At 38.1% G+C, this 72089-nt stretch overlaps 1 protein-coding gene across 4 annotated transcripts; it reads left to right on the top strand.

Moving 5' to 3' along the window:
- The first annotated feature begins 32856 nt into the window (after positions 1-32856).
- LOC18421661 (DDRGK domain protein) lies at positions 32857-54841 on the top strand. Of its 4 annotated transcripts, none has more exons than XR_016049409.1 (8): positions 32857-33143; positions 35851-35947; positions 41940-42046; positions 43634-43735; positions 43873-44062; positions 49548-49604; positions 54255-54291; positions 54451-54841. XR_016049409.1 is itself a non-coding variant. In XM_088858316.1 (8 exons), the coding sequence occupies exons 1-8, from the start codon at positions 32937-32939 to the stop codon at positions 54663-54665; spliced, it is 996 nt and encodes a 331-aa protein (XP_088714442.1). In that variant the 5' UTR covers positions 32857-32936; the 3' UTR covers positions 54666-54841. The 4 variants fall into 4 exon arrangements, 2 of the variants coding, with proteins under 2 accessions (XP_088714442.1, XP_011628901.1); XR_016049410.1 differs by having other exon boundaries at positions 54243-54291; XM_088858316.1 differs by having other exon boundaries at positions 43873-44034; positions 54243-54291.
- Positions 54842-72089: the final 17248 nt, after the last annotated feature.

Raw genomic sequence — 72089 nt, 5'->3', positions numbered from 1 at the left:
CAAACGCAGCTTGATTTCGTGCCCGGATGAAGATTTCCCAATGCTTGAGTTTTGACTGGAATCTAAATTCCACCGACCAAACTTTTTTGCAACTTTATCAGCTTCATGTGTGAAATCTAACCGTTCCTCACGCATGGGGTTCGACCCATATGTAGCCTCATACCTTACATACGTGATGCAACTGGTTTCGCGTTGATCCGATGTGCGAATGTCGTGATATGGCAGCTCGAGCCAGACATATCGCTGCTGAATTTTTTGCAACTGTTACTGTGAATTGCCAACTTCTCTCTAGTTTTTCTCCTCACTCGGGCATCTTCATGGGACGTGCCACCTATCAAAACGCTCGTCTTGGCGAGACAAAGAAGTTCACAAAATTTGAGCGCGATCCTACTTAGAATGAGGGAGTTATGGCTCCCAGAAGCCACTACCCAAAACTGTGAAAATAGTCACCATTGATGGTGATTTGATGCAGGGAGGGCACACAAGAATAGTGTGCAGCCTACCCCTTTTCAGTATTTTTCCTATAACTTGGTCCTTGAGCGCTCAATTAAGATGAAACTTGACTCCTAGGGGTTTTCGACCGTGTCGGATCCAATGGCGATAGTCCCACAGCTGTTTGATACTTCACTAATAGGGTTTTATTTTTTGGATCAGTTTCAGGGTACTAGAGGCTGATTTTTTTGAAATTGTTTATTGGTCTGCATTGCCTTATACTTGTCGGAATGTGACAAAACATGACAGATGGCCTTTTGAAGTCATTAGAAAGATTCCAACCTATTCTAGGGAAATTCTGAGACTATCGAGAATTCCACTGTAAATCAAGGCTTTATTCACCGGCTTCTTTTTTAGTCCGCATCGGGGACCCAAGGTGCTGAAAAATTCCTTCAAACACGTGTATTTGACTTAAACACCCTTTCAAGATTTCACTCAAGTCCTTGGGGCATGCGTCATTTTTGGTTTCACACAACCCCGTGAGATTCTTTTTGTGGCACGTTTGCCCATGGTGCTTACACCATGTCTGCCATTTTATTTATTTTTAATCACGATGCCCTTTTGGGTTTTCATTGTGCCCTTTTTTTTTGTAGACGACTTTTGCTCATGATAGTTGTTGCTATTATAGTGCCCCGTCTTTTTTTATTTTATTTTCTTTTGTTTTCATCATGTCCGTCTTTTGAGGAAGCAACTTTTAGGGTCGTGCCACTGGGACCGTAATGGTAGTGTGTGTGTGTGTGTGTGTGTGTTGGTGAGAATCTGGTTTAGAGAGGGAAGATTTGGAAGGTGGTGATGATGAATCATGAAGGGACACCATACTGATTGTATGACATGCTTCATGTTGTTGAGCAGAAGAGTGAGAAGCTCTGGCATATCCGACTCCCTTTCTTGTGTCATATTGGGCGGCAACTATCTCAGCAGCTTTGAATGGAGCAATCATCCTTTAGCAGTCTTTTATTCCTTGATTGGTCATGGGCTTATAATTCATCTTCCTCATGATTTGATGGGCTTGGTGACTATAGAGATCCCATTCTGACAGCACCTTGGCATCTTTGTAGGGTGGTCCTTTAATGGCCCCAAGCAAGTCATAACTTTAAGTCTCTGAAACAAACCCCAGCAATGGTTTCAAGGCTGTAAATTTCAAGGGGGCTTCCTCTACCTCAGTCTTTCCTTTTCTAATGACTTCTAGTTGACCAAGGAGTTCTAGAGACTGCTTCCGTAGATCAGCAATGGTGGCCTAATCTCAGTGGTCGAGCTGAGGAAGAGGGGATGAGGGAGTTCTGGTTGTAATCGGGTGAATCGGATCCCCTCTTGTCAAGGAATCCAAAATGTGCCAGACATTTTGGGAATCACACATGTAATCTTACCCTTGGGTAAGGTAAGCGTTGTCCTCCCCTCTTAAAGAGGTCGGGATGCACAAGACCTTGCAATTGTTCTGGCTGGTCTCGATGATCTAGCGTGATGCTTCTGCATTTAGGAGGTGAATGGGAATATGCATGACGTTTCGGTGATCCGGCCTGTAAGTAACCTTGAGTACCAGAGTGTAAATACTCATGTCTTCCTCATGCAATGTAACAGACTCCGGTTTCGTTGTTACTATGTGTGACTCTGGAGTCGGGAGGATGGGGAGTGAGGTTTGCCCCTCATGGTATTTGGGTGGTTCCTCTATGCGAGAGTAGGGGACATTTGCTTGGATTGAAGTCAAAGGGAGTATCCTGCCATTCCTCTCTTCCTCTTGGAACATGCCAATGAGAATTTTTCCCACATCCTCTACATCATCATGAGAAGACCCTTCCACCTTTTTTGCGAGATTGGCTTCTGCAGCAGTCATAGACTCCTGAGGTGACTCAAAATAGTATTTTGCATATGCATAATGGATTTCAGTTATGGGAAAGGGTCTTTTATTGACATAAATTGTGTACCGTCTCCCTTCCGGGCTGTACTTGAAGCATTGGCGCAATGTAGATGGAACTACCCCTTGATCATGCATCCAGGGATGACCAAGTAAACTGTTATATGAGGTAGCCGTCTCAATAACATGGAACTGGGCATAGTCATTCAAATCATTGATCTTGAGATGGATATGGATAGTGCCAATTGGCATCTCTCCCGACTGATTGAACCCTTTGACAGTGAGAGTCGTTGGCATGAGGTCTTCAGGCCCCAACCCTATGCGAGTGAGAATTCTTCTTGGAATGAGATTTATCGCAAAACCTCCATCGAGCATTATTCGGCTGATAGGATGAGCATGCAACTCGCCAGTCATGAAGAGGGGGCTATTGTGGAATTTTCCTCCCAACTGAAGGTCTTCGTTAGAGAAAGTGATGGCCATGCAGTTGTTTAGGATGGTAGGATCCACCTCTATCCGCTCAACTTCGGTCTCGTATACTTCAAGATGGGAGAGAGCTTGTATGACATGCAGTAATCACATGATAACATGAGAGCATCGTAAACACTCAATAGGGCAGGGAGTCTCCTTAGATGTCCAACCACATCATACTTGACCTTGTCATCGTTTGGTTCATGAACACTCAGGTTCACCACTGGCTTCGATGGTGTGGGAGGTTGTGGAATGGGTTTAGGAGGATTGTTTTTAAGTGTGGGCTGACTTAATTGCACAGTCCGGGTAGATTGAGCAAGTGCAGATTACTTAGATTGTCCAGCCAAGAGGGGTTAGGTTGGTCAGATGGGTTGATTGGAATGGGTACAAGCTGGCTTGGTGGTATAGTCGTGGCAAGTGTGGTTTGAGAGGGTCGAGGGTTTATGAGGAAAGTCGGGGTTGGATTTGGACATGGAACTAATGGTGGTCCTGCGTACTTGAGGAGGGGTGGTGAATTGGATGAAGTATTTGGGTATGGCATCAGTGGCAGAACCAAGTATTTCAAGAGTCTTGGTTGCTTTGGCTTTTGCATTAGAGGCTAGAGCTTCTTCCTAAATCTCAAATTGATCTAACTAACATTGATTATTCCCTTAGTGACTTTCACCATGTGCCACGCTTCATAAGAAGAGTAACTTTGCCCTTTCATGTCTCTCCATTGTTGTTTTGAGTCAGGCTCAGGTGGCCATCGAGACTTGTTTGGGTCTCAGGTTCTAATATCTCTCAATCAGCTCTTCAGGAGTGGTAAGGGGTGTATTCTTTGATCTGGAGGCTAGTGCATCGGCAACTGTTAAGAGTCCAACCGCTTGTGTCAACGTCTTTTTCGGCTGCTTACAATGTCATTTACTAGCATTACAGCTCTTAAGTTCCTCATCAAGGGCCTTAAACTCTGAGCATTGAAGAGTAACTTTTGAAGGAGGTGGGACGAGAGAACTATATGCCTGGGTTTCCATGAAGGACGAGGAGAGATAACTCCCTCTTGGACCATAATGATGGATATGGCGGGGAGAAGGTAGAGTGGCAACTCATCATAATACACCCCTTGAACTTGCTCTTCTTCCTAGACTACAACCATGTGGGAGGCTTCAATGGTCTCAAACACCTTCTTGAGGCTATCCAACTGTATCTGACCATTCTAAATTAGTGCCTCAATGTGGTCTTTGAGTGAAGCAATCCTGCCTTGGCATCCGGTGATATGCACAATACCTTTTGTTATTTACCAGTCTAGCTTTGTCTAGCCTCTTTACCTCAGGTAGGGCAATCATTCCTTATTCTAACAGCATTTTGAGGAGTGTTGGGGCCCACTCCTTGTCGAAGCTATAGACCTTGTTCCTCTTTTCTTTTTAGTAATCCCTTCGATAGAGGCCTTGAGGTGGTGGCACCCTATTATAGGATTGTGATTGTTGTTGCCCTTGCTGATGGGTCTCCTGAGTTTCAAAGGCAACAAGCCCCTGGAAGTGTCCAAAGTCTGAAGAGGGGCCTGGTCAATAGCCTATTTGGCTGTAGACACATTGCCTGTTGTATTAATCGCACCTCTTGGTTGATTGCCTCGAGTGTTAGTGCGATTATCATTGGCATACCGATTGGCTCCCCCATCCGAGGTTTGCGACGGGGTTCCCTCGTGATGTTTAAACAAGCTTTCAATATGGACTGCCTTGGAAATCAGATCTGAAATAGAAGTGGGGTTCGAGGCTTCCACCTACAGTGAGATTTCAGGTGGCATATTACGGACACAAGTCTGTACTCCGTCAATTTCTGGCATAGGGTTTCTTTGGTATGGGGCCAAATCTTTTATCTGGTGATGAATTGATCAACGAGCTCATTTGGACCCTGGGTCATAGTAAGCAGTTTTATGATCTCTACTTCCCTCTCAACCTCGTAGAAACATTTGTAAAACAAATGCTCCATCTCCTTCCATGTTTGAACAAAATATGGAGGGAGGCGAGCATACCATCTGAATGTTGGTCCATCTAGGGTTTCTACGAATTAGCAGCCGTCCGACGCTGTTTCTTGGCAAGCTGACATAAAGTGTGTAATGTGTTGATGGGGTGAGCCTGTACCATTGAGGGCCAGGAATCTCCCTTTCTGATAGCTCATCGAGAATGGCAACAAATCGATGAATGCAGGATAGAGCTTTTGGTAAAGAGCCATCTCTTGTACCCCAGGGATTTGTTTGTCTTGCAGGATATGATTGACCATGGCATCTATGTCAACCTGCGAAACTGGATGAGGGGGAGCTTGAAAAGGCATTAGGGGATAACCATAGGTCGGCGGTGGAGGAGGTTGCCTAGGGAGTTCATCTGGTAGCTGAGGTGAGTTGTCGCCATGGTGGAATGAGTTTGCTGGAGTCCTAGTGTTTTCCACATGCCTCCTGACCATTTGGTGAATGACTTCTTTGAGCTGGGCTATGCAATCTTGGGGTCCATCATTGATTTGATTGATAACATGACCTCAATCCTTTCCTTGGGGAAGACGGTATCAAGCATAGCATGGACTTTGTACCTCCGGTTAAGTCGATCTGAAAGGCCAGTTGAAGGGGTTGGGCGTGCCCCGACTAAGCTTGGGCTCTAGTGATAGATCGGGTCATCATGGGTTCGCAACGATCTTGGGACCATAGATTTTGGTGGCTGGGGTTGTCTCCAACAACTTCAATCACCATGCATTTCTCCCCTTGTCCTATTTTGGACTCCATCGCCATCCGCAAGGGGTAAAATGGGAACTCTTTAAGAGGGTCCATGGGTGTGAGTGCTGTCGGGGTCTTGGGCTGTTCCCTTTGAATGAGCCGCACACCCTTCTTCTGCTTGATTCTCATATTCCTGTAGCCCTTCTCCCAAAACTCGAATTGAGAGCGGGATTGCAGGCGATTGGCTCTTTTGAGGGAGCTCAAGGCCACCTCCATCAATCGCGGCAAGGAGTGAGGACCTGAGAGGGCCTATTCCATGGCTTCTTTGGATGGCCTTGGTTCGACCAAGGGAGATGGGGGAGACTGAGTTTTCTTGACCATTGTAGCTCTGCCCACAGCTCGCTTTTGAGAGCCAATGGTCATGGGGGATTGTTGAGGGGATCAGAGAAGGGTACCCGGTGGAACGTCTTCGAGTATCATGTGGCCAATGGTCTTAGCAGCACAGGTGGAGCAAATGGGGGATCGAGCATGCACTAACAGCCTTCACCCTTGGCATTCGAGGTAACCTGGAGATCTCGTGCATGTGCACTGTTTATGGAGGGCATCCGGGTGACTTGGAGGTCGGCCTAGCCTCGATTAGAAGGCTCGGCCTCAAGAATGTCATTCCCTCAAGCTGTTGTGCATAACAATGCAGTCTTGTGACCACCCCTCAAGTTGCCCATGTGCGCATGGAGGTGTGGCTTTGGTGCCATCTAGAGCTGGGGGATAGAGATGCAGCATGCTTAGTGAGGCAACCTTTGGGTTGTCCGCATGTGTGGGGCTAGGTCCCAAGATATCCATCTTGTGATGGTGAATTGGGGGAGCCCGTGGGCTGCCCTGAGCTGCTAGTTGTCGGAAGTGGATGAGAATGAGTGGCTTTGAAGCCTCCCTTTTGTGTCGAACCACCATAAGTGGTGGCTCAAAGTGACTGTGAGTGAGCGGTGGCCTTATGGCGACCCACAGAGGCAATGGCAGGCATTCTGCCAACTACAGAGGACAGAGAGGTGGCCTTTCGACTTCCCCGAGTAGAAGTACTAGCAAGTGATTTGATGATAACTGGGTGAATGCTGTGAGAGGTGGTTGTAGTACCACCAATGCAAGTAGCATTGACGGATGGTTCGTTGATGCCAGTAGATAGGGAGGAAGGGACTTGAGGGTGGTCCCTCCTTGCCCCAAGCCCGGTGAGAACCCGAGAGCGTGAAACCTGGTCGACGCTCACTAGGAAACTGGGGGAACGATGTTCGCGGAACTTCACCCCCAGGAGAGAGACTCATGAGTGTAGGGATAATGAAATCCCAAACTTAATCAAATAATCCTGAAGACGTGTGTGTGTGTGTCTGAAGAGCAGAATGCTTGGCAAGCAGATTAAACCGACGATGGGGTAGCAATGTCCCCAATAGAGTCGCCAAGCTGGTTGGGCCTCGATCTCGTCGGGTCGTATGACCACAAGGGGATCCAAATTTCGATCTAACTCGAGATTTCTCTCTCAGGAACCGCAGTGCATGTGGTTCACATGCAGACAGTTGCCAACTAGTGAGAGATGATTGTGGGATGTGAGGTGGGACGTACCTCATGGTGGTTTCATGACATGCTCGGGCGTTTGCGAGTGCCCTCTTAGATCACGACAGAAATCCCCCTTAGCCTGAGGCTGGTTTGGCTTTAGCCTCCTAGCTTGCACTCTACGACTCATGAATACACACATATAAGGTTGCCAGACAAGTGGGTCAGAATGACTTGCCATTAGAGAAGTATTCATAAAAAAGTGAGATGATATGAAACTATTTGTCAATTCGACAGCCTTTCGGAGTAGTCTTGTCAACGGCTTCATATAGGCATACGAATAAATTAAATAATGAATATAATGAATGAATATAACCAAGTGTTCTGGGCGAGATGATCATATAAGAGTTGGCGTTGGGGTTAAAGAAGTAGTTAAAAGGAGGGATTGGATAAGAGATGGAGAGAGAAAAGAAAGACGTTTCAAGAGAGGAGGAAGAGGGAAAAGAGAATGAAATGGGATGAGAGAAGAAGGATGAGGAGAGAGAAAACAAGAAAGAGGGAATGAGAGGAAGAGAATGAGAGAGAAAGAGAGAGAAGAGAGGGAGAGAAAGGGAGAGAGTTGAAGTGAGGGAGAGAAAGAGAGAAAGGCTGAAGAGAGAGAGACCGAGAGAGAGGGCCAAGAATAAGAGAGGGAACGAGAGAGAGAGAGAGAGAGAGAGAATGAGAGAGGGAGAACTCAAGAGAGAACCAAGAGGGAGAGAGAAAGAGAGAGCCGGAGAGGAAAGATAGAGAGAGAGTGAGAGAGAGAATAAGAGAGAAAGAGACCGAGTGAGAGAAGGAGAGAGAAAGAAGAGAAAGAGAAAGTGAGTGAGAAAGAACATAAGAGAGAGACTAAGAGAGAGAAGGGAAGAGAGAATAACAGAGGAAGAGAGAGTGTAAGAGGAAGGGAGAGAGAATGAGTGAGAGAGAGAGTGCAAGAGAGAAAAAGGGAGAGAGAGAAGAGAAGAGCAAAGAAGAGGAGAGGAGAGGAGAGGAGGCAGGTCGACGACTTAATCGTCGGTCTAATTAGTCGTGAGAAAGAGAGAGATGAGAGAGAAAGGGAGAAGAAAGAGAAGATGAGAAGAGAAAGAGAGAGTGAGAGAGAAAGGAAGAGGAAGAGAGAGAAAGAGGGAAGAAAGAGAGAAGGGGGAGAAGAGAGAAGAAGGGAAGGGAAAGAGAAGAAGGGAAGAGAGAAAGTGAGAGAAGAGAGAGAAAATTGAGAAAAAAAGAGGGAGAGAGAAGGGAGAGAAGAGAGATAAAGAGAGAAGAGAGAGGAGGAGAAAAGGAGAGAGGTAAAGAGAAGAGAGAGAAGAGAGGGAAGGAGAAAAAGAGAGAGGGAGAGAGAAGGGAGAGAAGGGAGAGGGAGAGAGGCATACTAGTGGCTTAGCCGCTGGTTCAGTTAGCCATGAGAAAGAGAGAGTAAGAGAGAGAAAGAGAGAAGAGAGAGGAGACGGGAAGAGAAAGAGAGAGTGAGAGAGAGAAAGGAAGAAGAAGAGAGAGTGAAAGTGCGAGAGAGAAAGGAGGGGGAAGAGAGGGGAGAAAGAGGAGAGAGAAGAAAGAAGGTTGTGGATCGACAGCCTAATTGCCAGCCTGATTGGCCGTGAGAGAGAGAAGGAGAGGGAAAGAGAGAAAGAGAGAGTGAGAGAGAAGGAGAAAAGGAGAGAGAGAAGGGAGATAAGAGATAGAAAGAAAAAAAAGAGAGAGGAGGAGAAAAAGAGAGAGGGAGAGAGAAGGGAGAGAAGAGAGAGGGAAAGAGGTAGGTCGGAGGCTTAGCCGTCGACTCGGTTAGCCGTGAGAAAGAGAGAAGGGAAAGAAGAGAGAGAAGAAGGGAAGAGAAAGATAGAAGAAGGGAAGAGAGAAAGTGAGAGAAGAGAGAAAAAGAGAGACAGAGAGAGGGAGAGAGAAAAAAGAGAGGAGAGAGGACCGATAGCTTAGCCACCTGTGAGGACCATGACTTTCTGGCATGTTGAAGTGCGCCGGTAGGCCGCCGTGCATGACAGTGAGAAACAGAAGAGGAAGAAGCTGCCATGCGTGCAAGGCGAGAAGCCGACATGCATGCAAGGAAAGAAGCTGTCATGCAAGGCGAGAGGCCGCCATGCTTGAAAGGCGAGAGGCCACCATGCGTGCAAGGAGAGAAGCCATTGTACGTGCAAGGCGAGAGGCCGTCATGCATGCAAGGAGAGAAGCCGTCGTGTGTGCAAGGCGAGAGGCCGATGTGCATGAAAGGAGAGATGTTGCTATGAGTGCAAGGCGAGAGGCCACCATGCGTGCAAAGCGAGAAGTAGCTGTGTGTGTAAGGCGAGAGGTCATTGTGCATGCAAGGAGAGAAGCCGCAGTGTGTACGTGCAAGAAATAAAAGAGAACGCGCGTAGCAGTGAAAAGAAGAGAGAATGTGCGTGGCAGTAAGAAGAAGAGCACCTTTACGCGATGCCGCCGTGCGTGATGGTCTCAACCGTCGTGCGCAACACTGTCGAGCCCATGCATGCCCCTTGGATGTCATTTGTCTATTGCATGCTGCCATGCATGCCATTTGTCCTTTTGCATGACACTTTGAGTGCCACTTGGCAAATTTGACCTTCCACCTTTCCCTTTTGGCTTATTTAACCCTCTTCTTCCCCCCCCCCCCCCCCCCCCCCCAAGCCTTTTTTTCTCTCTCTCCCACTCTTGAGACCTCCCTTTCTCAACACTAAGAAGTACAGCCTCTTGGAACCATTTGGGCGAAGTTTGGGAACTTGACCTATGTGGAGGAATTTTGAGTACTTTTGGGTGCAGGTAAGTAGATCCAACATCCATGTGTTTTGATTGATGCATGAAATTTAAGCATAGCATAAGTATGTTTGGTTGGGGATGTGGCTGCATGCTAGTAAATTTGTGCTTGTTTGCGCCCTATTTTCCAGGAATACGGTTCTCATTGGCATGATAAATTGAGTACTGAAAATAGTTCTGTTGGCTATGAAATTTTTTTAGAAAAGTACCTCTTTGTATATAATTTAATATGAAAAATATTTTGTGTTAATGCCCATTCTGGTTTGGAAGTTATTGATCAATCTATAATGTATGCCAAAACCTTGCTGTAAAATTTCAGGAACCTTATATGTTTTTGTACTGAAATGTTTACTGACCAAATATTATCCAAATGACATCAAAACACTTTTAATTGAAATATGGGTGTGTCTAATTCAAATTTTGTGTTGGAACCATGTTGAAATTCCTTATGATTTGGGAATTATGCCCCTGTTTGCTTACATATGTCACTGTTATAAGTTGCAATGAATTTCTAGAACACTTATTTATATCGACCTGTTTACTGACCAAATAGCATCCAAATGACCTTAAACAACTTTTAAATAAAATATGGGTGTGCCTAATTAAAATTTGGTTTTGAAACCATGTTGAAATTCCTTATGATTTTGGAATTATATCTCCGCATGCATGAATATGTCACTGTTATAAGTTGCAGTGAATTTTCAAAACTGTTACTTATTTTGTATTGAACTATTTACTAAAAAAAATGGTTTCCAAATGACCTCAAACCACTTTTAAATAAAATATGGGTGTGTCTAATTAAAATTTTGTTTAGGAACCATGTTGAAATTCCTTATGATATGGGAACTAGGCCCTTGTTTGCACTCATATGTCACTGTTATAAGTTGCAGTGAATTTCCATAACTGTTGCTTATTTTGTATTTAAGTGTTTACTAACTAAAAGGTATCTAAATGATATAAAAATACATTTAAATGAAATATGGGGGGGTCAACTTCAAATTTGGTTTTGGAACTAAGTTGAAATTCCTTATGATTTAGGAATTATTCCCCCTGTATGCATGCATATGTCACTGTTACAGGTTGCAGTAAATTTTCAGAACAGTTGCTTACTTTTTATTGAACTTTTTACTAACCAAATTATGTCAAAATTACCTCAAACTAATTTTAAAAGAAATATGGATGTGTCTACTTCAAATTTTGTTTTGGAACCATGTAGAAATTCCTTACAATTAGGGAATTATGCCCTTGTTTGCATGCATATGTCACTGTTATAAGTTGCAGTGAATTTCCAGAACTGTTGCTTATTTTGTATTGAACTGTTTACTGACCAAATAGTTTCCAAATGAATTCAAAAAACTTTTCAATAAAATTTGGGTGTGTCTAATTAAAATTTTGTTTTGGAACCATGTTGAAATTCCTTATGATTTGGGAATTATGTCCATGTTTGCATGCATATGTCACTGTTATAAGTTGCAATGCATTTTCATAATTGTTTCTTATTTTATATTGAACTGTTTACTAACGAAATGATGTTCAAATGACCTCAAAGTAATTTTAAATAAAATATATGTGTATATAATTCAAATTTTATTTAGGAATCATGTTGAAATTCCTTATGATTTGGGAAGTACGCCCAAATTTGCATGCATATGTCAGTGTTATAAGTTGCAGTGAATTCTAGAACTATTTCTTATTTTGTATTGAACTGTTTACTGACCAAATAATGTCTAAATAACCTAAAAATACTTTTAAATGAAATATAGGTGTGTATAATTCAAATTTAGTTTTGGAACCATGTTTAAATTCCTCATGATTTGAAAATTATGCCCTTGTTTACATGCATTTATCACTATTAAAAGTTGCAGTGAATTTCCAAAACTGTTGCTTATTTTTTATTGAACTGTTAACTTACTAGATAGTTTCAAAATGACCTCAAACCACTTTTAAATGAAATATGGGTGTGTATACTTCAAATTTGGTTTTGGAACCATGTTGAAATTCCTTATGATTTGGGAATTATGCTCATGTTTGCAAGCATATGTCACTATTATGAGTTGCAGTGAAATTTTAGAACTGTTGTAAGTTTTATGAAGGACTGTTCACTGACCAATATATCTCTGATTAAGGCTAAACCACTTCTAAATGAAAATTGGATGAGTTTATTTTCAAATCTATTTTGGAACCATGACTAAAATCCCCATGGAATGGAAGTTAGGCCAAATTTTCTAAGAGGCCTTCATACTGAAAATCATGTTTTGTTATGAATTATTGAATATGCATGCTTATGATATAGTGAATACTTATGAATGCTTATGAGTGAATGCTTATGAGATATGCTTGTGCATAGTTGTAATCAGATATGATAAGATTGTGATGTGAACCACTAAGCAATGGGACACCCATAGGTAGTTGGGATATGATATAATAAGATTGTGATATGAACCACTACGCAATGGGACATCCATTAGTAGTGGGGATCTGATATGATAAGACTGTGATATGAACCACTACACAATGGGACATCCATTGGTAGTGGGGATCTGATATGATAAGACTGTGATATGAACCACTACACAATGGGACATCCATTGGTAGTGGAATTTGTTATGATAAGCCTGTGATAATGGGACATCCATTGGTGGTGGAATCTGTTATGATAAGACTATGATATGGAGCACTATGCAATGGGACATCCATTGGTAGTGTGATATGAGATACTGTGATCTTTCCCCGACTCCCAATGATAGGAAGGGGGTTGGGATGTGAATGGAATATTTGGGAGGGTCGCCCCCCCCTCCCAAATCTATATGAGCACTACGCATTGGGTGATCCAATGGTGGTGTAACACTCTCTTGCTAGAAGGGCATAAGGAGATGGTCGAGTCTTGCAAGGCCACAGCCTATCGAAGACCCCAACGTATGCTAGGGATTGTGTGTGTGTGAAGACATTACAAAATGGGTCATCCATTATCATTGTCTTCCCTCCTGAGTCAGGGTAGACGTCCTAAGTAACAGGATTAGTTTAGTCTAAGCGATGGGACTTCAACTTTGGGAGTAGGTGCACTAGGCTTGCCTGTATGCACTACGTGTCTGCCTTTATGCACTACGTGTTTCACCTGAATTTCTAGTCTGGTATTTTGATGAAAAGATGGGGTAACTATTAGTTCATGTGATGTATGATTTTCTGATATCTGCCTTACACTTCTTCCACCACTACTAAAGAATTGTGATACATGACCCCCTGTTGTGACACTTTTGGGGGATGGTTATGAATGGCATTGCATAGGCAGGAATACATGATGTTTAATTTGCTTCTAGGCTTTATAGCTCATTTCTCTGACTTTCTCTTGTAGGGCGATGGCCTACAATGTCGAGAGCAGGTGGCTGGGAAAATCGAGGCCGACAGTTGAAGATCTGAGCTTGTCCAGAAGGCCTTATTCAGATAGTAGGTGTCTGATGACGGTGGCCACGTAGCTGTTTTATTTAAAGTATTGTAGTGGATGGGCCTGTAGTGCCTTGGACAAGACTGTAATTAAAATTTTGAAACCTGTATATATATATAAGTTGGTTTTATTTTGTCAATTTCTTTGTACCTTTATGTATGGTTTTTGCTTTCTTTCGTAGTTTGCTTTGATTCCTCCTTCTAAAATGTGTTGAGCGCACTCCACCTGAGTGGCATTCGCTACCTCGGGTCACGGTTCCGCACTCTTGCCCTCTAGCATGTACGGTAAGGGTCAAGGGGTGGGGTCGTGACAATTATGGTATCAGAGTAGCCAAGATAGGCTTCTTAGTCTAGAGAATCTTAAAAGTGTCTTTAGGATTAGTCTTTTGGATAAGCTCGTCACTGAATGTTCCTATTTTTAGTCAAGATGACGAGGACTCGTGCCAACAATACGAGTTTTAGTAATGAGAACACCGAGGCCTTTGAGGAATTCTTCAGGACTTAGGGGCCATGACTCAAATAATTAAAGACCATATGCCGACCCATCTACCCTTGCCCATGCCCCATCTTTTTGGGGCATGGGGGAGTAGAGAAAGGTAAGTGTTGGAGGAGGCAAGTGGAGAAGATATTTGATGTATTGCATTGTTCAAATGAATAAAAGGTTAGACTGGGAACTTACATGTTGGAAACGGGATGCTGAGCCCTGATGGGGTTCAGTGAAGCAATCCTGAGAGGAGTCAGGGACCATGGCAACTTGGGAAAACTTTCTAGAGGCTTGTAATGATAAATACTTTCCTAATTCAGTCCAAGAGAGAAAAGAAGTGGAATTTATTGAACTACAGCAAGGGCAATTTTCAGTGGAACAGTATGCAGCAAAATTTGCAGAGCTTTCCCATTACGCGCCACACATCATTAATATAGAGGCACATAAGGCGAACAAGTTTGAGAGGGCCCTCAGGCCAGATATAAGAGGGAGAGTAATATCAGCCAACCACAAGACATTCTCCCCATTAGTGGACCTCGCCATGCAGATCGAGAGAGATTGTGAAGAGTTTCAGTTGAGGAAAGAAGGGAAAGTTGGGGCCGTGTCGTCTGGGAATTCTAGGAGGAAGGCTCGACCACCTCCCAGGAGAGAGTTTAGTCGAAGGAACTGTCGGGGCAGTACCAAAGTCTAAAAGGCCTTCCCGAATGATGTAAGGGATAATCGGTGCCCGGCCTGCCCATACTGTGGGTTGAATAACCACTCTGCAGTCGAATGCTACAAAAAGATGGGATCATGTTTTCTATGTGGCAAGCTTGGCCACCTGATCAAGGACTATCCTGTAAAGGGGCCAGAGAACCGACCAAGGGCTCTAAGCTCGATGTTTGCGTTCACGGAGCAGGAAGCCAAGGTGTCGACCTCCGTTATCTGAGGTGCGCTCTTTGTTGATGGTAGAGAAGCTAAAATCTTGATTGACCCTGGTTCCTCTCACTCTTTTGTTGCACCTCATTTTGCATATCATCTAAATATTGAACCTTCATGTATTGACTATGCTTTAGTATTGTGCACACATGTAAGGGATTTTATGGAAACGTATAGGGTGTACAAAAGTGTGAACTTTTGCTAGAGAGGTGTGTCTTGCCCATAGATCTAATCCTTTGTGATATTCAAGATTTTGACGTTATTCTAGGCATGGATTGGTTGTCCACACACAGTGCTACTGTTAACTGTCATGATAAGATTGTGACCTTTAGACGCCTTAACTAGCCTGAACTGTATTTTGTGGGTATCAAGAATGCTCCCACTCTACACTTTATTTTTTCCCTTCGGGCTTCCCGTCTTCTAGCAAAAAGATATGTTGGATACTTAGCCTATGTAGTAGATAATAGAGACGTCTAATCCAAATTAGAAGAGATACCAGTGGTGAGAGAATACTCAGAAGTTTTTCCTGAGGAATTGACCTCTTTGCCTCCAGTCAAGGAGATAGAGTTTGCGATAGAGGCGGTCCCTGGTATTGCACCCATCGCCAAGGACCCATATAGGATGACCCCAGCAGAACTGAAAGAGCTGAAAGAACAATTACAATAGTTGTTAAAAAAGGGGTTCATCCGATCTAGTGTATCGCTCATCTGTTTTTTTTGTGAACAAGAAGGATGGGTCCATGAGATTTTGCATACACTATAGGCAGTTGAATCAAGTAACAGTGAAAAACAAGTACCCTTTGCCTAGGATTGATGACTTTTTGACCGGTTTCAAGAGGCTCAAGTGTTCTCTAAGATCGATCTCTGAACGAGCTACCATCAAATGCGTGTTAAGGAGAAAGATATCCCCAAGACCACATTGAGAACCCGATATGGCCATTATGAGTTTTCGTAATATCGTTCGGACTGACTAATGCCTCAACTGTCTTCATGGACCTGATGAGTAGAATTTTCATACCCTTTCTGGATGATTTTGTTGTCGTCTTTGTTAATGACAGTTTAATATATTCAAAGGGCCTAGAGGAGCATGAGCCACATCTGAGAGTGGTCCTTCAAGCTTTACAGTGAGAAAAGTTATATGCCAAGTTGAGCAAGAGTGAGTTTTGGCTTCCTAGTGTGGCTTTCCTTGGGCATGTTGTTTCGAAGGATGGGGTTGTCGTCAACCCTTCTAAGATTGAAGTCGTACTTCAGTGGGAAAAACCGACAAGTATGACAAAGGTCCGCAGTTTCTCGGATTAGCTGGTTACTATAGACTCTTTGTGGAAGGATATTCAAAGATAGCATTTCTCTTGACTCACCTAACTCATAAGGAAGTAAAATTTGTATGGTCAGATGATTGTGAGAAAAAGTTTCAAGAACTAAAGAAGAGACTGACTACGGCTCCGATACTGACCTTACCAGAAGGAAATGAGGACTTTGTAGTTTACACCGATACCTCTCGTAAAAGGCTTGGATGTGTGCTTATGCAGCGAGGGAAGGTGATTGCTTATGCCTCCAGATAGTTAAAACCAGATGAACAAAATTACCCAACCCATGACTTGGAGCTTGCGGCTGTAGTATTCGCCTTGAAAATCTGGAGACACTACCTCTATGGAGCCCAATTCAAGGCATTTACAGATCATAAGAGCCTCGAGTACCTATTTTCTCAGAAGGAGTTGAACATGAGGCAAAGGTGATGGATGGATCTATTGAATGATTATGATTGTACCATCAATTATCACCCAGGCAAGACTAATGTGGTAGCAGATACCTTAAGCAGAAAGCTTGTAGTATCAGTGGCACATCTAATGGTTCAAGAAATGAGATTGTTAGAGGATGCGATGATATGACACCCAGCTCTACCCCTTGGCCTTGGGGATTGGGCCAAGCATGCTTGGTTGCTCTCATATGTTTCAAGTGTCAAATGGATCGATAATAATACTCTTTTCTTTTTGCTTGCACTCAGATCTCAAAGTTAAGCATGTTCTGAGGATTCGTATGTGGAGAGTAAGTGGTCGTTTGCTAACATTAAATTCTTGGAAGAGCTCGGATCATATTTCTCTAGTCCAAAATAGTGCTTTTTTTATTAAATTCTGGGTGTCCCTCTACATGTTTTGTGTCGGAGTGTCTTTCAACATTTGGGGAATAGTTGTGGGGATTTCTTGGGGGTGGATTGGCAGTCGTTAAAGGGTGATGATCTTTCTTATGTCAGAGTTAAGGTGAATAGGATATACTATTCACCATAGCTTAGAAAGATTCGACTCTCTGTTAATTATGAGGCTTTTGTGATTGATTTATATCGGTGGAAGGTTCTAATGTGGGTGGATATGCGATAAATGAACCTTCCTTGTCTAACCCTTTATTTCTCATCCCGAGGAAGGCTCATGGACCCAAGTCAAGCCAAGAAAGAAGAGGTTCAATTTTCACCATGGCCATGGTAAAGATCTGTATAGACTTTAGATCAAGAAATCATCGATCGCGTCTTTCTAAGACCTAGTGGGCATGAGGACACATGGAGGAAGATCTGAGGATAGTGACTAATGGAAGTTACAACTAATTTAAATTCTAAAATTCAAAAGGTGTGGTTATCGATTGATAGAAAAAATGATAATTTGGTTAATGATAATCTCGTAAATGGTGTGGTAGTTGACTTAGGAGTGGGACCCTCCTCTAAAGTGTCTTTGGAGAAAGCTTCAATTTCGATTAAGGAGGGCATGGTAAGTAATAATCAATTTTTTATGGGAAACTCTGATTGGAGTGATTTTCTCAAGATATTTCCTAATAATGGCAATATTGGGGATCAAGATCGACATGTATCTATTGAGGGGATAGAAAACATTCAAAAAGGTACATCCCTTGGAAAGAGTAATGATGTTGACCCATGTATGCTAGTGATGAGAGAAAATGTTTCTCCTTTGAAGGTGCGTCTATGTTCCATATACCTTTCTTCGCAAGTAGAAGTAGAAGGCTATTCTTCTATGCCAACCTGCACCAAGGTTGAATACGCTTTCTCTGGTTAGAGAGAGAAGAAGTGGTTGAAGCTACTCAATTTGTTACTAAAATTTGATAAACATGTTCCCCTTAGTCTTATTGAATTTTTGTGTGCCAAAATACCTAAGAGTTTTCTTCCCTTCAAGAAAGATGCTCATAAAAAGAGTGTTCCCGAAGCACCAAGGATTTTGGCTGAAGATCAGGCTTTCTTATTTTTCTGTTAAAGGATGAAGGAGAGGGTAATCATATTATTTTCCCACCACCAAAGTTGTTATCCATGTCTTTTGGGGATCATATGGATGTATGTTCGGAAGAAGAAGTGGATTTTGTCCCACCTCTGAATATGATGGTGTCGGAAGATAATGAAGTACGAGATGAGGATTCTTATATTCACAATGCTCTTCCCAAAGGTTATCCTGAGGTGTCTGCTAGTGTTTTGGGTGTGAGGAAGGAGAAGGATGCTACTAGCTACGCTGACACTGATCAAGAGTACTATTATGGGTGTTCCCGAAGCACCAATGATTCTTGATGGAGATCAAGGCATGCCTATTATTGTATTGGATGATAAGGGACAGCGTAATCATACTATTTTCTTGCCACCAGAGTCATTATTCATATCTTTTGGGAGTCATCTGGATGTATGGTCAGTAGAAGAAGTGGAATTTGTCCCACCTCTGAATATGATGGTGCTGGAAAATAATGAGGCAGGAGATGAGGATTTTAATATTCACCATGCTCTTCCTCAAGGTTAACTTGAGGGGTGTGCTAGTGTTTGGGTATGAGCAAGGAGAAGGATGCTACTTGCTACAAGGACACAGATCAGGAGCACTATGAGATGTTCAAAATTATAGGTGTGGACTTTGGACATTCTGAAAGTTTTGAATGAGTGGATAGAGAATGTTTCTAAGCAAAATCCGATTGAGAGCCTTGTGGAAGCAATTTTTGGTGCCAGTGTTGGGGTTGAAACATCCGAGAGGGTTACTGATACACCAATAGGAAAATCCCCTGTCAAGGCTACTCGCTTGCCGACACGCCTTTCTGTTAAAGCTATGGCAAGGAGTGGTTGTTCTGGAATATCTTTTCGCAATAATGAGGGAGGATCTCAGATTGTAGAACTTGAAATCTTTGAGTCGCTTGAGTTTGCAGGTGACTTACCCATCGCCAGGGCTGGACAATCTTCAAAGTCTAATGAAGATTCTTGATTGAAATGTTCGAGGCCTAGGGACTACGCACAGAAAGCAGGAGGTGTCCTTTTTATTTGGAAATAGTGACCAGATATTCTTCTTCTAGAAAACTAAGCTCTTTGTCTCATATATCAAGTATGTCAATTCGATTTGGGGTAGGGGCCCCACTATTTTTGTAGGGATTGATTCAGTGGGGTCTTCAGGTGGTCTTTTGATAATCTAGGATTCTTTAGTTTTTTCTCATGTGGATATTATTGTTAAAGACAAAATGTTGGATGTGATTTTGGAGGGCCCATTCTCTTCTTTCAGATGGCTTTTAGTTAATGTTTATGGACCCAATGATGTTTCTCATAAATTTGTTTTTATAAATGACTTATCAGATATTATATCTTATTATGGCTTACTGGTTTGTATTGGGGGAGATTTTAATTTTTGTGAGATGGTCATATGAAACTTCTTCAGACATCCCTATGAACTCTTATATGCGAGTGTTTAATGCTTTTATTCATCAGTCGAGTTTTCATTAAATGGCACTGATTTTACTTGGACAAATAACAATATTCATAATCTCATCATGAGAAAATTAGACATGTTTCTTGTGTCTAATGATTGGGAAACCCAGTTTCCTTTGGCATTTGGGAAGGTTCTTTGTTGATCATACAACAATCAACATCCAAACAGAGAATGTGTTTAATGATCGTAGACCATTTAGAAAGGAAGTTGTATTGCTAGAAGAGATGGAAGCGATTAACTTAATTTAAAATGCTTGGATCAGTATTGTTGTTAAGGGATGGACTAGTTATAGAATTTTTAAGAAGATGATTATCAAGCACAAACTACTAAGTAAAAGACAAAAAATTTTCTTATTAAAACAAAAGTTGATGAGACTGTGTCTTTGATTCATGATATTGATGTTTCTATGGCTACTAATTGTTAAGTGTTAGTTGAAACAATAAGGCAAAGAGAAAGTCTTGTCAAAAAATGCATGAGTTGCTGAGAATGGATGAAATATAGCAAAAAAAATTTTCAGTCTATAGCAAATGCTAGGTGTAGACAAAATAATATTTCAGGCCTTTCCTTTGCAGGGATAGATGAAAATGACTTTGACGCTTGGAAAATGGAATTTATTAATGATTTTCTAAAGTCCTTCTCAAGTGAACTTCCTTTTAAAGTAAATTAGAAGAAGTTTCTTCTAAAAAGCTCCCTCAACTATGTGCCTTAGATCTAGAAAAAGAGATGGCTGTCTATTAGTTGAAATATGTTGTTTTCTCATTTCCAAGGAATAAGGCTTCGAGGCTGGATGATTTTCCTTTGTCATGCTTTCATAGATTTTGATCTATTCTGAAGGATGAATTGCTATTGATGGTTAATAAATTTTTGGATAGGGATTTTTTTAATAAAGGTATTAACTCAACCTTTATTGCCTTAATCTCAAAAAGATCTACCATTACGGGAATCAATGATATATGACCTTAGCTTATAGACAAATCATCTCTAAAGTCCTGGCTAAGAGGCTGAAAAAAGTGCTTCATCTTATTATTTCGGGTACTCAGTCGGTATTCATTAGTGGCAGAATGATAATGGATGGCGTTTTGATCGCACAATAATGTATCATACAAGGGCTAAAAGTGGAATCCAGGGAATGCCTTTTAAACTCGACATAGAGAAAGCTTACGATCATGTTAAATGGGGAGTTCTTGATGAAATCCTATTTCATATGGGTTTTGGACTCGATGGAGAAAATGGATTTCAGGATGCTTATCTTTGCTGCATTCTTCTATCTTAGTGAATGGCAGCCCTAAAGATATTTTACAGCATATAGAGGTATCAGACAAGTGAATCCTCTTTCCCCTTTCTTTTTCACTTTAGTGAGGGACGCTTTCATCTTAATGATTAATAATGTAGTGAGAATTCAAGGTTTTACTGGTTTTTTGGTAAATTCATTAGTACCGTGTATCTCTTATCTTCAGTATGCAAAGGTGCTGATTTGGATCAGGTGTTGTTATTATAAGGTTTTTGAGATCTTATGAGATGGATTTGGGCCTTAAAGTTAATTTTCTAAAACCTTAGCTATTGGAATTCGTTGTCAGGAAAGTATAGTTAAATATTTGGCTGAGGTTATAAATTGCAAAAAGAAAAAATTCCTTATCAAGTATATGGGTATACCTTTATTGGATTTGAGACTTTCGAAGGAGGTGTGGGATCCAATGGTGAAGAAGGCAAATGTAAAGCTGGATATATGGAAGGCTAAGCATCTATCTCTAGGGGGCTGAATCACTTTGATCAAATCTTCTTTTTCAATCTCCCAATCTATCAAATGTATCTACTGCTTATGTCGGCTAATATTTTAAAAAAATTGGAGAGTCTCATGAGCAACTTTTTATCGGGATCTGATATGGGGCTCAAAAAGTATTACTTGGTAAGTTAGGATCGAGTTAATATGCCAAAGAGAGTAGGTGGCCTAGGCATTCACAACTGAAATATGTCAATTAGGCTTTAACATATTGATGGTGATTGATGGCGGCGCGTAATGCAAAATAATAACCAACTTTGGAAAGAAGTGTTGATTTCTAAATATGGGTTCGATACAGTTAACCTTACGGTGGCTAGGGGACATGGTGGAGCTCATTTGGAAATCTATTGTACCAATGAGAACTTTTGTATTAAGTCACTCTAGATGGTCAGTAGGTAAGAGGAATAATGTTCTTTTTTTGCATTCTAAATGGCTTGTTGATGCTCCTTTCAAATTGCTTTTTCCTGATTTGTTCTTAAGAAGTACTCAGCCATTGACAAAGGTGCGTGAAGTTGGAGTGGTAAGGGTCAGTCAGTGGCTTGGAATATAAACTGTTTGGATAACCATTTACCTCACTGTGCAGTCGATCAATACATTGAGTTATTAAAATTGTTAGAACAGGCTTATCTCTCAAACCAAGCAAGTGATGAGGCGGTGTGGGAATTGAAAGCTGATGGAGCTTTCTTGGTTAAATCTGCATACCATATCAAATTAAGTGGAACATGCTAGTTTTAAAATATATTTGGAAATGGAAGATACCTCACAAAGTTCAAGGTTTTATCTGGATCTTAACACAACGAAAGGTGTTAACTATTGACAATCTTAAAAAAAAGGGGAAATCATTGTTAATTTATACTTTTTGGGAAGGATGATGAGAAAAATGGTGATCGCCTCTTTCTTCATTGTCCATATGCATACACTTTGTGGAGTTGGGCAATGCAAAATGTAGGTTTCTCCTTTTTCCTCCCATCATCGATTTTTTATCTTGTATCTCAAATGAAACTTTGTGGTACTTCAAAGGCGGGTGGTATTATTTGGGATATATATCTAGCTGCAATAATATGGAAGCTTTGGCTTGAAAGAAATAGACAAACTTTTGATAGGGTGGAAATATAGCTGAAAGATCTGCAGAAAAAAAGGAGAAGATAGAATTCCTTTAAGAGTTTGGAGTTGATTTGGTATCACAAAGGAGGGATGGGTGTCTCTAGAGTGGATATTCACCATAATTTGGCGCATTTGGTTACTTTAAGATTTCTTAAAGTAACGCCAAGATGTTTGTGGATTCCACAAGTTACAAGGTGCTTGAAACTCAATTTTGATTGTTAATCTTTGGAGAACTCAGGTTGGGCTAGGATTGGGGGTGTTTGTGGTGATGCTAGGGGCGTTGTGATTTTTGTTATGTTGCCTCTTATGGTGTGGCTACTCCTAATAATGTTGAATTGCCAACACTTCTTCAAGGGTTAATTACTTGTACAAAAGATTGTGGAATTCCTTGATTATAGAAGGTAATTCCACCAATGTCATCAATTGGCATAATAGGTCTTCCAGATGTGGTTGTAAAATTTGGAGCAATCAACGGATGACATTGTGAGTTTTTACCATGTTTATCGAGAGGCTAATGTCATTGCTGATGATTTAGCCATGTTTATCGAGAGGATATTCCCATTATCGAATTGGGCCACAAATGGTGCAATTTGATATATTCACTATTAAACCGTCTCGTAAATGCTATAGAGTAAAAAAAAATAAAAATTTAAAAAGGCTTAAAAAAAAATAAAAATTTAAAAAGGCATGTATAGTGTTAGAAACACTTAACAAGGGGAAAACCTAAAAATAAATAAATAAATACAATGATGTAACATAAAATATGGGAAAATAAGAAAAATAGAGAGAGAGAGAGAGAGAGAGTATTTATGTACACTTGTCTAGATGGACTCGAAATCATAACTAAGTCTCGCATAGGATCATTGTCTATGTCGAAACATTTCATGGTTTTTTATGACATCTCATGTGAAAATCATTCCTAAACAAAATTTCACCATTTGAGAGGTGTTTTATCACTATCTTTAAACAATTGTTCCAAAATTATATCGATGAGGTGGATTATCCACTATGTCAGATCACCGGTCCTGATCATTGGATTTTAATACACTTCTTTAAACCAAACTAGTAATCTTCATATGTGATGGATGACTTGAGGTTAGGATGCAATAAATTTAAGAATATATGACAAAATCAACATCAAAAAGTACAAAAATAATAATTCATAAACATATGTAAAACGAAGAAGTTTATATATGGTGTTAATTTTATACCATTGAAGCAAAGCATACCTCAAAAACCTATAAGAAAAGGTTGCTCCGATGCTAAAAAATCCCTCAACATGATCATCTCAACCTCGATTATAACAATTAAGGATTATTTGCATTAAATAAGATATGAAATTTACAATTGTCCCTTTAAACGAAAACCTCATGCCTAATGTTCCTTCATTTAACGAACTGCTGCCTATTTTTCACAACATCACCTTATGTTTTATAGTTTTACCGCTTAATTCAGTTTGCTATAATACTTAATTAAAATAATTTCTTTGCAATAAATCCATGATTGAAATGTAAAATCAAGAGATCAGCAATGTCCCACATCTTTACCCATAATGCATTGTAGATTGAGAGAAATCAGCCATATGAAACAAGACAACATGGAATAGAATGAACATCAATTGTCCTCACAAACATATTGGTGCCTTTATGGAACAAAATGTTGATTATCTTTAGATTTTTCATCCTGGCTAATGCAGATCTGTAAACAATATATAGAGAAGTTAACACTAAGACACCACCAATATTATTATTATTTTTTTAAGAAAGTTATTACGTAACTAGTTAGCTCTCATTTAGAACAAAAAACATTGACATTGGTCGTCAAAGCCCATGGAAATGGACTCAGAAAAAATTTTAAATCAAACAACACTATCAAAATGGGAGAGAGGGCATTTGTAATAAAGTAGGCTCCTAGGGTTCTCACACACACAAGCATGTTCCCGAAATCGAATCATTGTGAAGCTCCTCAATTACAAAGTTCATTCAAATTATTAACGGAAAAGATATCTATAACTCCTAAAATTGGCATAAATTTCATATCATCCCCTCCTATTTCTATTTCTAGCAACACAAAAGTTTTTCAAAACATTTTTTTCTACACCCTGGTCTCTCCTCTCTATATTGATGGCCTTGCAATTGCCCTATACAAAGAGACTTTATCCATTCCCATCCTTTGCTCTTTTGTTCTTCTAATTCTCTCTTAGTCATCTCTGTGTGTATGTGTTTGTGTACCCATCCTCTCTCTCACACACCTCATCTCTCTCTCTCTCTCTTTCTCTCTCTTTTTGCCTACATTCTCACTCACTGCCCCCAACCTCTCTCTTTCTCTCTCTACCCCCAACTCTCCCTCCTACCCTCATCTCTCCCTCTCTTTGCCCCTAACCTCTCTCACTCATATGCCTTCATCTACCCCCTTCCCCTCCCCTCCTTTCCTCTTTCTCTACTCACAACCTCTCTCTCTCTCGTACCCTCACCCCCCTCTTTGGCCCCCGTCTCTCACACTCTACCCCCAACCTCTCTCTCTCTCTCTCTCTCTCTCTCTCTCTCTCTCTCTCTCTCTCCTTACCTAACTATGTCTCATGCCCTCATCCCTCCCTCCCTCCTCCTGTGAATAGACATGGCAACTACAACATATATGGCAACTGAATTTTGAGATCTGTTAGTGCCTAATTATATACTATACCTATATAGAAAATGTATCGTATAGTTTTAGCTAGTATTGTCTGTACCCTCTCTATAAATCTACAATTGTATTGTAGTCTAATTCAATTCATTGAATGCAGAAAAAGATTGTTTCTCACATGTTATCAGAGACTGATTCTCTTCTCTCAGTCTCTCTAGCCCCAAAAGGTGCTCCTGCAACAGCCTGCACTAAGCTGTGGTTAATTTTTCTTTGTGATCTGCTTCTCTCTCTTGTCTTCATAAGAGCACTAAAATTCTGCAACAATCCAGAGGTTCTCTCTCAATCATCTATCTCAATCTCTCTCAGTCTCTCTATGTTTTATCTCATTCATCTGACTCAACCCCAAGGTTCTCTCTCATTCTCTGTTTTCTCTCAGTCTCTCTCTCTTTTGTCGATCTCTCTCTGTTTAGTCCTTCGTTCATTAGATTTCTCTCTGTCTCTCTCTGTTTTTTCTCTCTCTACTTTCTTAGTCTCTCAGATATCTCTCTTTCTTATTTCTCATATCTACTCTCTCTTTTCTCTCTCTCCTTTATTTTTCCTAATTTCAAGTTGACCTCTCTCTCTTTCATATATGGCTCTTAGATCTATCTCTCTGCACTCTCAGATCTCTCGATTTCTCTCTCCACTTTCATTTATATCTCTCTTATATCTCTGCGCCTTTTCTCTCTCTGATCTCTTTTATCTCTCTATGTTATTTTCTCTCTCTTAGCTCTCTACGCTATTTTCTCTCTTTGATCTCTTTTATTTCTCTACACTTTTTCTAATCTCTCTGATCTCTCTACGCTATTTTTGTCTCTCTGATCTTTCTTAGCTCTCTCTCTTATCTCTCTCTTTCATATATCTCTCTTTGATCTCTAGTATCTCCCTATATTATTTTCTCTCTCTCTGATTTCTCTCTCATCGTGGATGATTTCTCTCTCACCGTAGATGTACCACTTTTCTTACCTTGAGTGGCAACAAACAATGACTGATGAGTTGAATGCTCTCGAGTGAATGCATGTTTGGGACCTGGCACCTCCCCCGAAAGGCAAAACTATTGTTGGTTGTGGATGGGTATATAAAATTAAAACCAACGTAGATGGCAACCTTGAACGATACAAAGTTTGTCTAGTGGCGAAAGTTTACAATCAGCAATATGACATCGACTATGCAGAAACTTTTGCTCTTGTCGCCCATATAACTATTGTCCGTACACTGATATCAGTAGCTTCTGTTCAACAATTGCATTTCTATCAATTAGATGTCAAAAATATTTTCCTCAATGATGATCTTGATAAGGTAATGTATATGAAATTACCTCATGCCGTTGTAGATTAAAAAAAATGAGTGTGTAAACTTCGACGGGCCTTATATGGACTCCAACAAGCACCTTCGTACTTGGTTTGAGAAATTTCATACTAAAGTTCTTTCTGTTGGATTTTGACAGAGTCATCACGACCCAGTCCTCTTTGTGTCTGAAACTTCTGAAGGACGAGTTCTCTTGCTACTTTACGTGGATGACATGATTATCTCTGGTAATTATATGAGAACAATTCACAAAGTCAAACAGAAGCTCAACAACACATTTAAAATGAAATATTTGGGTTTCTTGTGGTATTTTTTTGGATTAAAAGTTGCCTATTCTCATCGCGGCTATATGTTGTCACAACTAAAATATGCTTCAGAGATTGTTTCTCAAATTCGACTCAAGGATGATAAAAGAGAGTTCATACCACTCTTAAGAACAATGCCAAATTTCAGGCTACATATGGAGAAGCTTTTCCTAATCCAACCTTTTATAGGCAACTGGTTAATATATCTGACAATTTTACACTCAGATATTGCTTATGCAGTTCATATGGTTAGTCAATTTTAAAGTGCTTCACGTTCTGTACATCTCATTGTTGTTTTGTGCATCATTTGTTATATCAGGGATACCCATCACCAAGCTTTATTTTTCTCATCCTCTACTTCACTTGAGCTCCGGGCCTATACAGACTCCGATTTTATAGATAATCCGAGTGATCGCAAATCCAGTACAGGATTCTGCATTTTCCTCGGTGATTCCCTTATCTCTTCGAAAAGCAAGAAACAAAAATGAATTGCTTAATCAACTATGGAAGCTGAATACCAGGATATAGCACAAACCACTACCGAGATTTTTTGGCTATGTTGGCTACTCGAAAACATGAGTGTCACTATCTCTACTCCCACTCCACTTTATTGTGACAACGTTTCCAAAAATCTAGAGTTCCATGAGCACACGAAACATATTAAAGTCGATTGCCACTATGTTCGACAATAATATCTAGCAAGCACAATTTCCTTACCATATGTGCCCACCATATTACAACGCGCCGACTTCTTTAGTAAGTCGCAATCCCCCGATCATTTCTCACAGTTTGTTTCCAAACTATCGATGATTTCTTTCAAATCATATCCAGTTTGAGGAGTGTGAATAGACATGACAACTACAACAAATATGGTAATTGAATATTGAGATCTGTCAGTGTTTAATTGTATATTATACTCAACTAGAAATTGTATCCTATAGTTTTAGCAAGTATTGCATGTACCCTCTTTATAAATCTATGATTGTATTGTAGTCTAATTTAATTCATTGAATACAAAGAAAGATTGTTTCTCACACCTTCTCTATCTCTGTCTCTGTCTCCTTTTTTGCCCCCCACCTCTCTCTCACTCCCTCATTCCTCTCTCTCTCTCTCTCTCCTCCCCTAACACCTATCTTCTTCGATTTAATTTCTTATCTTTTCTTTGGGTTTACGACTAATTTTTCTTAGTATTGGATGAATTTATTTCTTTTGGAATATATGTAAGAAAACTCACCTATTACCATCTGGCCACTTGTTTATCAAACATCCATCTCTAAGATGGATGTCAAAAATGTTACATCCACTCAATTTTAAAGTGGATGAAGAATAAAGAAGTTCACAAAATAACATTTGTATTTTATGAAAAATAAAAATTCTAATTGCGGACCATTGTCATGGTTGATATTATTGAACTCTAAAATTTTGAATACAAAATACATTTTTGAGATATATTTCATAAGGGGACTGCATAAGAATGACTCATCCGATTCACCAAACATTTTTCCATATACATATATATATATATATATATATATGGAAGCATCTATGAAATGCCTATGAGCGTAATGCTACAGTGATTTCGCCCATAAGCCAATCACCGTCCGAAAAAATTGGACGGCGTTCATTTTTCGACCGCCACAGACCTAGTAAGCTTGTGACGGTACCCGCCACAGACATGTTAGGTCTGTGGCAGTCCAAATATTCATGCGAAACCGAAATAGACGGCGTTGTCAATTCAATAAACCGCCACGGACATAGCAAGTCCGTGACGGAGGCAAAAAAGTGTAGCATTCCAACTATAGGCGTTTTTTAGGTTTTTTCATATATATATATATATATGAGATAATCTAGAATTCACAACGCTTCAAATTACAAATGTTAATGTTAGAAAGAGTTGTGATGGATGGATTTATTAAATATGATGTATTTTATAAAAAAACATGACTTTTTATGATATCTTACTCATTAAGTAAGGGTATTTGTGCAAATATCACTAAAAGACAATGGGTGTTTCACAAGAGGTTAAGCTGAAATTCTTACTAAAGGACAATGATACTCTATAAATAAAGTTTTAGGATTCTAATTTCTAAAATACTAAAAAAAAATTTAATTTTCCCTTACTTAATTTTCAAGTCACCTATTAAAATAATTTTTAAAACAAAAAATAACGGGTTCAATAAACACAACATTACAACTCACTCTAACATCAATTTTTTTATTTTGAGGGGTTGTTAACTCTAGACTAACCCTATATATATATATATATATATATATATATATATATATATATATATATATATATATATATATATATATATATGATAAAATTGATACAATAAAAAATCAAGATGACAAAATTAGAAGTGAAAAGGTTACCCAATGCAAAAATATTTTCTCTAATAGAGTGACTTCTACTTGCGCCTAGTTAATAGCCGTGCGATGAACTCCAACGAGCTAGTGTTTGTACCCCGTGATGATCAACACCACAAATAAACAAACGGAAAAAAATTATATAAGGTATCAACCTTATACTACTGAAGTAAGGTTGACCCCAAATATTCTCTAGAAGAGAATGTTCTTATATTGCAAAACCCTCCAATAGATCATCTCAACCTCAGGATGTATGGATATAAAAAAATATATTTTTAATATTGAAAATAGTGTATTTTGTACTAAATTATTTGGGCCATCTATGTTTAAGATATTCAATTCTTTATAGATCTTTTTTTTTTGAGAAGGCTACTGAATATTATTGATATGCAAAGAAAAATACGAGCACAAACCAAAAACGAAGTTACAATGAAATCAAGTAAAAAGAGAGTTTGTCACTACAAAGCTACGCAAAGCAACTACATGCTTGGCCAAACAATCTGCCATATCATTTGCCTCTCCATAAACATGTCGAAAGGAGACCATCACCTTATTTCAATACTCTATTATCTGCATCCAAATAGATCTGAGCTTCCACGATGGTCTAGACACTTTACATCAATTAACATTCAAAGAATCTCCCTCCACCAAACAAGGTACCCCATTCAGCTTTTCCAAAACAATCATTAAACCTTGCTAAAGAGCAGGCAATTATGTTGGGTTTGCCAAAACAATACCAAGGACCCACAAATAAGGGTGGCAACGGGTCAGGTATGGGTCATGTCCGATTGGACTCGGACCCGGATCCGGTCACCGACCCGAATAGTCTTTGGATCCATGCTTTGGATCCGGACCCGGACCCGAACCTGCAACCGACCTGTCGGGTCCAAAAGCTGGACCCATACCCATACCCGTCAGGTCCCGAGTTTGATTGAGTCCATTGCCACCTCATTAAATGCTTCTTTTTCTTTTAATTTTTTCCCTTGTTTTACCATCATATTTGTCGTTTATATAGCTAAGGTCACAATCACCCACCATTAGATTTTAAGCCATCTAATTTGTCGTTTAATAGTTAAAGATGAGTACAAGTTCTTATTGTATGCGATCCTTAATACAATTGAACGAGTAGGGCATGAAGTATTTTATCTCTAACAATTACGGGTACGGGTCAAGTCCAATCAGACCCAGACCTGGACACAAATAGTGTTAGGATCCAGGTTTTGGACCCGGACTCGACCTGGCGGGTCCAAATGTTGGATCCATACTGGACCCATGTTGGATATACCTGACGGGTTCCGAATTGAGTCCGGATCCATTTTTACCCCTACTTGCAAAACAAAAAATAGCTGTACCGTGATTATTTTGAAGAACACCAAATGCATGTCACCCCAAGATTTCCAAATGAACTTCCACAAAAATTTAATTTCATACATCCAACCAGTGGTTCTATCTACTTTTCAATCTTACCTTGACAACCTTTGATTAATTCAATTATGCAAATTGAAAGCTATACCTGACCTTGGATACACCTTCCCCTTAGTGGTTGAAAACCAATTCCGTTATGAATTATTCTATTCCTAGAAAATTCTATATTGGTCGCAACTCCTTGAAAGGATCTTCTATTCCTTTCAAGCCAAACCTCCTATTAGATGATGGCTCTAAAAATCTTCCAAATATCCTAGCCAATTTTAGGTAAATCAGAATGATATGAAATTTGGAACATGTGAACATCTTAGTGAGGCTCACCTAATAAAAATATGAACAACAATTCGTAAAATATAAATTGATGAAAATACCATTGTAAATTTTTAAGGGTATTTTGGTCAATTTATGTTTTACGAATTATTTATTTTATATTTTTATTATATTCTCCTATTTTTTATGAACACACGCTCCAAATTTCAGAATATTCTGATTTGTAGAAAAAACTGAAAATTGAAATACTACCGTATAACTGTTGAACTTTGGACGGTAATGAATATAAGCGAAATCAGTATTCATTTTCGCCTATATGTGTTGCGTAGTATTTTCCATATATATAGAAGAGGTAGTTTTGATGCCTAAATATCCTCAAATTGATCATCTTGACATCAAGATGCATGGACATAAGAAAAAAAAAGGATTTCAAGTTTTGGAAATAGCGTATTTTATAATGCATTTTTGGACCGTTAATTTTCAAGATTTTGAGGTTTTCATAGATCTCTCAATTTGCACTATTTTTGAAGTTTTAAACTTTATAAATAAAGATAAAATATATTTTAAGGCTATCAAAAAGATTTTTAATATTGAAACCACATTTCTAGACACTATTTGAAAGTAGGCTCTAATTTGATTGTTTAGAGCCTAGGCACTATACAAACCGCACCCATATATATATATATATATATATATATATATATATATATATATATATATATATATATTAGCCATGATCCATTCTCTAAGCATATGATTATCAACTGTTAAGTTCCTTCCTTGGGACAAAATCCATAAGAAAGAGGTTTGAACGTATCTTAAGTGGTCATAAAAAAGCAAGTTATAAGCTGATTTCACATAAAACTACCCACACATTCACGTTCCTATACAACCTCATCCTCCATATTGCGAAAGATATGATGGACCCATGTAGTTCCACTAATAAAGAGGTAAATTGGGACAAAACAACTTCAGAGATCTTATTATAGCGCCCCTTAATGTTCCACACTTATATCAGAACAATGCCTTTAAGCAAATTCATGAAACATAGCCAATGACGAAGAAACTTCCTCAAACAAATTAAGGAAAGAGAATTTCAAAATGCTATCACTGAGCCATTTTTGATGCCAAAAGTAAATCCGACCATCCTTCCTTGGTATCCATCTTGCATTCCTTTCAACCAAAACTCCACATACCTGTGATTGATTTGAAGTTCCTCTCCCTCTTGAACTCAATTATGTACACCGATCCGCTTCATATTTGGCAACTAGAACCCTCCTCTACCGATGTTCATTATCTTGCATTTCTCTCTTATAAAAGATCAAATAGATCTTCTATAAAAGATCAAGACTATCTTTATTATTTCGAATTTGAAATTTCATAATTAGGAACAAAAATAGAATTTCAAGTTATTATAAAGTTTTCGACACTGGAACTATAGCAGAACTACAAGTCCAAGGCTCAGAGCAAAAATTCAAAAGTGCACCTTACTTCGACAGTATAAGAAAGGCTCCTAGACCACCTAAAACAAAAAATAAATAAATAAGGGTTAGGTTAGGTTACTCCGATGTATGAGTATTTACTTATTGTACTCAGTATTTTTGGACACTTAATAACCTTACTTGATCATGTTATAACTTTTTTGCACAGAAGTATTTTAGGTAATTAAACGAAAATAAAATTGAAATTATTGATAAAAAGAAGAGTATTACCTATGGTAGATAATGCATCATTTATATAGAGCGTTGCTTCTTAACCACTAATAAATGCTACTATTTTTCTATAGAAATATCTTTTCTACCCCTTCTAATAACAAAGAGTTCTTTTACCGAATAAAAATAAAAATAAAAATAAAAATAAAGCAAAAATATACGAGTCTGTAGACCAAGACCGTGAAATAGTCGAATAAATAAAAGGTGTGCTTTCCATAAGGTTGCAATTTTAAACAATCCAATTAAAGCATGCCTCCAGTGTTATCATAATATGTAATTTTGGCATAAAATATTATTAAGATTATCTAAAAATCTATTTTCATATCTAATTACAAATTTTTAAATTCTAAAAATAATTAAAATCAAGTAAATTTATAACATATCAAAATTTTGAAAATAGACAGTCTAGACAATGTATTGCAAGATGCACCATTCTTAAGATTCAAAATATATATATATTTTTTTCATATTCATATATTGATGATCAATTTAAAGGTTTTCCAATATTAAAAACACATTATCCGGTGGATTTTTGTGGTGCATCTTTTCATTTTAAGGTTGCAACCTTATATAAATTTTTTACATCGAATAAATAAATGACACGGACGGAGAAGTTGGGGCCCTCGGCTGGGCCATCAGCGCGGGATATATTGCCAGAAATCCGTAGTCTGAAAACTAAAGTGCGGGTGGCGATGGAGGTGTTGGTGCCCATTCTCTTCGCACTTTTGCTTCTCTGTCTCTTTCCTCTTCTTCTATGGAAACGTCGACAGGACGCTCGCGATCCACAACCACAACCAACACAGGTCAATCTCTCTCTCTCTCTAGCCACAGGTCGATTAATTAAACTGAAGATGCGTACTAATTTCTGATGAATTTGATTCTTTGCTTTCAATATCTTGGCTTCTCTCACTGCCCATCCTGGGAAATTTGATGGTCATTGCTTTCTTGTTCTTTAGTTGCTCTTCAAACAATAAACAAGGTCAATATATTTTATTAGCAGTGGTTAATGGAGACAACATCAAATGAGGTTTCAGATAGGTTTGGATTCCCTATGATGAGTAGCTTGATGGGGGAAACTGAATGCTTCTTATGAACCAAAAAAGCAAAACAAAACGAATTAAGGATGGGAAATCTTGTTTAACTCAAGATGTGCTCAGTGTAACATTAACAAACCACAAGAATTAACGTCTCTGAAACCCTAAAATAGGGGGTCGAATCAGGTCCACTGTGATTTTCATTCTGGGTTTTAGGGTTTATAATCGTCTTGTTTTGAATATTGATATATTAATAGATGATTCATAGAATTGTGTATTCTGACAGAGGCTAACTTGAGAATGAAGTTATCTCTGTTACACCATAACCAGATTCTCAAACCATAACTGGTGTTGAAAGACCTGTAACTAAAGTAAGAAAATAAGTACATGTAAATTTTGAATATTTTGGAGTGAAGTAGGCACTTGCTTCATAGACAATTGGGGCAATCATTGAGCCCCTGTCATGGAAAATGAGTGATTGTTGCACTCTTCAAGAGTTGTTTGAATTTGGATGCACGTAAGGCTAATCGAACTTGGTTGGTTATGCCTACTGTAAAAGAATTATAACTCAAATGGTTACTAGAGATGCTACTGCAAAGTATGGGGTGATAAATATATGGAGTACAGCTATATATAGCTCTGTTCTCTCTCGATTTTGATGAAACGTTGGTCTTCATGAAGTGGATGTTGGACGTTGCATCTGAATAATAGGAAGGTATTGGGGTTTTGGATGAAGTGTACTTTTTTTGTCTGTGTATTGCAGTATTTGTATCTCCTTGGTCATCAAAATGAGAGTCTCCTATCTTTAGAATTGATAGGGTGTGATGTGAATGAGGGAAGTTGATATCAGATGGGAGAAAATCAGTGAATAATTGGAAATACGGAATGGTGGATGAGAACTAGAAAATTACCCTGAAATGAAGGGAAAGAGAAGGAGACCAGGATAGAGGTAGATTGGTGAAGAAATCTAGAAGCAATGGCCCTGCCTCGGGCTGATGTTCAGTTTATCGCTGAACCTTCTTTTTCCTGCAAAGGTGGAGTGGTGGCTAAGTCTTTCCTCATGTGCTGGTGCTTTGCGTCTAGCAGTCTGAGCGGATGCTTGTTTTGGAGTGCAGCATGCTAGATTAAACTGCAGCGTGATCCCTAGTTATGTTTCTTCAGAAGCTATTAAAGTGGGGTTTGCTGCCTGTGTTGTAGACCCTTGGATGGATCTTCTGTATATGTTCAGATTATCATAGACTAGCAATGCAACCCCTGCCCGGATCTACGTATTAATGTCTTCCCTGTGGACTGTTTGTCTTGATTCTTTTCAAGGGCACCATTTTCTGGGCCAGGTGATATTGGGACTTTAAGTCTTCCTTGTGGGTGGCTTGTGAATAGAGGATGATGCAGTTATGATAGCCTTTATGAAGTTTTTTTGCCTCTTCTAGAAAAGTATTTGTGGTTGGGCTGTTGGGGTAGAGGTCTTTTATTTTTTTGGGGGTGGGGTGCATTAGAAGAAATGAAATCATTATTTTTGACAAAGAGGAGCCTATTTTTCATACTTCAAATTTCTTGTTGAATGTTTTTATTGGCACAAAATTTGGTGTAAAAGTTGGAAGCTGATTATGCCATCGTTATTTTTAGGATATTTTGTTAACCTAAAAATTTCCTTAAAGAGAGAAAAGTTGAGTTAATTTTTTCCTAGTGAATGTTTCTAATGGATTAGAAGCCATGACTCAATGAGGAGGCTGATGTTGTGTATTCGAACTTTCATCGCGAACACAAAGAAATTGTTTGTCACGAGCATATATTAATGGGGAGCTTTTCTCTTTCCTGATTCATTGTCTGTTAGTTTTGCTAGATGAGCTTGCCGTAGATATCTTTTTTTTTTTTGTTGAGAAAGTTAACTTTTTGAGCAAAGTTCCCATGGCTTACTGTAGAGATTCTAAAAACCATTTAAGCTAGGGTATATTTGATTGGTATGTTTAGTGAGAGTGGTTGACTTTTAATTACATATGTTGAAAGATTGTTATAAAGTAATTATAATAATGTTGTTCTCCTTTTCTAAAATCTTTGACCAAACTTTCCTGTTTTAGAAAGAAATGAAACCACATCTATTCAAAAATAGCGGAAAAGCCTAAGATTTCTTATACATGCAAAATGTTAATCATATTCTGATTGGTAAGGACTGCAAGGTTGCTCTGACCAGTCTGTATCCAGTTATGAAATGCCAAACTTCATCATATTGCAAAGCATTCGTGTAGTTATTGGAAATCCTTTATATATGCTCCTCAAATCTGTTTTTATCTAAGGATGTATCTTGGAATCTCTGCTCCACAGTTGATCAGTTTTTTTCTTTGTTGATCAGTATGGCTTATCTGGAGAAGCTAATAATTTTATTAGATAGTATAGAATGAAAAAAGATTTACTCTTATGTGGATGATTGGTTTTCCTGAAAATATGCTTATTAACTTGCTATTACTTTGGAGACTAGGTTCCTCAAGTGGAAACTGTAGTTCACCTATCTGGAACTCGTCGTATGCGGCGGAGGCCTGTTGGCAGTACATCAACGGCTGTTGTGGCTCCTGAAGGTTTTTACATGATATCCTTAATATGCATCCAAGTAGTTTTTCTACTGTTTCTACCCTCTGTACTTTTACATCGTTTTATTATCTTTATTTCTGTGTTTATGTTCCATCTTTCCTGAGTAATTTGGGTCCTTTTACTTATTATTCTTGTGTTCAAACCCTTCCAATTTCTGAATGATGCTTCTATTTTCATGTTTCTTTTGGAGTGTCTGTCATGTCTTTCTACGTAGTTTTAAGTGCTATGGCGATTTTTTTACCGTCCTCGGGACCTCTGCTTGCTCTTGACCTGAAGAAGAATGAGAAGGTAAAAAACAATGTTTTAAAACCTGGAATTGTATAAAAAACCGAACAAGGCACAGTCTGAGTTGTGTTGTCGAATCCTGAATCAGGAAGCTCATGACGAACCAAAAAATCACTTATTTTAAGAGAGCCTGACAGAATTGGTCAAGATTATGGTAGACATGGGCAAACTTGGGTTACCTGGACCAGGGTCATTTGAATTCCAAGTGACTCATGGGCGAGTTCAACTCAGACCTGCTGAGCTCTCACTTACGAGAGATGGAATTTGTCCCCCTTACATCGAAAACTTTTATTGTGTATTTTAGAGCGATGTAGTGAAGAAACTTGTATCCTGTGATATGTCCGGCTCGTAAAGAGCACTTTACCTTTTAGTTTATATATTTCCTTTGTACATTTTCACAAATTTATAATAAGGGGGGCCCATTCAACCTCTCATGACCTTGGTGAAAAAAACTGATAATACAAAAAGGATGTATTACTATAAATTATGGTGTTAATGATCTCTTGGTTTTAGTCTCACCCAGTTCCCTTGAGTATATTAGAGTTGTTGCATCTTAAAGGGTGATAATTGTTTGTATGTTGGTTTGGAACCAGAGTTTCTGTAGTAAAATTCAAGCTTGTTGCCTCATTTGCCTTTTTGCTAGTTGACTTCTTGAGAGGCCATGGGCTGCAATCTTAATATAATAATACCAGAAACTAGAACATGCACCCCACGGGAAGAAAGAAAAATCTTTTTCCAGTGTTTGTTACTTGTGAGACTTCTCTTTCCCAAGAAACTAGAAAAGTATCATGTTTTAGGCCAATGTTTAGAAGCTGTCCTGTCCTTCAAGACTATTTGGTAAATATGTGCTTGTGTTGACATCTATGAGGGTCCCAATCTCTGTACCTGTTATATGGCAAGGCAAGTTACGAGTTTATTTTCTGACTATTTCCTGTAGAAGTGCAAAATCTAGATGCCGAAGTGTTTTTCCTTTTTTGGGTTAAACGGAGACGTTTTCAACATAAATTATTGAAAATGCATTTAAGAATTGGAAAAGCTTATTTCAGGATAATGGATGTTGTTGGAAGGTGTCACACACATGGATGTTGTTGGAAGGTGTGACACACACTGCCTATCCTTCTGAATGTGCCGCATTAAAGTATGTTTTATTGAAATTTTGTGATACTTCCGTTGTCAAAGTTGTTTATTTCAAGGATGGGCTTTTATGCAAAAACTGTGAACTCTGTGTAACATGACAAGATATAGTGGAAGAGAAATTTGAGGCCAAATTAGAAGATATATAAATTAATTGTAGATCTACTTTGCTAAAAGCTTAATAGCCCTAGGCAAAAAAATCAAATTTTAAAATAAAAACTTAATTATCATGAGTAATGTAATTAACAGTTTAATGGTTTTATGTTTAAGGACAACTATCACGACTGCAGTTTGAAACAGTGTTTTAAAGCGGTGGGGATCCTGATGCGTCTTGATGCGGTCTTGATGAGGGTGCATCACACTGATGCAGTCAATAAATATAAAAAAATCTAAAAAAATAGGTTAATGCATAGAAAAAAATATGGAGGTGATATATGTGATAGTAGGCATTTAGTTTATTCATCAACTCCAAAAGTATTAGTTGTCGGAGATTCTGTATCTACTATCCCGTAATAGAAACTAGAAACTTGAAACTAGCTTTATAAAATAATCAACAATCAACAACCATATGCACAAATTTGCAACCACGAACTTTAAAGTTACAAATACTATAAACTAAAAGTCCATGAAAATTAAAGAGTTTTAAAGTCAAGCTCAAGAAGAGTCCATACAATTTGTTGATTTCTTCACGGCCTTTGAAACCCTCGATTTGTCGTTACAAGCTCGCCTAAACTTCCTCAAATCAACACCCAAAAGGTACAAATAAATAACCACGTATCAACAAATACCCAAATCGAAGAACTTCAACAAAAAAACAATTCCGACCAAAATTTTCTTTTGATCCAATCGATCACAAAAAAGCCACGAATGTGGCCGAAAATTGTTGTTTGGGGGGTTTAATACCCCCAAATTTTGAAGGTCAAAAAGACCATTTTATCCATCCCCGAGGGGTACTGTTTTGGAAAACAAATTGCAGAAAATTATGCAGCCTGATGCGGAGAGATGCAGTGCATATGTGGGCGAATCTCTCCAAACCGCATATGCGGCCAATTTTGATGTGGTGCCCAGCGTATAGTGCCTGATGCGGCTCCATATGCGGCGATGCGGCTGCATTTTAAAACACTGGTTTGCAATTACCATATGCAGTGTAAGTTAAACATCAAACCAGTAAAGCTCTCTCTCTCTCTCTCCCCCCTTCCTGCTCTTCATGGTTTTGGTCTCTATTGGTTCTCTTCTTTGTTCTTCTCTAGTCTCTCTTGATCTCTGCCATGGCCCTCTCTTTGTGTCTCCTTAAGCTCTGTTTTTACTCTCTTATTTCTCCTCTACTCTGACCTGTTCTTTCTTTCTTCTCACTGCTGAACTCAACTGGCATTTCTGGTTCTAGTCAAAACCTTGGGGATTTTAATATCAAGTTATTGGTGCCTTCTTTAGCAGAAATATCGAGTTATTGGTGACTTCTTTAGCAGAAAATCATAGTCCCTGAGGTGGGGGGGGTGTCTTCTGATGGAAGGCATTGGATTCCAAAGTGTGAGGTGGCTGAACATGTTTGGAAGGAACTGACGTTTCTAGAACACAGATTATTTGTTAATGTGGATGATTTGCTGTGGAGAGGCTAAGGGAATTAAGGGGTGGAGAATTTGGATGGATTTTCGGCAAAATAGAGGATGGAATACTGGTACGGGGATAAGCATTATAAAGAGAGGAAATGAGAAGGATAGTTATCAAATGTGATTGCCTGAGCCAAAATGAGGCCACTTCTCCTTATCCCCTCTGGTTTAGTTGAGGAGGGCAGGTGATTGCCTAGCCATGCTTAGGCGTGGTCTAGGTTATTGCCTCTTACTTATTGTCTCAATGGTGATGAAATTGGTCCTCTTTCCTCTGTCTCAAAATCAAGGGTTTTCCAATAAGGCTCCCATGATATTATGGTGAAACGATCATTTTCTGGCTCATTTGAGGGGTGGGAAACGATGGGGGGTTGGGTTAAACCTTGCAAAAATTCTTAGAACGATTTTGCATGCTCTAAGAGGATCAGAACTTAGTTATCAATAAATCAAAGTCTGAAAAGAAACTGTTGTTTTGTAAGGCCAACAAAAAATTATTTTTTGGGTTTGATTCCTGTTTGAACATTGTTAGGACATGAATGAGTTATGCAACACATTGGTCTTTTGATTGCCTCATACATGAAGAAGTTTTGCTTGGGTTTTAGGCTTGTTGCTTTATTTTCCTTTTATGTAGAATTTGGTCAAGTACCATCATTCAATATGTATATATCTCTTTCTTGTGCATTATTATAATTGAATTTGATAGATATTATTGTGGATAGTTGTTTCTTTGTGAAGTTTCTATACTGTGCACATATAATTAGCATTTTAGACCGCACTATCTCATCTATTTATTACACATACACACACATTGTAGTTCAATAAATATGTTCTATATATTTTTGGGACAGAATAAAACAAATATGTTCATGTAAAATGTAACTTATATAGTATATTGTTTATGGACATTTACCATTTGGTTCGATGGAAATTGTTGCCTTTTGTGCTTTCATGTGGGAAATCTCTCATATTTCTTGTGAGCCACACGAATTGCGATCTTGAAGTATGTGATGAAATATTCCAGGATTATTATCACTGAGGTTGCCTTGATTTAAGGACGCCAAAAGGTTCTTGGCTGTTTCATTGGGCAAGATTTTTGACCGAGTTTTTCATAACTATTTATAACAAGCTTTATTTGTGTGTCCCACAAACATTGGGGCCCAGGGTAGTTGCTTGCCATTGCTTCCACCTTGTGCCAAAACTAGAGGCAAACTCCTGAACTGCTGATCTCCATGACAAAGCACATGGTTTAATTTATTGTTGTGCCCGAAGCAACTTTGAAACATAAAACACTAGCCTAAGATTCACAATTAGCTACAGTTTTTCATGATAAAGTTAGAGGACAAAGGCAACTGTATGAATGAGCTATTGCTAATTGGCTGGGCGTTTGAATCCCTTCTATTTCTTGCTTCTTAGTTTAATTTGATCTATCAGCATTAGGAACAGGTTGGGTCATGCATAATTCGGATAGAGCATCAAAAGGTAAACTTGTTAGGCTCTATAGGAGATTGAAATTCTGGTTTAATTACTGCCTACTTCTGGGCTAATGATAAATAGACATTCTTTGTAGCTGAAATTGGAATGGCAATTGATGGTCCTCTTCTATGCAAACATTGAGCTATTGGAACACACTACTGAATGCAATTTGATACCTTGCTATAGACTATGGTGGAGAGGAAAGCAGCATCATGTAGATAAATTGATCCATATACCAGGAGTTATGGGAGTTATTAAGTGGCGTGAATTTGGCGGCAGGGATGTCTTTCTGGTTGGCAACACTTGGTGTATTTATTTGTTGATATTGTGTCCAAATATTAACTGTTTAAAAAATAAAAAGATATTGGCTTCAAAATTAATGTGATGGGAATTCATGGTGAACCCTTTGCATCTAAAAACAGGTGCATGGCATGCCTCCTATGCAGTAACTGGTACAAGACTTATGACTTTTTGGTCCCGTATGTATGGTTTTCTAAAGGTCTTACCCTAGTTCCCAGTTATAGTGGTTATATTTTTGGGTAATCTTGAGTGTGTATCTTGCTGTCGATAAAATAGTCAATTAATGACCCAGCATGGAAATATTAAAGACTCGACAACCCAAAAATTCAAATATTTATTTTGTATGCCATCCGAGAAAATATATTGAAGAGGTATTTTCCAGCAAAACAAACATCTTGTTGGAATTACTAGGCATGTTTACCAAGAATGCAAACGCCTTAGGGAGAGATTCTAGAAATGCACGTATGTGGACCCAATTGTATTGGATGAACCTAAAGGAGCGGGAGTTCGAGTGTGAGGATGTTAGTTGGTTGATTGTCGAGCAACTTACAGGGGCTGGAGAAAAAGTAAGGCCTAGCACTAGCCCAGAAAGGGTGAATGTTGGGTTGACAACCGCATCGGTTCCGGAGATCGAGGAGGCTGAATCACATGAGACGAGGAAAAGTGTATGTAGAGGAGGGTGATGATACTAATGATGATGGCTCCTCAACCTCTGGAACAAAAGGGGGAGATGCACGTGATAGGTCATCACATGACTTATGTGATTAAGACTTGAGAGTTGAGAGTTGGCATGACTCATTGAACACAAATGTATTTATTTTCTTTTATATGTTATGAACTTTTGAAAATTATGTTTAGGTTGTGGCTGTGAGGTTGTGGTCGTGAGTTGTGATTGTGAAGTACATTTAGTCTTTCGATGTTATGTTTAATTGCTAATTGATGTTACATGTTAAAAAAGAAAAAAAGTAGTCAATTAATGACCACCAAAAGTGAAAATGATCTTTCCCTACCAATGATATATTACGGCATTACCTGTAAGTCTGTAATTTATGGAATCTAAAATACACATGGTTTTACTTATATGTCTTTGCATCTTGTTTGAGTTGGGTATTTTGCTATATAGCCAATGATTCTACTGCTTGTGGTCCTGAGTCATGATTAAATTCAATCTAATATTTCTCAGAGCTCTCTGCTGAAAGTGATGAGGAAGTTCCGGCTGGTGACCACTATACGACTAAAGCATCTAAGAAGAAGAAGAAGAAGCAACAAGAGCGAGATGCACAGAGACAGGTAAGCGGTTCTCTTTTTGGAGTTGCCATCTGAATGGTGCATGCATTGAGAACAGATGGATCATTCCAGTGATGAATGTACTCGCTTTTTTTTTCTGGCAAACTGATGTTCTTTGATACAGATAGATTTGATTATAGAGTTCATATGCTGTTTTACTGAGGGAGTTACATTCATCTACCTTTCGCCACTGATGCTACAGAAGCATGCCAAATATAAACTGCATAACATCAGACATCCATGAAGAGCATTGCCTCCTTGTACAAGTCATACAATTCATCTGAAACGGCTTTGAGTGATAGTTGCTTAATGAAGCATGATGATAGTCTGTAACTTCTGATGATCTATATTTGGATATATGATGAATAAACACCAAAATTCAGTATTTTGGGTTTTTGAGGATTTGTTGGGACTCTGTAGTCATCGTTCATTTCATGTTTTGCAGGGGCTGTTGGTTACTCAAAGAGTATAAATACTCCTTGAGTCAAAAATAGTATGCTGGTAATGATGATCCATGGATGGGAGAGGGAAGTATTACTTATGACAAATGTGAATTTGAAGGAAGTTCTAACTGTGATCATCTGCAAATTGTGTTTGTTACTTGAGAAGCTGGATAGAAACAGTCGTGATGCTCAAGTAGTTTTGTCTGATCACGAAGGAGAGAATTAGAACTTGTGGGCCTTCTGGCCCTCTGCCAAATCTCTATTTAACTTGCAAATAAAATTAAAACTAGACAGAACTAACCCCTACATAACTATTGGAAAAACAAAATCCATAAATTTGGTAGATACAAGTGAAACATATAATGACTACAATATGCTTGCACCAATCAATACTCCAACACAAGCTGGAGATGTCAATCATGTCCTCCTCCTCTCATAAATTAATGCTCTCCTTCTTCAAAAACCTTTGTCATCATGGGAATATATCATTTAATTATTATTCGTGGATATGAGAGATGGAGAGAAGAGAAGAAGAAGAAGAGATGGAGAGAGCAGCACCTTTTGGAGGCATTGTTGTTAATACATTGCTTAAGAATTTGTGGGCTTTATTGTTAATACTTAATATAATGCTTAAGAAATTGGCCACCATTATAGCTTTTGGCTTAGAAACCTTACACTTATGAGTTGTGACCCTTACCATAATGCAGGGACATTCCAGTCCAACTCAACATAAAAAATATAGGTCACCTAAAGTACCCTCAGATACTCATTGTCTGTGAAACATTTTTTACTCATTGTCTGTGAAACATTTTTAGGTCATTGCATGGTTTTCTAAGAAGTATCCTTGGTTTCTAACCATGTTTTCTTTGTAGAAAATGTAGTCGCATATATGACTTTGATTGCTCTTAATATTGTTTCTGAACAATTTAGTTACTCAAGGGATCCTTTCAGTGTACTTTTTGCCTTGGGTTGAATTTTTTGTAATTACATCATTGGAAACTTCCATTTTAATCCAGTTATAAATCTATAATATTATCATTTAGAGTTCTTGTAATCAAATTGTTGCTTCCATTTAATGTTTACGTGTTCATGGATCCCCTAATGTGCCTTGACGCAACTTTCTGAATCTGGGTTCTTTTTCTGCAAGGATGACGAACCAGCACGCGAGGTAAGGCAAACAAAACACGATCGCTACGCTGAGATGAGAAGGAGAAAGGACGAGGAACGTGAAACTGAGGAGCGTTTAAGGGTTAGTAACTGTTTCTTTGTTGTATCGTGTTACCTATAGTGCTTATTTCAGAACATTTTATGGAAAGGCATAGTAACATGTTTAGTCAGAAGTTAAAACTATTTTAGATACACATAAAGTTATACTTGTTAACTTAGGAGGAAGAGGCGAGAGCTAGAAAGGAAAAGGAAGAGGCGGCTGCTTCCTTGGAGTTCAAAAAATGGAAAGGCGAATTTTCTGTGGAAGTCGAGGGTACTGAAGAGAATGAAATGCAAGATGGGAGCCAAGGCCTACTCTTTGACTTTGTTGAGTATATCAAGGTGGTTTTCAATTTTAACACTATGCTCAGTAAGATTTTTGTTCCTTGAGATGCTTTTTTATACTTGTATCTCATCTGTCATCAGTGTTGCATCTTAAGAAGGGGAACTTGTCAATGGTCATCTATTATCAGTATGGTTTATGCCTGAATGTCCTCCTTTGACTGAATTGTTGCACTTAATCTACTTAAGACTAGTTATGTAGATAGGATGTTATGACTTACCATTTATGCCATATCTAGTTGTTTCATGTACAGTATTACCTTTTTTACTTGTTTTGTGTAATTTAATTTTGCATCGCTACTCATTTACTTCTTGAATGTCTTAGTTAATGATAGCATATTATTTTCTTGTCATAACATCATTCACTTTTATTACTTAGCTGGCTGAAACATAGTTTTATGTGTTGAATGAGCATGGAATCAGATATTAGACTTGTGATTCCTGCCATGCCTCCAGTGACACATGCTTGAAGCGACTTGCCATTTAGAGGATGTGATAATGTCATTTAGAGAATGTGATAAAGAGGTCATTATGTAATGTTAGGTGCCGTTTGATTTCAAAATTTTATCAAATGGTGTTTTTGTCCATTTGTAATTGACCAAATAAAAATTTGGATAATTATCATTTGCTTTTAGAGGTTCTTTGATTATTTCAAGTCAAACTCTAATTTGTTATTGTGTGGTGTGATGGTCGTGATAGTGTGATAATGGTGGTATAGTGGTTATAGTGGTTGAGGTAATTTTGGTCGAATGGGTGGAGGGGTGGTGGTGGTAGCAGTGAGGGAGTGGTACTTGTGGTTTTGGTAGTGGTGTGATGGTGTTGGAAGCAGAGTGATGGTGGTGGTGGCTGCCATGGTGGTGTGGATGTGGTGGCGGCATGGGCAGAGTGGTGGTGGAAGCAGACTAGTGGTAGAGGTGACGCTTGAGGTGATGGTGCAGTGGTTGTGGCGGTGGGACTAGGTGGTGGTGGTGGTGGAGGAGATTGAGCTGGTTTGGTGATAGTATTAAGGTCAGAGCAGATGGTGCAGTCGTGGTGGCAATGCGGTGGTTGTGGTGTTAGGTAGTGGTGGTGCCTGGGCTGTGGTGGTGGTGCCTAGGCTGTGGTGGTGGTGGTGTTAGGTAGTGATGGTGCCTGGGCTGTGGTGGTGGTGCCTAGGCTGTGGTAGTGGTGGCTAGGTAGTGGTAGTGGTAGTGGAATGTCTGGTGGAGTGGTGGTGGCAAGGCATTGATGGTGGTGGTGCCTAGGCTGTGGTGGTGGTGGCTAGGTAGTGGTAGTGGTAGTGGAATGGCTGGTCGAGTAGTGGTAGTGGTAGTGGACTGGCTGGTGGAGTGGTGGTTGCAAGGCATTGATGGTGGTGGTGCGTGGGTGGCATTGGTGATGATGGTCGTGATGCGGTGGTGGTGTAGAGAGGGAGCCAACTTGAATTTTTTGCAAAACAACTTCGGATGGTTTTGCAAAAATCAATTTGGGAGCCCAATTGTAATTGGAAATCAATTCTAAATTTTGAATTTTAAACACTCCCTTAAAGGTGAAATTGCAGGTGATAATTTTCAAATAGGCCCTAAATGGAAGCATTCTTCGCGAGTTAGCGTTAGAATAGCTTGAAAACTATTCTTGCAAGCCTCAAGGCATATGCTATGTCGTATCCCAATTTTGCATTTCTTAAACGAGAAAAATATGGAAATTAGGGAGTGGGCCTGCTGTGTTTCTCCTATTGTTAGAAATATAAGTCAATCAGTGAAGATGAGAAAACAAGCAGACTTTGCTGTTAGTTAATGTTATTCACTACTGATATTAAGTTCATGCCTACAACAGGGGACTATAATGAAGATGAGTGGCCCTTGTGTTGGGTATTGTTAACCTTGCATTAAAGAGAAATGTTTTGAGATTCTGAATTGATATTTATTAGTGACTACTGACTACTATACTCATGATGTACTATACTAATTCACATCATGAGTATTGTAGAAGACCATCATAGAGAAGAGGTTCATCAAAGTTTGAACAAAGCAGGCTATATTTATGGGCTGAAGCATCGTTTTCTTTTTCTGCTAAATCTTCCTGATTTGTAATTGTGCAAGATAATGCTTTCAAATTTATAAGTACCTTATAGAAGCTCCTCTCTCTCTGTCTCACACACACACACACAACATGCAGAGAGAGAGAGAGAGAGACCAAGCTGATTGTCAAAGAGAGAGAGAGAGAGAGAGAGAGGGAGAGAGAGAGAGAGAGAGAGACCAAGCTGATTGTCAAAGAGAGAGAGAGAGAGAGGGAGAGAGAGAGAGAGAGAGAGACCAAGCTGATTGTCAAAGAGAGAGAGAGAGAGAGTGAGACCAAGCTGATTGTCAAAGAGAGAGAGAGAGAGAGAGAGAGAGAGAGAGAGAGAGAGCAAGCGGATTGTCAACCCCATGCAGCAACAGAAAAGAAAGGATGGTTTGATGGCCAAGATTATTTTGGCAGAGTGAGGCTCATAACAGTGCTCAAGAAAGTGGTTGTCCTGTGCTTGTTGAACTTGTCTTTAGTTCCTTGTCATATTTCACCCATGTCATTTGCATCACTGAGCCTCTGAGGTATTTAGAGTTCTTGACAGTGACAATAACCTGTGTTAATTGGATAGACATACTATGGCAATTGAGGCCTTATCTCATGTTGTACTACATGGGTATTGCCATCATTTCTTAACATATAATACAAATCAATCATGTGAAAGTGGGTCGACATTTAGCATGTCAAGCTGTACATAATGGCATGAGTCTAGTGTACCACATGCCTTTAGTAGTTTTAACTGTTTGTAAGACTTACAATTCACAATCTTTCCTAATACATCCAATCTAAGGGCAGGGATTATCTAATTCGTTCTTGAACCAGTATGATCTTGACACAGTTGTTGAGCATCCTAATCTTTAGCACATTTATCCTATCTGAGGCATCAAAGGCCCCTAGTGTTCCAACTTCCTCTTTGTATATACATATTGTTCATGTAGATTATGGGCATCAATGGGGAGAATGTGTAGAGAAATCTCGTTAAGTCTTACCAAAGATTGAAAGGATTTATATATACACATACATTCTTGGTGTAATGACTGAAACACTCTTACAAGAGGGTATTGAAGAAGCTGACTTTAACGAATACTACCATGACAAAGCAGTCTGGACAGTGAAGATAGGCAAACTAAATACTTGATTAGTTCTTTTGCCTATAGCCTTTTTCCTGCGTAACTCTTTGAGCTGTTCTCGGTTAATCTTTGTTGAGTCAGTTACTAGTCTTTGGACTTTCTTGCTCTTTCGTCCTTTGCCCCCTATTTTGAACCTTCTGTTATTTTCTCTTTCACTATATAGCTCAAATTCTCCCTTGATTCCTGATATTTTGAAGCATCTTTGCTGGTTTACGTTTACCTGAAAGATAGCCCCAAATATTCGGCTAGTTCTCCCATATCAACTGCATTTAAGAAAATAACTGTAGACAAATAGGGGTAGTTGGCCAGCATATTGTAGTAATCCAAGCCTGCGGGATACGAACTCGCCCTTGAAAAATCCTTTAATTAGTGTTTTTCTGTCTTGGAAATGGTTCCAACCTAATTCCGATCCCCTTCAGTTTTCCATCTACGCAATTGGCCTCTGTGTGTGTGTGTGTGTGTGCAACACACACATGCACATAATTCATCATTACATCCCAAGAGGAATGCAATATTGAGTGAGATTAATGGATGTCCAACTGCATTTTGAAGGGATTTTTGTTTTGCTCCCTCACCAGCCCTAAATATATTCAGGCTATTCTTTGTCAATGGGCATCTCATTTATAGTCTTATGCATGTCACATAATTGCTTGTTTTTTCATTTTTCATGGTTGTTAAGATGCTCACTGGTTGATTGGAATGTTCGATTGATTGTTTCGTAAATTGATAAAGCTTCATATCAATTGCTTCTTGCCATGGCTAATTTTGTCGTTTGTACTACATTTGATACCAAAAAGTGCATCCTCATCATCATCAACATCAAAAACCTTTTCCCAACTATTTGGCATCAGCTATACATATCCTGGTCTCCATTTTGCATTGTGGCTTCAAGATTCATGAGAAGATTTAAAAACGTTTTATGTTGGCTGCCTAGCTAACACAACCCATCTCCTTTACCCCGGCATGGGACGGGTTAAGGGGAAGTTTAAAGTCCTCACCCTTCTTATAGACCACACCTCCAACTTATTGCTAGTAAAATGGTGGAGTATCCAGCCTTAGCCAATGTAGCAACTGAAACCAAACTCTTCCTCAAAATGTGCATTCCATTCCTTTAAAAACTTTCTTCCTTTGCATGACATTCCGACATTCTAGTTTTGCTTTATTTTCACTGCACAAACATATTTTGCATATTTATTGCATCTGCAACCACTAAATCCTTTAAAAACTTTCTTCCTTGGCATGACATTTCGACATTTTAGTTTTGCTTCATTTTCACAGCACAAACTTATTTTGCATATTTATTGCATGTAGTGTTTCAAAAACAGCTAGCCGGTGCCTAGGCGGCCGGGGGGTCCAGGCCACTCAGCGCCTAGTCGGGCGCCCAGAACCTTGGCGGCTCAGTAGAAAGAAAAAGGCCTCTATAGTCTAACAGTATAAGTATAGCTGTATAACACAAGATTTAGGGATTTAGTGCACATCAGATGTATAGTACACAAGTCCACATAGCACACACTCTTCCATACTCCCTAACCAGAGTTTTTTTAAATCAAAGTTTTTTTACATGGGGCAACATCCCCCATGTGATACCGGCAAGATGTTTTTTAAACGGTTTATTTCCCCTTTTGTATCTTTTTTACAAAACTTGCATCTTATGTAATTTTTATCCAAAGGATTTGGGTTGTAGCCATATTTCTAACCCGTATCACCACTTCGATTAGCTCTTGAAGAAGACATCTCAAAATAATACAAGCAATAATAAAAAGAACACTAACTTTGATTGCTTGATCTCCAAAGTTCCACCTCTAAGATGTTTCTAAGGACTCAAAATCTTCTAAAAAACCCTCTAATATATTTATAAAACATCCAAAACTAAATCTAATATCAATGGGTGATGCTTAGATCAATTTCTCGTATCTTTGAGAAACCCTTTGTTTTTGGAGTTTTTCTATCTCTAAAATAGGCTCTAATGGGGTTTTAGGTTTCAAATAAACCTAAAACCCACAATTTTGCCCCTTTAGTTTAAAAAAATGACCAAAAAATGCTCTCAATGAGGGGCATTTCTGCTCTTCGACGGCTGCCCACGGCTGGGTGTTGGACGCTTGCCTAGGCAGGTTCTTGAGCACCTCCCTTCTCTCTCTCTCAGCTATATGTATATATGTATGTGTGTGTGTGTGTGTGTGTGTGTGTGTGTGTGTGTGTGTATATATTATATATATATATATAGATATATATATATATATATATATATATATATATATATGGTGTGCCTATGTGTGTGTGTGTGTGTGTGTGGATGCTTTGATAGAGATGGTCTTGACAGTTTCTATGATCTTGCAGAAACACAAGTGTGTTCCGTTGGAAGAACTAGCTGCTGAATTCAAACTACGCACTCAGGTATTTATTCCCCAATCTTCTTGTTGCCGCATAATCTATTGTATATTATTTAGATTTTTGAATCCCTATGGTAAGCTCAATCGTTTGGGAATCTCATAATTATCTAGTGGATGTATTGAATTGTGCTCCTTGCTCTATCTGTCTTTAGTTGGATAAATATTTTTTACTTAGGTGGAAAAAAACAAAAAAGAAAACTAGAATTTTTGATGAAAATAGACCTTCATGGTATCCATTTACAACATCATGCTTCAAGAAATGTGCATTGTGGGGCATGTAATTTGTTCAACAGGGATTATATCTGTTGTCAATAGAGAATATGCAAAACATTTCTTTAATATAATCAGCACATGGCCTTGTACTTATTTCATGGAAAATGGGTCTTGATGTCCCGCAGCCTTGTCTAATGTCTCCCCTTGCCCCTCTTTTATGTGAAAGAGCTGGGCCTAATGTTTCGAATTTCCCTCTAAACCTAGTATTACAATGAATTCATGTTGTAAATATCATGCATCAGCTTGCCTGAAATGGGAGCATAGTTTCAAAATGCGCTAGGTGGGTCCAGGCCGCCCAGCGCCTAGGCGGGCGCCCGGAACTTGGGCGGCCCAGTTGAATCCAAATAAGGATTTTGGCATTCTGCAGTTATGTCAATATCTGTTATATGTATTGCAGTACATAATTCAAATTATACTATATATTATTTAGCATTTAGCACACACTCCATAAGCATAACCATAATCCATAAGTCGGTTCATACTCCATATCCAATTAAAACTTAAAATTTTCCAACCAACCAAATTATCAAACCAAGTTATCAAATAGTATCACACCAGTACTGAGGAAGAAAACAAAATTGAATTATGAAATTATGAAAGTAATACTTGAAGACTCAAAAGAATCTTCAATAATCAATACACAGTAGTTTAATCAAAGTTCAAACTTCAAAGTTTAATAATTATTCAACAATCAACATTCATTCATCATCAGAAAATCTTGGGTCAGCTGCATTGGCATCATATTCATCGGAGTCGATGGTGTCGTCACTCTCCTCGACATATTGGTCGTCCCTATCCTCCTCCATCTTTTGAATCAGCCTCTTCTTCCTGCTCTTCCTCCATCCTTGTTCTCTGTACAGAAGATCTAGTGGCCCTAGGAGGGTCAGTTGATGTCCCTGAAGCATCCATGACCATGTCCCATGTCAATACTTTATGCCCCTCGACATCATCATCAACTAACCACGCCATAGCATGATCCATATTTTTTGATCTGTCTTATCTCTCTTAGCAAGCCTGTCCTTCAAGAATCGATTGTACTTGATATAGACTAGGTCATTGAGCCTCTTTGAGTCACGCCTGTTCTTTTTCAATGTATGAATCTAACAAAATCAAATGAAACAAATTAAAATCTAATATCTATGGTTTATGTATTATTTATAAAATTATACAAATTACCCTTACGACCTTACCCCTTCAAAAGCATTCCAATTGTGCTCACAACCAGATGAAGTAGTGGTTAGGTTTAAGATCCGAATGGCCAACTTTTGTAAATTTGGAGAACTACACCCATGTTGGCTCCACCAATGAGCTGCAAAGATATAGAAAAAAATCATAAATAAATAATAGAATTACTTGATTACTTGAACTTGATAAAGATGAACTTAAGAGTATTATTAATACTTGGTCCAGTTTTGGTCCTTTGCCTCATCGCCATTGGAGTCCCAAAAGACTTTAATGAGCACTTGTAATTTATCAATCAGCACAAATAATGTCCTGCATTTCAAGATCAGGGACTAGCATCTCTACACACTCATTAAATCCATTCATAATTGGGTTATTTGTTTGTACATCCTTGTCATAAAACAAAGCTGGGTTAAAAAAATAACCAGCTGCATGCAATGGCTGATGTAGCTGCCTATCCCACTTCTCATCAATAATCTCCCAAACAGGTTTGTAGCGGATTTCTTCATCATTGAAATTTTGGGCTCTCTTTTGCATTTCTCCATAGCTTCATATATGTAGCCCATAGAAAGCTTGTCACTATCAACCATGCGAAGGACTTTGACAAGAGGAAAAAATACCTTAAGAGCGCCTTTCACTCCTCGCCAAAAAGCCTTACAAAGGATAATATCTCTCACTTTCTTCCCAACCTGATCCTTAGATCATTTGCATGCTCTCCACTCATCTGAGATAAACATTTGCCTCAATTGCACTCTCCTCGAAAGAATGCTATCTAAACATAAGTACCAGGTCACAAATCTCGTGACCCCAGGCCTCACAATCTCTTTCTTCTTTGTAAAGGTACACATCATGCTAAGAGTGAGATGGTGGCTATAAATGAAATTTGTAACTAACTTGGCCTTCTTCACTGCACCTGATATCTCGATTAAACCGCCAAGACCCTCAAGCATGAGGTCTATACAATGTGATGCACATGGTGTCCAAAAGATTCTAGGATAAGCTATGCACAACAAATTAGATGCAGCAACATTAGGAGCAGCATTGTCTGTGACTAACCTGTACAACAAGATGCTCCCCAACTTCCTTGATTTCCTGCTCTATCACTTGAAATATGTAATGGGCATCATGGATATGATCAGAGGCATCAATAGACTTAAAAAAAAAGTCCCTGCAGGACAATTCACAAGCAAATTCATCTGACTTCTTCTCTTCCTATCACTCCAACCATCAGTCATAATAGAAACTCCATACTGAGCTCATGCATTTTTCTTAAGTTCTACGTCTTCCTTCGTGGCACTCACTGCCTTTTTTAAGAAAGGCTCTGAAAGCTCATATGCGGTTGGGGGTGTCATCCCAGTTCCAAATTGGCCAACTGCCTCTATCGCAGCATAGAAGCTGCTTAAGCGAGCGGTATTGAAAGGAATGCCCGCCTTGTAAAACCTTGTAGCAAGATAATACACAGCTCTATCTCTCTTCCTTTTGGATTCTATTTTCAATGGTGGTTTGTTTTTTTTCAAGGTCAGGCCTAGGTAAAAAACTATTCATAGGGCCTCTAACCCGAGGCTTCTTAGTCTCAGAACCATAAACAATTACAACTCCCTTCCCGTTTCCCCTAATAATGGATTGCTAACCTCTTGACATCCCTCTCCAATTCTTTCCTCATTACTATCATCATCATCAAACTTGACTCAAACCTCAGACCCAATCTCTGCTATAGAGGCAATTCTCTCATCTTTTTTCATTTTCACCATGTTCAAAAAATTCTTTATTTCCTCTTTATCGGCATCAGGAGTCTTTTTACATGGGGCAACATCTCCCCTGATACCGGCAAGATGTTTCTTGAAGCAGTTTATACCCCATTTTGTATCATTTTTACAAAATTTGTATCTTATGCAATTTTTATTATTAGCATCTGCGTTATAGCCATATTTCCAACCGGGATCACCACTCCTATTAGATCCTGAAGAAGACATCTAAAAATTAATGCAAATTACTAAATCAATAAAAAAAAATCACTTACTTTGAGTTTGATTGCTCAATCTTCAAACTTCTGCCTCAAAGATGCTTCTAAATACTAAAAATCTTCTAAAAACCCCCTAATAACTTCGCAAAACATCAAAAAGTAAATATAATACCAATGGGTGATGTTTTGATCAATTTTTGTTAACTTTGAGTAACCCTTCGATCCTAAAAAATTCACCACAATCTAGTTTTTTTGGAGCTTTCTCTCTCTAAATTTGGCTTCAAGAAGTTTTAGGTTTCTAATGAACCTAAAACCCTAATTTTTGGCCTTTAAAAACAAAAAAAAAAGGACAAAAAATGCCCTCACTGAATGGTTTTTCGCCACTGGGCAGGGCGTAGCCCCTGGGCGGCCGCTTAGGGTTGGGCGCCCGTCTAGGCAGATTCCGTACTGCCTATGCGGCTGCCTACGGTTCGACCGCCCAGATTGGCTTCCTAGGCTTGGGCGATGCACCCAGGCCTTGTGGACCACCTAGGGCGGTTCGCTTTTTGAATCATTGAATGGGAGTTATAGACTTCTCTGGTTTTCATGCCCTCTAGGATCTACCTAGTTCATCTAAATGTAGCCCTTAGGTAGAAATCCTTTCTCTTGATGTCAGACTTTATTATTTGGAAATAAAATGCAATAGGGATAAGAAGGGCATGGTCTGGACTCATGCTATTCACAATATTGCGGTCGGCTGTTGTCTTTCTACTGGTGTTTTCACTTCTAAAAGAAAATCTGTGGTGTTAGTGGATGAAGGTGAGCAGGAGCAATTAAGCAGCAAACATCGAACATGAGATACTTAAGAAAGTATTGCTTGTGAGTATTGTAATGCGACCATGTAAGGAGATACAGCCTCTTATTGTTTCATCTCATTGTTTAGAGGGGGGAGTGTTAGGGGATTACTGTGAGGGGCATGATTTGTGACTCAGAGATTCCATGTGTTTGGTCACACTAGAGTACCATTAATATCAGGTAGTATATTTACTAAGAGATTGGAGGTTGATGCCATCCGCTATGGTCACCTTGTGCCAAGTTCAGCATGAATTTAGGCAATTAGTTACATTTAGCCCAGAAAACTTGGATTCCAGTGATGAACGCTTGTCATTAAATTTGTGTTCAAATGTGGTCTATTCTTGTAGTATTTTTCTATGTTTTCCATTGAGCTGATTTGATATTTGGAAGTTGGTAATGCAGGACTGTATCAACCGAATCACATCACTTGAAAAGATGGGTGAGTCTCTCTCTCTCTCTCTCTCTCTAACACATACATGCAAAAAAAGAAAAAGATTCATGTATTAATGAACAGAATGAACACATGCACACATGTAAGGCATGGTGTCTCGCAATCGGTTTGGGTAGGTGTTCAAAAGTATGTGCTTCTAATTTGCAGGGAAGTTGTCTGGTGTAATGGATGACAGAGGAAAATACATATATATCTCTCCTGAGGAAATGAAAGCAGTTGCAGATTACTTAAAGAGGCAAGGCAGGGTTAGCATTTCTCATCTGGGTTCCCAATCGAATCAGTTCATTGATCTGGAGCCAAAAGTGGACCCCATCGAAACTGTACTTGTTCCTGCAAATGGAACGATCATTGAATGTTTTTGATGTAAAAGCATGTGCATGCTACAGTAAATTGGAATGCTGTTATGATATAAAAGTAGCAGCACCACTCTTTTTATTTACCGTAATTACAGTGTACCATGACAAATGATGTAATAGAAAAATGGAATTATTTTTATTGATATGAAAGTAACACCACTTTGCGTATTTTGAGTACAAAAGAGCATGACGAACGGTACAATATACTACACTTAAGCTTTGCTGGCTACAATGAATGAGAAAGTCTCATGCATCCACGCATTTGTTTCATCCGTAGGGTTGATAAGAAATCTCTTTAACAGTAGCCCAATTACTCCACTGATCACTGATTTCGCAAAATGTGTCGCACATAAAATAACAAACACCTAGGTTGGCTTATTGGATTACAGGATTTTAAATTCATGCTCCCCCGAATATCAACATTGATGGCCAACTTTTATCCTCTACAATGTATATAGAGAGCGATTTGCCTCTATCTTACATGGGAGCAGCAATAGCCATCTCGGTGGTGGAACTGTGCTTCCATATCTTTTTCTTCTTAGCCTGAAATATTGAGAAATAGAAAACCTTGGTTTTCGGTTATGAGAAAGCGAAAGTGAAGGAAAATACCTAGATATGCGTTAATCTGACCTTTTTAAGATATTTCTTATGAATCTTCATTGCTTCACAGCATGAAATCTTCATTGCTCCACTGTATACTTTCTTGGTATCCAGATTTCCAGTAATGTCATTCAAAATCTGCTTGTTGAGCAAAGCAAAAGATTGGGAAAGTTGGTGATTGGGTCCCCACAACACTACTACTATTACTACATTCAAAATATAACAAAAAAATGAGTCTTGGTACTTGACGACATCATCAAGCCCCCTGGCCTCATGCAACAGCTTCCAGCTTTTGGCCTTGAGGGCGCTGGCAACCAGGAAAACTGATATGGGAAGGTTTTGTTAGTTCTTTGGCCCATTCCTCATGTGCTCTCGCTCAAATTTCCCACATTGACATATCGACTTCACTCTTTGTGAAAAATCGAACCGGATATGAACTCAGAAGTGGTTCAACTGGTCTAATCGGTAAATAAGCCGATTCAACCGTTCTAACAAGTCCAGTCTCGGGCGGTTAAAAACTGTTAAATAAATACAAAAAAAATCTAAGAAAATATAAAAAGTATCTTTTAAGAACTAATAAACAAAGCACATCCAAAGAAAGTTGAAAATAAATAAATTTTAAAAAAAGATGGAAAACTATAAAAATACGTATTAATGACCAAAATAATTTCCACTCTTTCCCTTAATGAACAAAAGCATTAAAAAAATACATTACAAACAAAAACCATTATTTTTGGGATTATATATATATATATATATATATATATATATATATATATATATAATGGTGAGATTAGCCTACTAGCTCATGTGAACATATGCATTATATAAACCCAATGGCCCAAATTGAATTTTGGCCGATCTGACGATCATGACCTCATTTCGTATTTGAATTTTAATTTATTTCTACGAATCCAAATAAATAAATTGAAATTTTAGACTTGTATATTTAAAAAATAGGAGATTCTAATAAAAATATCAAATAAATAATTTGAAAGAAAAAAATGGATCAAAATACCCCTGAAACGTTTCGGGGGTATTTTGGTCAATTTAGTTTTTACAAATTATTTTTAAAATATTTTTATTAGATGTGTCTTGATGAGAAGAATGAACGTATAAAATTTCAAGTTATTTAGATTAATAACAAACAAATTAAAATTAAAAAACAAAATGAGGTCATGCTTGTCAGACCGTTGGGCTCATATGTTCATATGAGCTAGTGGGCTAATCTCATCATTTTTCATATATATATATATATATGAAGATAATACAAAATGCCTATATGCGAAAATGAAGAGTGATTTTGTTTACCCTTATCACCGTCCAAAGTTCATCTCACAGTCACGATTGTCCGGTAGTGTTTCATTTTTCAATTTTTTTATACAAATCGGAATGACCTAAAATTTAGACCATATATTCATAAAAAATAGGCGAATCTACGAAAAATATCAAAAAAATATTTTACATGACAAAAATTGACCAAAATACCCCTAAAACTTTTAAGGGGTAGTTTGTTCATTTTTTTTTGAATTATTTTTTTTATATTTTTATTAGGTGTGCCTCACTAAGATTTACATACGCTCCAAATTTCATATCATTTTAATTTGTAGAAAAAAATTGAAAAATGAAATACTATCGGACATTTGTGACCTTGCGATGAACTTTGGACGGTGATGAGGGTAAGCGAAATCACTGTTCATTTTTCGCCTATAGGCATTGTGAAGACTTTTCCATATATATATATATATGCCATTTGTATAGAGCCAAGATTCAAACATTCAAATTAGAGCCCACCTCCAAAAAAAAATGGTTTCAATACTAGAAAGTTTTGTGATGGCCTTAAATCATCGTTTCATCTTTAGTTATAAAATTTAAAGCTTAAAAAATAGTCTAGATCGGGTTGATCTATGAAAACTTGAAAATTGACAGTCCTAAAATGTTTTGAGGTAGGTTCTAATTTGATTGTTTAAAGCCTAAGCTCTATATAAACTTTTTCCTAGAAATATAAACTTTATATATATATATATATATATATATATATATATATATATATATATATATATATATATATATATATATATATATATATATATATATATATATATAATTTTTAAATATCCGCCGGTCACCAAAACCGGAACTGGCCATAAGAAATAGATTGTGATACGTTGTAATTTGTAAAGCTCTATTGTTTTTGCAAACCAGTATTCCAGAAGTTAGTCTGGTGACCCATTGATTCCGATCTATCTCAGTTGATCTTGTCTAGATTGGACACGATCGATTCAGTGTTCCAGATTGGTGACTCGGCCGATTCAGCTATCCAGATTGGTCGTCGCAAATTGAATTTGACACTTTGGTTTTTCCAGATTGGTCGTCGCAAAGTGCTTTCTGAATGAGGTTTCAAAGTGAGGCTTTACTTATATGAATATTTGTTTGATGAATTCAAAGTGAGGCTTTACTTTGAATCCTCATTCAGAAAGCACTTTGGGCATCTAAAATCTCTATGGTGCCTTTAAACTCAATTTTCAATATCGACTATGAGATTTGAAGCTCAAAAAATAGTACAGATGAACACTTATTTATACGGTTTAGATAATGTGTTGCATTATGCACTATTTTTAGGGCTTGAAATATTAAATTTTTTTCATAATCATAATAGTCAAGGCTGAGATGATCGATTGGAAGGAATTTGTTTTTTTTTTTATGGCAAAACTGCAATTCTTGGTGAGTTTCAAAGTGAGGCCTTACTTATTTTGATAGGGCAGCAACCCTATCAAAGCATTTTCCAATAAAATAAATGGTGAACCACCCATCTGTTCGAGTCTAGTCCTTAGAAATTCTAATATTGTTTAAGCTCAAAGAATGATATAAGTGTGTTTTAAACACCCGAACCTCTTATTTGGAGGTCTAAACACTTAACAGTATCCATGGAAATTATTTGAGATTCTAATATTGCAAGAAGGGATAACTTCGATGCAAGTTCAAAAAAAGTGTTGATGAAGTTTTGGAACAATAACTTGGGTACTCGACTCCTACTGAGGTCTACGTGCATTTGAAATTTCCTCGCTTTAAATTTTCAAATAAACAATGCAAATTATAGGCAATTTCATATTAACAAGACTAACAAGTTTCAATGAGTTTATAACATAGGTAAAATGATAATGCATACAAAGAATGAAGCATCACATCAAATGGAAACATCCCAAAGGGTAACTTTTAGTGAATCCGTCAAGGGAAAAGTTTATATAGAACCGAGCTCTAAACTATCAAATTTGAGCCTATATCAAAAATTCCTCTAAAAGAGGTTGTTTTGATGTCTAAATATCTTCAAATTGATCATCTCGACATCAAGATGCATGGACATCATAAAAAAATAGATTTCAAGTTTTGGAAATAGTGTATTTTGTAACGCAGTATTGGACCATCAAGTTTCAAGATTTTTAAATTTTCATAGATTTGTCGATCTACACTATTTTTGAAACTTTAAACTTTATAAATAAATATAAAAAATATATTTTAAGTCTATCACAAAGATTTCCAATATTGAAACCACATTTCTCGACACTATTTGAAAGTAGACTCTAATTTGATTATTTAGAACCTAGGCTCTATACAAACCGCACCCGTCTCATAAACATAGAAACAAAAGACATCAGATTTTAAGATCTCCAATGCAAATTTACATTAAAATCTTCCAACAACAAACCAATATAGATCAACAAACGAATGAAAAAAGATAGTTACACAACATTCATTTCAACTTCAAATATTTAGTCATATTCATCCAAAGTTTATCTGGTGTTAATTTTTTGAAGGATCACAATATTGAAGTGGTATAACTATGAGGTGCTTCAAAAATTATCATTATCATCATCATCACATCTTTTTTCCAATTAATTGGGGTTGGTTACACAAATTTTGATCCTCTATTCTGCTCTTGGTCCATACCCTCAGTGAAGCCAAAGTCCCCATATCTTTTCGGATTACTTCTAACCACATCTTTTTTGTCCTATCCTTTGCTCTTTTCAATCATTCCATTTGAACTAACTCACTTCTCCTAATAGGTGTTGTACTGGGTCGACATCACATATGGCCAACCCATCTACTATCTCTCATCTTATTGCCTATTGGTGCCACACCTAAATTTTCTCAAATTGATTCATTTTGAATTCTATCTATTCTTGTCTTGTCATTCATCCATCTCAACATCTTCATCTTCTTTACACTCATTCTATGGGCATATTATTGTTTGTTGGCCCAATAATTCGACCCATAGAACAAAGCTAGGTATATTGTGCTTCAAAACTTGTATTTTACTTATAAATAAAACAATAGGTGCTAATGAGTACCCTAGGCATCTAGCTACCATTTTTTATCGTGTTTTTCATATGTGAAGGTTGCTTCCAGTCGGTTTCCGTAATACTTGTTAAGAGGCTAAAACCGAGGTAAAATCTTTAGCTAAGGAGGCTGCTTCTTTGGGAGCCCTTTTTACATGGGAAAAATTTATATAGAGCCTAGGCTCTAAACAATCAAATTAGAGCTTACTTCAAAACATTCACTAGAAGAGGTTGTTTTGGTGCCCGAATATCATCAAATTGATCATCTCGACATCAAGATGCATGGATATGAGAAGAAAATGAATCTTAAGTTTTGGAAATATTGCATCTTGTAACATGTTTTTTGACCGTCAATTTTTAAGATATTCAAGTTTTCATAGATCTGATCGATCTACACTATTTTTGAATCTTAAAGATGAAAATATAATTTAAAGCTATCACAAAATTTTCCTGTATTGAAACCATATTTTTCGACACTTTTTGAAGGTGGGCTCAAATTTGATTGTTTAGAGCCTCGGCTCTATACAAACTGCACCCCTTTTACATGTGACCTCTCCCACTCTATTTTTTTAACTGATATGGATCGTCTTTCTTTTGCTGTCTTTTCCCTCCCCTTTTCCCCCAAACCCCCTTTTCACATTTTTTTTTCGCTTCTCATCTTTTTTGCAAGTGAACCTGTTGTGAACATTTTTTTAGTACCCAAAAATGTTTTGAGAAACATACTGCCACCATCATCAAATAAATAGGTGCTTGGGTTAAAGACAATAAAAATCATGAGCAAATGCAGGTCAAAAGAACATATAAAGTGGTCTACATATGGACAATAAGAACTATACATTCCATCAGACATCAAAACTTGACTTCTAGCAAAGAACTATGCTTCAATAACATTACTAAATTATTGGGAGTAGCTGTTATGCAAGAAAGAGAGCTCTTTCGCATCAGTTCTCGCTCTTACAATGATTATTCTTTATCCTAGCATTTATTCCTCTTTCCACAACTCATAACCATAGATGCATATTCAAATTGAAAAAATAAATTTTTTTAAACATGAATTAATGAAGGAAATCCGTTCGAAACCACACACTTGGCGTGATTTGCAGTTTTAGGTACCACTTGATCCAAGCTCCGATGAAGGGTAATAAGGCAAAAGTCCTTATTGAGAAATGGAATTAGAACAAAAAAAAAAAAAAGCCTGTGCCATGTGGCTAAACTTCCTTAAATTTTATATGCTTGCAGTGAAAAATGATACTAGAGGATCTGATGGGCGCCCTCGAAAATTCTCGGCAGTCTATGGTCTTAATTCTGTCTCCACTAAGAGTCTCCTTTGGCAAGAACTCACTCTATTGCAGCACACCACCCAACTAGGTGATGCCTTGGCAGAAACTGCAATGTTACTTGATGGTCCTATGAGAGAAGTAACTCCTCCAGAGTCACTGCGACAATGATGCAATTTGCCGATTTCATAGCCCACCACGAATTCCTAGACATCCCTCTTCAGGAGGCATTGTTCACATGATTGAACCACTCTAGCTCCTACCCTGCCTTTTTGAAACTTAATTTGTTTCTTTGTAGCCCCGATTGGGACTCTACCTTCCCTGGCCCGCACTCTCTAGCTCTTCTCAAGACTACTTCGGACCATAAACCTCTCTTGCTTGATGCTTTGCCTATCTCTGGGAGGCCTAGACCCTTCCATTTCAAATATCTTGGCTCGAAGAACCTGGGCTCTCGTCTCCCCTTCTTGCTTGGTGGTCATCCTTCTCCCCCATGGCCTGGGGTTGGGAAAGTTATACACTTCAGAAAAACTCCTAAAAAATTCCCTTATAAATTGGAGTTGCCTTTGTCCAGACAATTTCCAAACCCAAAAATAGCCCCTCCTCAATTCTATTCATAACGTCAACCTGATCAAAGAGTCGTGCCCTCTCACAAAAAATGAATCCCTTCTTCGATTCCAGTCCAAGACTGACTACCACAACACGCTTCAAAAAGAAGATATCTTTTCGAGTTCAGTGGGCCAGGGTTAAATGGCTAAAAAGTGGAGACCTCAATATCTCCTTTTTCCATAGAATCGCCAATTGTAGGAGAAGGGACAATATTATATCCTATATTTACTCCCAAGGGGTCTCCATTGCCAATCCCCATTGATAGAGATGGCCATCATAGACTATTTTCAAAACCTCTTTCAAGCATCTGCTAGACCCACCCCTCAGATGTCCAATCTTACTTTGGCCCTTTTCAAGCGCTTTCAGGACCACCTCCGCCTAGATTTCCTCTCTTTCTTCTCCGAGTTTCATGACTGAGATATCATCCACAAGGGAATGAATGCGACCTTTTTAGCCTTGAAACCAAAGGTGGAATGCACTGAGGACCTCAAAGATTTTAGACCCATTAGCTTAGTCAACAATTTTTACAAAATCCTAGAAAAGGTCTTCGCCACCAGGCTCAAAGCAATCTTGATTTTGGTTATTTCCCTTAATCAAAATGCCTTTGTCAAGGATCGCTAGATTCTTGATAGAGCTTTAATAGCCCATGAATGTATCCACTCCAGGACTAACTCCAAATCCCCAGGTCTAGTCATCAAGTTGGACTGGAAAAAGGTGTACGAACATGTCCACTGGGCAGTCTTAGATGAGACCAAGCACAGGATGGGATTCGACTCTTGATGGAGAAAGTGGATCCGAGAGTACATACACCATCCTCACTTTTCCATTCTCATTAATGGCTCCCTGGTTTTTCCCTTCTTCTAGGGGTCTTAGACAAGGAGATCCCATTTTCCCCTTTCTCTTTGTGATTGCAGATGAAGTACTTAACAAATCCATATCCAGACTATACCAACATGCCCTAGAGGAAGTCTTCAAAATTAGTGCCAATGATCCTATTATCTCCCACCTTGAATATGCCAACGACACTTCTATTATGTGATGCCTCGGCAAACCAAGTGGATACCTTGCTCCTGTTCCTTAATTGTTTTCACTTCATTATAGGCTTTAAGGTCAACTTGGAAAAATCTAAAATGATAGGGATTGCACTGCAATCATTAAAGTCAACTTGGCAAAATCCAAAATGATTTTGAATCGTTCTAGGAATCGAAACAATGGAATCACATGTATCAGAAGTTTCCAAATCTTGGAATCGTTGTCCGTGTAATTCAGATTTACGAAATATGATTTGCACTTTATCTGAATTGTGTTCTAATAAAATAGGAATCGTGTTTCCTATTTATAGGAATTAATGTCCCTTCATGTTGGAATCAAGTTTCATACCTGTATGGAATCACACATGACTCCCACATACTTCAGTAGATTTTGGAATCACGATCCGGTGAGCTTGGAAACATGATTCCTAAAAATATAGAATTGTGATTCCTAATCATGATTCCCAATCAACTTGGAATCAAGATTCTCACCAGTCAGAAATCGAGATTCTCCCCATACTGGAATCAAGATTCTCCACATATTGGAATTGCGCACCAATCCCCTTCGATATATGAGAGAAGTATTTAGAAATATTTAAATTTTCTCATTATTACAAGATGGAATTTTGGTTTGAACATATTTAGTCTAATTAGAGCTGTGTGGGCAAAGTGGATATATGCAACTAGAATTTTATGTAATCGCAGCATACCAATGAGCTGAAGGGTAAGTTCTACAAGACAGTTGTAAGACTAGCTTTCTTTATTGTCCGAAATGTTGGGCAGACAAAAACAATATGCCAATAGAATGAGTGTTGCGGAGATGAGGATGTTGCGATGGATGAGTGACAAGACAAGAAAGGATATAATTCAAAATTAATCCATTTGGAAAAACTTAGGTGTGGCACCAATAAACGATAAGATAAGAGAAAGTAGACTTCGGTGGGCTGGCCATGTATGGCATCGACTCAGTACAACATCGGTTAGGAGGTGCAAGTTAGTACAAGTGGAAGGATTGAAAAGGGCAAGGTAGGCCCAAAAGGACATGGTTGAAAATAGTCCAAAAAGAGGACTTATGGCCTTATTGAGGGTATGATTTTTAATAGAGTAAAATAGTAGACCAGGATTCATGTAGTTTATCCTAATTAATTGGAAAAAGGCTACAATGATGACGATGACATATATTTAGTCTAATTACCAATGTCAAACTTTATAATATATTTGTCAACAATCCCATACAGTAGACTCAGTCTTTTAACAACCATACGCTTACAAGGCCTGGAGCTAGTCTACGGCATAAACTAGTGATAACAAGGGCGAACCTCCTCTATCTCCTTTCGTTGAAATATAAAATAAGTAGATGACATGGAAATTCTTCTTTGTTTAATGTAGTTTTGAGTCTTTTGACTTTTGAAAATTGAGTTATTCAATTTAAAGCCAATTTCTGATATTTAACGATTGATTTAACTTATACACAATATTATATTAGTACCCACATCATTTACCAAAAATGATTAAATTTAAAGCAACAAATTTTTTTGGTAAGATTTATTCTAGGTAAGAGTTGTTAAAAAGTTAATATGGAATTTGAATACAATGATAGAAATTAGAAAACAAGAAAATAAAAAATTTCATATATTTCCCATATTTAAAATTTCGATGTTAATGCCATGTGCAGCAACTTCAAATCCTCTCACGCTTACTCATTATTGAGCACACATCAGAGGATTTCTGCTCTCCCTATTCTCACACTACGTTCTTGTTATATTATTTAGTTCAAGTAAAGATTGAACACATTTAACATGGGAGACGAAGCATAACTTTCACAAATAAAAAACTTAATAGTGTTGAAGTAAAGATTGAACACATTTAACATGGGAGACGAACTGTGACCCTTTATAAATAAAAAAACTTATTAGTGATGAAGTAAAGTTTGAGAAAATTTAATTTTGAGACAAAATGTAAATTTTTTAGTTCAAAAAACACTCTTATAATTCATCAATGTCCTCTGGTGTTCGCATGTTCCTATCGAATAGTGATGTGCATGTTTCAATGTCAGATGCATGCCCTTTGGTTTTTTTGCATTGTATTAGAGGAGAAGGATGCGGGGAAAGAGAGAATTTATGAATTCATCAAACAAATATTCATATACATTATATCATCCAAAAGATCAACGAAGAGGAGGAGAAGGATGAGGGGAAAGAGAATTTATAAATTCATGAAACAAGTTATACATTATATTATCCAAAAGGGAGAGAGAGAGAGAGAGAGAGAGAGAGAGATCTTAATCGCTACGTTTTCTCTTCTTGTTCTTTCAGGTGGCATTGAGCTTTTGCGACATCACTAAAGACGATGCAACCCGTCCTTGTGTAGGTTAGCAAGGGCCGATTGGGTTGATGCTGAGAGCAGGGAATGCATGTCAAATCATCAATCTTTGTCGAAGTAGATGGGACAGTGGTAGGACCTTGAGGTGGTACTATGGCAGTTAAACGTGTCTTCATCTGCATAAAGGCATGCATCTATCTGCTCCAATGCCTCTATGTCATCCTCTAGGTGATCATCTTCTAGATGAGCATCCTAATTCTTATATCGCTCCTCATAGTGTGCTCGTAATCTACTCAATAACCTGTCATTGTAATGTACATATACTAATGACTATGATCTATCGGTATTAAGTCGATTTTGTTTGATGAAATGAATGTAGATGTACGTTCTCCAACATCTTTTAGCACATGAATAATTAATAATTTGTGATAATACCTTCACTGCAATGAATACAACTTATGAACCCTACCACCGTACAAGTCCCACCATGCTACAACACGCATAATGGCCGCTCCATCACTTATGGATGTTGCGAGAGAAAACAACCCTCTATTTCCCACGTAGATTGCTACTGCACTCTACCCCGTTCGACCTCATTTAAAATTAACACGTCAGGAGTAGCTTGGTAACAAGTAGACACTTCTGGATCTTGATGGGGCTTTACCGTCTTATCCCCCTGGTGTATACATAACCAACCATTCATGAGAGTAATACTTCGAATTGAGGAGGCATGCCAAATAATGAAAAGGAAGATTGGACCGGTTCCATCGATTCATAACGAACGTCTTCATTCTTTGGAAAAGTACGAGATCATCAAATAGAGCTATTGCAATTTCTCCTAACATTTTGTCCAGGAGATCATATGTATCTCTCATAATGTTTCAAAATGCAGCCGCATCATGCGGTATGTGGTGGATAGCACATCTGGATTGACTGTATATGCGGTTTGGAGGTATGCGGGTGCATATGCACCGCATCAGAGCCGCATAACGCATCACCCGCATATGGCCCCTTTTTTTTTTTATGATGATATTGATGATGATGATGATGACGATATATCTGAAGGTGATGATATGCAATTATTTGATGATGATATATCTGAAGCTGCAATGAGGCAAAAGGGTACTCGTACTCCAATCTCAAGAGAGAGGGGAATAAATATGGGTGGTAGTATTGAAAAAAGAACACCTCTCTTTAAGAGGCCAATGGATGTTTTATCACCCCTAGCCCTAAAATTGTGGTCAGGAGAGGAAGAAAAAGAGCAAAACAAACCACAATTGAAAATAAATACAAGAAATAATAGAGGAAGTCAAATGTAAGTGGATTACAAAATGGATTTACCTGACCGATATTCCTTTTAATACTCTAACCCTCGATAGTTTTGGATGTATGGTCTAAGAAATTAGGCAATATGGCCCAGGACTTGTTCCTCCACTACATGAGGTTAGGGAGCCCTTATTGAAGGATGTTGTATTTGGCGTCAACAAAAATTTGATTTCTCAAAGAGAAGGGTGAGAGAAATATAGGGCTACTATTATGTGTAATGGTTGGTCCGATGGGAAGTCGAGGACATTTATTAAGTTTTTGGTTAACTGTCCAACAAATATATTTTTTTGTTAAGTCTGTTGATGCATCAGATAAGTCACATGATGCTATATATTTATATGGCTTGATGAATGATATTGTAGAGTTTGTTGGAGAGAAAAATGTGGTACAAATTGTCACTGACAATGGTGCCAATTATGCTACAATTGGAGATTTCTTGACTTTGAAAAGGATGTATATGTTTTGGACTCCTTGCATAGATCAATGTGTTAATCTTATACTTAAGGAAATGAGTGCAACATTTTAATTTAGTGGGGTGATTTCAAGAGCTATGTTTGTTGTTGGATTTATTTACAATAACACCATAGTCCTAAGCATGATGATGTGTTTTATAGAGAAGAGATAATTAGTGAGACCGGGTGTCACTAGATTTGCCAAGTCATTTATCACTCTTCGAAGCCTAGCTAAGCAAAAAAGTGCCTTGAGGACTATGTTTGCTTCAGAGCAATAGAATCAAAGTAAATGGTCAAAGCATAAGGATCGGAGAAGGTTGAACAAATTATTCTGAATACATCTTTTTGGAGTTAAAATAATTCTTGCAATAGAGGTGGCTCACCTTTTAGTGAGAGTGCCTCGACTGGTTGATGGTGATGTAAAGCCCACCATAGGCTACATCCATGAGGCAATAACTAGGGCAAGAGCAGAGATAAAAAATGTTTTAAAAGATGATGAAAATTAGCTCAAGGTTATACTTTAAATTATCAATAGGAGATGTGATACCCAGCTTCATATTGATCTCCATTCAGACGGTTACTTTTTAAACCGATCTCTTCACTACAGGCACTCATCCATTGAGTCATATTGTATAATAAATGATGGGTTAGATGTGTTTGAGAGGTTGTGCCTGACAAAGATATCGAAAATGAGATCTAGAGTCATAAATTGATTAAGATCAAGTTAGGCTTGGAAAACTTTTGAAGAGGACTGCTACTCAAAATAGGGACACTCCAGATCCATCTAAAGGCCAAAAGTACCCTTACTTATCTGGGACTTTATGTATAGTTTCATTGTTTATTTGTTTACCCTTAATTTTTATCTATAGTCTAAATTATAAAATATTATATAGCTGCATGGTGAAAATTATATGGAAGCGAGGCACCAAATCTACAATGTCTCGTTATTCGAGTGTTGAATCTCACATGTAGCTCATCTAGTTGTGAACGCAATTGGAGTGCATTTGAGCATGTATGTCTTTAATTCCTTAATCCTTATTTCTTAAATTTCAATTACTAATTTCAATTCTCTAATCTAAAATCTAATTTATCTACTGTCAATTTTCTATTACAACTCCATATCAAAAAAAAAGAAATAGGTTAGAGCAGAAGAAGTTGAATGATTTTGTTTATATGCAGTATAATGAGCGGCTTAGGGAAAGGTATCAAAATCGCATGAAGCTCAACCCTATTCAATTGCATGAAGCTGATGGTGATTCCACAAGTAAGTGGAACAAATATCTAAGACTAAAGCATGTGTTTGAGGGTGAGGATCTTACATGGCTCGATGTCGAGCTAGCAACATGGACTAATAAAGATGATCGACGTAACACTAGAGCACAAAGGAGTAGAGGAACTGGATCTAGTCGTACTCGCACATCAGCTCCAGAGGTTGAGAATGAGGAAGCTGACTCAGAGGAGACCGATGAAGAAGAATACGTGGAGGCCACTAAGGATGATATTGATGATATACATGAAGACTCTCAAGATGACTTCTCTAGTCAATATTTGAAAATTTGACTTCAAAATTGACTCTCAAGATGACTTCTATGATAAATAGATGATTGTATTAATTCTTCTTGACCTTGACTTCAAACTCTTCAATCTTCAAGGAGACATAGACTTTTGGTTCGTATTATCACTATTTTGCAACTTTAAAGTTTATGGTTGCAAATTTGTGCTTATGGTTGTTGATTGTCGAATGTTTTATGAAGCTAGTTTCAAGTTTCTAGTTTCTATCAGGGGATAGTGGATACAGAATCTCCGACAACTAATATTTTTGGAGTTAATCAATAAACTAAAACATATATTATTACATATATCACCTCCATATATTTTTCTATGTATTAACCTATTTTTTAGATTTTTTAGAAGTTTTTTATATTTTTTGACCACGTCGCCGCATTGCCCCCCCCCCCCCCCACCGCTTTTGGCCACATCCCACATTTTAAAACACTGATCTCTATAATAGCTTTGTTATTGTCTACAAATATTAACATCTTCCATATTAGTCTAGTGAACCGCAATAACGTTTTATTTGGTTTTCAAAAATCCTTGTTCATAACTACAGCCTGAACCTCGTCATCTTCAATGTAGCCCTTTTTTTTACTTTTAAAAGTTCGAGGTTTGAATAGGTCATAAAAATATGGAGACATCTTGTATGATTTTTAATGTACTTCACCACCCTTTTAGCCTGTTTGCAATGGTTCATAACAAATGCCAAATTAGGATTTTCCTTTTTCTTATCAATAATATCTTTCATTAGAAGACTCAAAGTGTGTGCTAAGCAACCCGATCAAAGAATAAGAGGATGTTGTTGCTGAATTAAAGCTCCAACACCCTTGCATTTGGCGGCACTATTAGTGACAACCTGAACGACATTGTAATGTCCAAGAGCATCTATTAACTTCAAGAGAATATCTCAAATATATTGGCTCATATGCTCAATAGCAGAGTAGTCAAGACCATTCATGAACATAGCCTTTCCACATGACGGCCATAATATTGATCAAAGATTGAATCTTCATATTGCTCCAATCGTCAGAAACAACATAAACACCATAAGTAGCTCACTCATTCCCTATTGGACCTAATGCCTAATCTATTCTACTTCTCTCTTTATCAAGTAGAGTTGTTCTAAACTTTTTGTATTTGGGGGTGTATGCCATTTTGTGGTGCTTAGACCCCCTTGCAACATTAAAAGTGATGCCGTGGGAATAAAAGAACCTCGTAACTGTAGCATCCACATCATCCCTGACTTCCATATTAAACAATTGTGGAATTTTGGCTTGAGTTTGTCCTTTCCCTTTTCTATCGACACTAGTTGATTGCATTTGTGAAGAGAATAATGATTTGTCTATTGAAGTCATAGCATCAGTTTGAGCCCTGCTCCCATACAACCTTTGAGCTTCATCCTCAAGTTTCAAAGCTACCTACATTTCTTTTGATAGCTTAGAGCATGTTGAGATTCGTTTGGACCTGTGCCCAAATTGATGACCCAAAAGGTGAGCTCGCACACGAGCATAAGATCCAGCAAAAGGTGCTTCCCTATAATTAAAATTGGATAACCACTTCTTTGTACCTCCAGACCCTTTTGTATAACTGCCCACTACAGTAACATATTTCCATAAGGGAGTTTTAGTGGACTCTTCAACCTCATCTTCAAAATCCGAGGCCTTAGCTGCATTGTTTGAGCTGAAAAAATCAGTATAACCTTCCTCAGCATCTACGCTAATGCAACCTATGCTTATGACAATGGTAACATTATTATTAAGCAAGTTAAGGTATTCCACCTACTAGTTACCCACCCTAATTCGGACCCAAGGCATGTAACTTGGACTGCCCGTCCTAATTCTGACCCAAAAGGCATGTAACTCGGAACCGCCCACCCTAATTCTGACACAACGCATGTGATTTGGGTCTGCCCACACGAATTCCGACCCAAGGCTTGTGACTTAGATTTGCCCACTCGAATTTTGACCCAAGGCATGTGACTTGGATCAGCCCACCCAAATTCCGACCCAAGGCATGTAACTCGGATCCATCCACTTGAATTCTGACCCAAGGATAGTAACTTGGATCCGCTCACCCAAATTTTGAGATGCTCTCTCTCTCTCTCTCTCTCTCTATATATATATATATATATATATATATATATATATATATATATATATATATATATATATATATATATATATATATATATATATATATATATATATATATATAGATATTGGAAAACCTCAAAAAACGTCTATAGGAGAAATGCTATAGTGTTTCGCCTCCGTCATGGACTTGCTATGTCTTTGGCGGTTTATTGAATGACCATTACGGTTCCGCATAAATTTTTGGACCGTCATCTGATTTTTTTTGGAAGACAATTGGTCTACAGGAATCACTGTAGCATTTCGCCCATAAGTGAATTTTTGTGCATACATTAAAAGCTCTTTTTTAATTACTTATATGTGCCAAAAAGACATTTTTGCTATGATGGGTAAGACGTTAGAAAGGTACATCAAGACTTTATGATGGTACTTTGAAATTCTAACTTAGTTGTCATGGTTAGGACTGATTTCTTCTTAACCTCTTTTAATTTGGAGGGTCTTCTACCATCCAATATTTCATTGAAAAAATGTTGAGAAAGCACAAAGGAGATGAGAGAGAAGGGACAAGTTCTCTATTCGTACTTTAACTCTTTATTTGTACTCTCTAAAAACCTTTAACTCTTTCCCCTTTTAAAAACCACAGGTTCTCTATTTGTACTTTATATCTATAAAAACCTTCAACTTTTCCCATTTAAAAATCAAACCTTTCTTCCCTCATAATTCTCTCTTTCATCCACTTTTTCTCACTTAAAATAAAGAATTTTTATTCTCAGCACTTAATCATTCTCCCATAGTTGTGCATCCCATGATCTTTTACAGGAGTGCATTATATATATATATATATATATATATTCATATTCATGGACAACCAAAATAAAGTTGAGTAGCCCAATATGCCATAGCAAAAAAAAACCCATATGCACAGACCATTCAAATAAAAAACAAAACATGGTAGCATCCACATAAAAAAAAGAAGCAAAAAAGCAGAAAAAAAAAGTGTCCCATAATTGTAATTGACCTTCACATGGAGGAGGACGACAAAACCAAGTCACCAAACGTAACAAAACCCAAAAAATCGAATAGATTCTATAGTTTCCTAGCTAAACAGTAGTGCCATTCTCTTACATTGCACTAGGAAGGGTTGAAAGGAGACCAGCATACAGGCTTAGAAGAAACTCCACATTAGAGGCATTACTGCTAGGCGACACACGGGGGGACTGGTCGGCATAAAATCTTTGAGCGCAATTCATGTGAACTACCCTCATATTTTCCAGTTGACCCATTAGAGATAAGACCTCCTCCCTTAACAGCCTTCACTTCTCTTCACAAGAACTTCTTAGCCAATGCTCATGTGCAATCTGGGAAGCTAGTTCATTGATCTCGGCCCTCAAAATTTCATATAGTAAAGTAGTTCTCAGAGCTTCTAGGTAGTGGGGTCAAATCCTATAACGGTTAAAAAGTTGTAAGCCTCTCTCACAACATATTACTCTGCCTCTTTTTTAGTAAAGCAAGAGAGCCCTTCAAATGTTCAGGCTTGCACTATGACTGTAGCTTTAAAAATTCAACATTTGGGAGCACCATATTGAAAGACTACATAACTAGGAAGTTTGTCATCTTTTTCCCCATACATTAACATTAACTTCACATCTTGTTCTTAAATGATACATTCTCTAATTGTAGAGTCCTAGGAATTCTAAGGGGGGGAATATAGCTTGAAGGTGACTTTTTTTCCGTTCTAGTGATCTACAAACTGCTAAAAATAAATATAGATGGGAGATGTATAACTTAACCCTAAGATGCATGGATAGAAGCATATAACTCAGGGCTAAACAAGT

This window comes from Amborella trichopoda, chromosome 2, assembly GCF_054954075.1.
Source record: "Amborella trichopoda isolate Santa Cruz 75 chromosome 2, AtrichopodaSantaCruz75HAP2 v2.0, whole genome shotgun sequence".
In the NCBI taxonomy this organism is placed as follows: Eukaryota; Viridiplantae; Streptophyta; class Magnoliopsida; order Amborellales; family Amborellaceae; genus Amborella; species Amborella trichopoda.
This window is presented reverse-complemented; position numbering and strand designations above follow the sequence as displayed.

Bases quoted from the DNA above. Each gene is read 5' to 3' on its own strand.
- LOC18421661 (XM_088858316.1), top strand. From the start codon at position 32,937: ATGACACGGACGGAGAAGTTGGGGCCCTCGGCTGGGCCATCAGCGCGG. The intron at 42,047-43,633 runs GTAAGCGGTTCT...TTTTTCTGCAAG, and splicing joins AGCGAGATGCACAGAGACAG to GATGACGAACCAGCACGCGA. The intron at 49,605-54,242 runs GTATTTATTCCC...GATATTTGGAAG, and splicing joins AATTCAAACTACGCACTCAG to TTGGTAATGCAGGACTGTAT.